The 72,089-nt window shown below is 34.8% G+C and overlaps 3 protein-coding genes and 2 non-coding genes across 9 annotated transcripts; all 5 read left to right on the forward strand.

The window, feature by feature from the left end:
* Window positions 1-7,627: 7,627 nt before the first annotated feature.
* Window positions 7,628-7,734, forward strand: LOC121218096 (small nucleolar RNA R71). Its single transcript, XR_005914359.1, has one exon. It is a non-coding gene; the product is annotated as a small nucleolar RNA R71 (small nucleolar RNA).
* Window positions 7,735-24,714: 16,980 nt separating this feature from the next.
* Window positions 24,715-26,710, forward strand: LOC107902346 (uncharacterized protein At1g27050). Its single transcript, XM_041092895.1, has 2 exons — window positions 24,715-25,428; window positions 26,241-26,710. The coding sequence occupies exons 1-2, from the start codon at window positions 24,997-24,999 to the stop codon at window positions 26,487-26,489; spliced, it is 681 nt and encodes a 226-aa protein (XP_040948829.1). The 5' UTR covers window positions 24,715-24,996; the 3' UTR covers window positions 26,490-26,710.
* Window positions 26,711-27,854: 1,144 nt separating this feature from the next.
* LOC107903868 (outer envelope pore protein 24A, chloroplastic) lies at window positions 27,855-40,380 on the forward strand. 5 transcript variants are annotated; one of them, XR_001685988.2, is made up of 5 exons: window positions 27,868-28,212; window positions 28,295-28,660; window positions 29,899-29,954; window positions 30,053-30,156; window positions 40,065-40,319. XR_001685988.2 is itself a non-coding variant. In XM_016830044.2 (4 exons), the coding sequence occupies exons 1-4, from the start codon at window positions 28,003-28,005 to the stop codon at window positions 30,099-30,101; spliced, it is 681 nt and encodes a 226-aa protein (XP_016685533.1). In that variant the 5' UTR covers window positions 27,868-28,002; the 3' UTR covers window positions 30,102-30,890. The 5 variants fall into 5 exon arrangements, 3 of the variants coding, with proteins under 3 accessions (XP_016685534.1, XP_016685533.1, XP_016685536.1); XM_016830044.2 differs by lacking the exon at window positions 40,065-40,319 and having other exon boundaries at window positions 30,053-30,890; XR_001685990.2 differs by lacking the exons at window positions 29,899-29,954; window positions 40,065-40,319 and adding an exon at window positions 28,774-29,291 and having other exon boundaries at window positions 27,869-28,212; window positions 30,053-30,890.
* Window positions 40,381-49,566: 9,186 nt separating this feature from the next.
* On the forward strand, window positions 49,567-51,100 carry LOC107902347 (uncharacterized). The gene is made up of 2 exons (XM_016828548.1): window positions 49,567-49,663; window positions 50,472-51,100. The coding sequence occupies exons 1-2, from the start codon at window positions 49,567-49,569 to the stop codon at window positions 51,098-51,100; spliced, it is 726 nt and encodes a 241-aa protein (XP_016684037.1).
* A 19,411-nt stretch (window positions 51,101-70,511) lies between these two features.
* LOC121218101 (small nucleolar RNA R71) lies at window positions 70,512-70,618 on the forward strand. The gene has a single exon (XR_005914364.1). It is a non-coding gene; the product is annotated as a small nucleolar RNA R71 (small nucleolar RNA).
* The last annotated feature ends 1,471 nt before the right edge of the window (window positions 70,619-72,089 follow it).

Here is a 72,089-nt window from a genome sequence, read left to right on the forward strand (position 1 = left end):
TCATCAAATCAATAGGTCTTTTATAAGGTTGTAATGGGGCTCAGTTAAAGGTAGGGATTTTAAAAGATGAGAAATTTTGGTTTTAAAAATCTTAACCTTTAACTTTGTCTTGGTTTTCTCGTAATACAACCTTTTTCTTTAAGTGAACCTCTGGAGCACCCCCAAACTTATTTTGAACTCAAGCATATACATTTTTCCTTTTTGAAGATTGAACGAAATTTTCTTCGCTCTTTTTTTTAACGAACATCTTTATGAAAATTTTCTCAAATGTTGATTCCCAAGATAACTTTAGTTAAGATAAGTCCACAAAATTAGGATAATTTTAAAAATATGGTAACTGCCTTATAATGTAGGTTTATTTTAAGCTCAAAATTACAGTTTCAAGGTTCTAATATCATAGGGTTGGCTTGAAAAGACTCAAACAGTCCAAAGAAATAGTGCCTATATCATTTTAGATTTTTATATCCCCTAGGATTTAGTCTCAAGAAAGTTACTAAGTCAATTCTAAAGATATAAACCTTCATGTATGCTTAATCTCAGAAGGAACTAAGTTTTCATAGCAAACATTACTAAAGCTAAGATCATACAAGCATTCCATTCTTGATAATAACATACTTTCAGTTAGATAAAATCATCATTCATACTTGCATACAAACTATCCCAGTAAAAAAATATCTCTAAACATTCATTTATTAAAACATACTTATGAAAGAAATAATTGAAGCATACTTGAAAAAATTTAAAAGTTTGAGCAATTTATTTGCCTTACCCCCTTTAAAAAGAAGCAATGTTCTCATTGCAAGAACAAAGTAATGAATGAAAATTGAACACTAGGTAGGGTTGTAAAGAAAGAGAGGTGAGTAATTAAGACTGCTTAAATACCAAGTCTTCCCTAATAACCCAATTCTAGACATGTTCATTCCCACTACCACATCACTTAGTCTTATTCTTTCTAAAGAAGTGTTAAGTTTGTTCATGCTTGCTATGTTTTATTTTGTAGAAATTAAATCCTAATTACGAAAAAAAATCCTAAAGACCTAAAAATAATTAAATAAATATCAGGATAAGATCCCCCATTTTATTTTTCTAACTTATTCCCCTCGTCTTTTTTAGCTCCATCTCCGCTTGCATCGTCAGTATCTTCCGTCCATGTCTCAAAGATAGCTTTTGGGAACTCAGGAACAAAAGTATTAGAGATATTTTTAAAAGTATTTTAAATTGCGTCATCTCTAATTTTTGTATATTTCCAGTAAGTTTGTTGTTGATTATGCATGAACTTGCACATATCCATCAAAATTGACAACTCCGATTTCCTTGAAGTACTTGCAGAAGTCGGCATGGGAGTTGTATATTCAAGTTCAGCACTTAGCTTGACTGGTTCTTCTTCTAGCTCAACCCTTGGTTTAGGAATGTTTGGTTCCTTACCAGATTCTTCCTCTTCAGTGTCTGTGACTGAATTAGCTTCAATTTTAGTTCCATCTGTTGACTTCTTTGTATCCGGCTCAGTTGGCTCTTCTTGCTTGCCTTGATTCAGTTCATGCACCCTCTCTACTAATCTTTCAAGATCATAATTTGTAATGCATCCTTGAACATATCGCCCCTTCAGATTTGCTTGTGTTTTAACACTGGCCTTTAAGTAAAGTGAAGTGATTAATGATGGGAAATAAGTAGTTCCTGCCTTCTTTTTAGCACAATCGTAAATCTTCTTGAGGATAATTTTCCCAACATGAATGGACTTTTCTGTCAAAATTGCATATAACAAAAGCATCCGTTCCATCGAGATGGTGGAACTATGTGAGATAGGCATAAAACTGTAGCGAACGAAATAAAACCATACCTTTGCTACTCGTTTTAAGTATTCTCTTCAACGAGAATGGCTCCTATACTTTCTTATAATCCATTGGGATCCCGGATTTGTCACAACATCAAGCACTTGTTGAAGAAAATCCCAATTGATATTATTCATCATAGGGTAGTACTCATCTTCTTAAACATCAGTAGCATCTTGCATAGTCAAACTAGCATAAAATTCTTGAACTAGTTCATCATCGGGAAGTGAACGAACATCACAAAATCGTTCCCACTTGAGAGCAATGATTTTCTTTCTAATCGGTATAGGAACAACCATCAAATTATTACTCTTATAGTTAAAACCTTTTTCCGGCATCATAGGTTGATGCTTGAAGATTGAATCAAATCTCTCTTTTACTTCTTCATTATCAAAATTGGGTTTTCAGGAGTAGTCTTTGAAGATCTGGTTCTTTTGTGAGACATGGTATCTTTTCCAGAAAATTCGGCAAAGTTTCTGCACAAAAGAGAAACAAGAAATTGGGAAAGTGGGTAGAACTTTCTACGGCAAAAATCTTGCGACAGTAAAAGGGAATTTAGGCAAAAAGGGAAGAGAAAGGTTTCTTTCGAGATTTGAGGTTGACGGCACAAAAGGGAGATTTAGGGATTTTTAGGGTGTAAGAAAATTATTTTGAGGGATATGCAGATTAGTAGAATGGAAATGGGTTTATATAGGAAAAATTAGGGCAACATGTAGCAAAAAATTAGCTACATTAGGGTTACTTGGGCGGCAAGCAATTGGTGTAACGGCAAGGTATGAATTTTTCCCTCCTTTTTGCTGTCTTGGGACTCAAACTCAGACTGTATCTTACTAAAAAAACTGATTAGTACTTGGGCCAAATTTGACCCCCTTTATTAACATAAAAATTTAAAATTTAAACAGAACAAATGAAATTCTTTTAAAAATTTTAAGTCTTAATTAGAAAATTTCTTCTTAACAAATTACATTAAATTAATTCCAAGAAAAGGTTGGAGGGGTCACAGCGGTCCCACTTAAGTTCCAATCTCCTTAGACAAAATTAATTAAATGTAATAAGTTAAGAAAGTAAGTTCTAATTAATTATTTATTTACAAAATGAGTTCCTGAAAAATTAAAGGTCTGTTAATTTGAGCGAGGATTCAACTCGCTCAACTTCACCATCCCAGTAGTGTTTGAGATGTTGACCATTAACTTTAATTGTACCTCCATAATTGTTGTATAATTCAATAGCTCCATAAGGATAAACTCGGTAGTTGGTATAAGGTCCTTTCTATTAGGATTTAAGCTTCCCAGGAAATAAATTCAACCTTGAATTAAACGATAAAACCTTCTGACCCTCTTTAAACGCGCAAGGTTGTATATGACTATCATGCCATCTCTTTGATCTTTCTTTACACATTTTGGCATTCTCATAGAAAAACAACCTCAGCTCTTCCAACTCATCAAGTTGTAACATCTTTCTCTCACCGGCTTGCTTAAGATCAAAGTTCAATTGCTTCAAAAGCCCAGTGAGCTTTATTCTCCAACTCTAATGGCTAATGACATGCCTTTCCAAAGACTAACCGATACGGAGTCATTCCTAATGGAGTCTTAAATGTTGTTCGATAGGCCCATAATGCATCATCGAGCCTTCGAGACCAATCTTTTCTGCTAGGGTGTACTACCTTTTCAAGGATACCTTTGATTTTACGATTCACTATTTCAACTTGCCCATTAGACTGGGGGTGATAGGCAGTAGCAATCTTGTACTTCACATCATATTTGTCAAGCAACCACTTAAGCTATCTGTTCACAAAGTGAGAACCTTCATCACTAATAATAGCTCTTGGTGTCCCAAACTGTGTAAACACATGCTTATGTAGGAATCGCATGACTACCTTAGCATCATTTGTAGGGTATGCTTCAACTTCAACCCACTTGGATACATAGTCCACAACAACTAGGATGTATTTGTTCCCATACAAAGAAGGAAATGGGCCTAAGAGGTCAATGCCCCATACGTCGAACAATTCAATCTCCAAAATGTTTGTCAAGGTCATCTCATTCCTCATTGATATATTTCCGGTCCTTTGGCATTTATCACAGTTCTTCACATAAGCATAATTATCTTTAAATAGTGTAGGCCAAAAGACACCTGCTTGCAAAATCTTTGCTGCAGTACGTGAACCACCAAAGTGTCCCTCACTTGGAGATAAATGGCAATGATACAAGATCTCAGCAATCTCGCTTTCAACTACACACTTTCAGATTATATTATCTGCACATTGTTTAAACAAAAATGGATTCTTCCAAAGATAATACTGACTATCATGAAGGAATTTTTTCCTTTGTTGGTATGTCACTTCTCGAAGAATTATTCGACATGCAAGGTAATTGGAAAAATCAGCAAACCAGGGTATTTCATGAATTCGATTTACCTCAAATAAGTGTTCACCTGAGAAATTCTCGTTGATGGGCACACATGATTGAGTTACCTCATCTTGCTCCAACCTTGACAGATGATCAACTATTTGATTTTTGACACCTTTTCTCTCTTGGATCTCAAGGTCAAATTCTTGGAGTAAAAGTATCCAACGAATTAGCTTTGGTTTTGTATCTTTCTTCGTGAGCAAGTATTTAATGGTCGCATGGTCAGTAAATACTGTAACTTTGGTACCTATAAGATATGAGCGAAATTTGTCAAAAGCAAAAACTATAGCGAAGACTTCCTTTTCGGTTACCGTATAATTGTGTTGGGCTCCCGTCAAAGTTCTACTTGCATAGTAAATAGGGTGAAACACTTTATTTCTTCTTTGACCCATCACAGCTCCAACGACATAGTCACTTGCATCACACATCAACTCAAAAGGTGAGTTCCAATCAGGTGTAACGATTATTGGGGCTGAGATTAATCGCTTCTTTAGCTCTTCAAAAGCTTCCAAACATGCTTTGTTGAAATCAAACACTATATCTTTCTCTATCAACAAACACAACGGTTTAGAAATTTTCAAGAAATTTTTTATAAACCTTCGATAAAAACTGGTATGGCCTAAGAAACTTCTGATTCCTTTCACATTCATTGGGTCCGGTAATCTTTCAATTACGTCCACCATTTCTTTATCGACTTCAATTCCTTTTTTGAGATCTTATGACCTAAGACAATCCCTTCCTTGAGCATAAAATGACATTTTTCCCAATTAAAGACAAGATTTGTCTCTTCGCATCTCTTCAATACCTTAGCCAAATTACTCAAACAGATATCATAAGTGTTACCAAAAGCAGAAAAATCATCCATGAAAACCTCAACAAAATTTTCAACCATATCAGTAAATATTGTCGTCATGCATCGTTGAAAAGTTGCAGGTGCATTGCAAAAACCAAAAGGCATTCCCCTAAAAGCAAACGTACCGTATGGACAAGTAAAGGTTGTTTTATGTTGGTCCTCTAGGGCTACAACTATTTGGTTATATCCTGAATAGCCATCTAAAAAATAATAGAATTCATTACGTGCCAGTCGATCTAACATCTGATCCATAAAAGGCAACGGAAAATGGTCCTTCAGAGTGGCTTTGTTCAACTTTCTGTAATCAATACAAATTCTCCAACCGGTAATAGTTCTTGTTGGAATTAACTTGTTACACTCATTTTAAACAATCATGATTCCACTTTTCTTTGGCACACATAACACCGGACTTACCCACGAACTATCTGAAATAGGATAGATAAATCCTACATATAACTATTTGATCAGTTCCCTTCTCACAACTTCTTTCATAATAGGATTGAGCCTCCTTTACCCATCAATTCGAGCTCTTTCACATTCTTCTAAAATGATTTTATGCATGCAAAAAAAAGGCTTATACCTCGAATATCAGTTATGGTCTAACCAATTGCTTTCTCAAATTTCTTTAGAACAGTAATTAGTTACTCCTCTTGATCTTTCGTCAGTTCAACTGAAATAATCACAGGCAAAGTAGAACAATCACCTAAATAAATGTATTTCAAATGGGAAGGAAGTACCTTTAGTTCGAGTTTAGGTGGTTCTTCAATTGACAACTTGGGATGCACAAATTCTTTGACTTCCAACTCCAACGGTTCAAATCGTGTAGATTGAATAAAATTTCCAGGATTGGCTTCCATCAAAGCATGTTTTCTTTATCTTCTTCATCCTCCAAAGGGTCAAGATCTAAGGCTTTCTCTAATGGATCTTCTTCAAAATTGCTTTCCATAGAAACCAAGGTTTCTATCTCTTCCATAACTGAACACTCCTCTGTCGGATCGAGAAATTTCAACGCTTTAAGAATGTTAAAGGTTACCTTATCATTTTGAACTCGCATGGTGAGTTCTCCTTTTTGCAAATCAATTAACGTTCTTCCCGTGGCTAAGAAAGGTCTCCCAAGGATGATCGATACTTCCTTGTCTGCTTGAAAATCTAAGACAATGAAATCAGTAGGAAAAATAAATTTATCGACTCTTACCAAAACATCATTGATCTTTCCTTCGGGATATACTAAAGATCGATCCGCTAGATGAAGTGTCATAGTTGTAGGTCTTACTTCACCTATCCCTAACATGTTGAAAATAGACTTAGGCATCAAGTTGATACTCGCTCCTAAGTCACACAAAGCTTTACCACAATAAGATTCATCAATGTTATAGGGTGTAGTAAAGCTTTCTGGGTCTTTCAATTTCAGTGGCAATTTGTTTTGCAGGAACGCATTGCACTCTTTTGTCAAGGTAACAGTCTCATACTCACTCAGTCGTTTCTTCTTGGATAGTATATCCTTCATACACTTCACATAATTCAGCATTTGTTCTAAAGCCTCCTGTTTTTGCTTGTTTTGCTGCAATCTTTGCGGATATGGAGGTGATGGAACTTTCGGTTGAATCGGACAACCTTTTTGAGTAGGTAAATCTGCATCCAAAGAAGATTCTGATTCCTTTGGTGTAGGAACTTCAACAGCTGGTTGATTCTTCTCAACGGGCTTATCTTCGACATCAATCAATCGGGGTTCTTGAATTTTACAACTTCGCAATGCCACTGCCTTGATATGTTCTTTACCCAAAATTCTTGGATTCTTAGTATCGCTCGGCAAGGTTCCTTGCAGCCTATTACGTAGCTCTATAGCTAACTGACCCATTTGGTTTTCCAAATTTTTCAATGTTGCTACTTGGCTTTGGATCTAAGCGTCATTCTTTTCCATATACGCTTTCAACAAGTTCTCCAAATTGTTTGATGCCTCAGCTTGAGGTGGTTTTGGAGCTTGTTGATTAAACCCTTGAGATTGGTTGGGTCTTTGCTGCAATAAGTAGTTGTTCGGTCCATTTCCTTGGTTGGTCTAAGAAAAGTTAGGATGATTACGCCATGAAGGATTGTAGAAGTTGGACTGGGGTCCTTTTCCACTTCTATTTTGATATTGGTTCCCCACATAGTACACTGACTCAGGATTTGATGGACAATTCTCAAAAGGATGACCTTCCTCACAGTACACACAGTAAACTACTTTAAACGGACTTGGTGGCTAAGCTACAGAATTATTAGTACTATAAGTGGTTAACTATTTTATCATAGAAGAAATAGATTATACCTGAGCTGGTAACGAAGTGAGGGTGTCAACTTTATGAACTTTGGCTACACATCTTCCTGAAGCTGTTCGATTTGTTGGTCATTGATAGTTATTACTCGCGATGCTCTCGGTGATCTCATAAGCCACATTATAAGACTTAGACAAAATTGCACCATTCGCGGAAGCATCTACCATCAATCTTGTATGTGCATTGAGACCATTATAGAATGTCTCCAACTGGATACAATAAGGAATCCCATGATGAGGACACTTACGAAGTAACTCCTTAAATCCCTCCTAAGCCTCATACAAAGACTCGTCATCCAATTGTTGGAAAGTTGTGATCTTGTTCCTTAACTTAGCGTTTTTGCTAGGTGGGAAATACTTAACCAAAAATCTCTTAGCTAATTCTTTCCATGTAGATATGGAACTTGTGGCAATGAATTAAGCCATGCTCATGCTCGATCTCGCAACGAGTACGGAAACAACTTCAACCTCAGTGCGTCTTCAGTCACAGCAGCTATCTTAAATGAATCACTCACCTCCATAAACAATCGAAGGTGGAGATGTGGATCTTCTTTGGGCATACCACTAAATTGGCCCACCGTTTGTAGCATTTGAAACATCACTAGTTTCAATTCAAACTGGGTTGCCTCAATATCTGGCCTTCTAGTTCCTGGGTTTAACTCACTAAAAATTGGCACAACATATTGTCTGATGCATCAATCCCTATCATCGACAATGAGGATAGGATTTCGTACATGATCGGCTTCATTGCCTTGGTCTTGATTCTGATTTGCAAGGTCCATCTCGACTTGCCTTTCAGCTTTTCATTCTTGTCTTCTTTGACTGAAAGTTCGCTCAATTTTGGGGTTTATAGGGAGTAAATCGATAATTCAATCTATGCTCATAAACACCTAAATATAAAATTAAAAAAATTAAAAAGAATAAGTTAGTAATGTTAGAAATAAATCAAATTGAAAATAAATAATTTCACGAAAAAAATGACTATGGCAACAGTTGACAATCCCCGGCAACGGCACCAAAAACTTGTAATGCGTAGGTTTGTGCAAGTGTACACAGTCGTTGTCAAGTAATAAGTAAATATCGAGCTATCATCTCCACAGGGATTGTATTTTTTCTAAGTCACTTAATTTGTAAAATTGTACTAACAATTTGGTAAATAAAAACACAATATAGTTGAGAAGTGGTGATTAAAATATATTAAACTAAATGCAATGATCCCTAATGCAAATTATCCTAAGTATGCAAACTATATGAATGAAATAGATTTTAGTAAAATTAAACACAATTTGCAACAATTATAACATAAATAAACTAGGACAATTACTTTATTAAACTCAATTTATTATCAACATGCTTAATAACATTCGGAAGAACATTCCATGGAAACTCAATCTTTCATGAGTTTGGGAACCACATTAGGTCCTTTCAGAATCCTTTTCTTAGTAAATATACATTTTACTGATCCTTATGTACTAAGGGTTTCTTAGCATTCGTGTGAGGTAACAGGGATGTGTCAGGTTTGAAACAATTTAATCACACAAATCTAAAAACTATGTAGATAACAGAGCCTGGTCAGAGTTGTTATGCAACCTCCAATTTAATCGGGTCAGGATCTAAATTGAGCATGCACATTTCAATTATGTGTGCATTAGCCATCGTCTGGTCAGGATAGCTCAGCTAATTTAGGTGCATTTCAATCACGTATTAGCAAAATACAGACTTGATTTTAATTAGAAACATGATCGATTGAGGCACAAACATTATAAGCATGAATCAAATAAATATTATTTAATCAAAACAATTATCCTAGCTTAAATAAAATTAAACTAACATTGTTGTAAACAAGAAAAAATAACACATAGCAAATATCTTTATATTAAATTAAAGAAAATGAAGATTAAACCCAATTTAGAGTGGCTGTCACCCAAGACTCTGACTGACGAGGCTCCTTCATTCCTTTGCTTTGCTCCTTTGCTGATGGCTCTCCAAGGTGGCCGACCAAGGTTTCTTTAAGAGACTTAATTGCTAAAATCTCTATGAAGAGGTGATGCTAGGCGTGGTAATGGAAAAGCCCAAGAGAATTTGGAGAAAAGAGAGAATGATGAATGATGAGAATGAATGAGGAATGATTGAGGGATGCTTGAGGGATGATTAATGAAGGAATGTGAGAGTCTTATTTATAGGTGAGGAGAGGGGGATAGTTTGCTAAAAATAGTGGATGTTAACTTCTTCAAATCTCCTCAAATTGTGGCCGGCCATGCTTAGTGGCTTTTGACTTGATTTTTTATTTTTAAGCAAATTTGGATGCCACACAAGTTAGGACTGAGACTCAGTCAATCGTAAATCTTCGGGCAAATCTTTAATGTCTTCAACACTACAAGGACCATAAACCAAAGAATGGTTTAAATGGACATCCATGTGTAGCCGAATATTGGGTTGACTTGGTCTCCAATTTGGATGGTTTTGTAATCCAGCAAAGCTATCAGACCTATCCAGAATAAATCAACAAGTTAGAGGACCAAAGAATGAAATTTATCCAATTTAATTAATTAATTAAAACCAAAATTATTAATGAAATATTTTAAAATGAATTATTAAATATAATTTTTATTTTATTATTTAATTTAACATGCATGGCCCACTTTATGTCCTAAAAAATATAATATAAAATAAGTCATTTATTGCATGAAAACTATATAATAAAGCATAAAATCACATTTTAATAATTTTTATGTCCTAATTTCATATTTTCACATATTTCATTAATTTATTAAACAATTACTTAGTTTTAACAATAGACTTAAGTAAAAATGTGATAAATTACAAAGGAAAAATCCTATATATTTTTTTGTTTACAATGGGCTTAGTTGAAACCATTCTGATTACTAGCTAAGAGGATTCTATCAAAACATGAGATGTTTCTCGGTACTAGGAGCAGAGACTTGGGGTTTGCTTGGTGGACTTCAAATTGCTTAGGAGATAGGACATTGGAGAGTGGAAGCAAAGAGCGATAATTTTAACCTTATCTGCTCCTTACAAAGAAGAACAAGTGCAGATAATAGTGAAGCTTTAGTTAGAAAAATTTCAAACATCTATGCTTGCCTTTGGACAGTAGTGTTTTGATATGTCACCCGTGAACCCAACCGTTCCACTGATCTTGTTGCGAAGTTGCTACTATATGACTCCCCAAAGTTCCTTTTCTTTTAAAGTGTGTCTGATGATGTTATCAATATGGTAGAGAGGAATCTTAACAAGTATGATTGATGATTGATTTGTTTATTCTACAGTTGGTATAATGATTCTTACCTATTATTTTTTTATCACCAAAAACAGTTTAGATTTAAATAATTTTATGTTGGACTTAATGAGTTTGAAACTTTTTTTAAGTATAATAAATTTGAACTTTGAATAATTTTACATTTTAATTATTATTTTTATATTTGAGTTGAGTTTGACTTTGATTTCTGATTGCATAAACAATGGACGCATTGCAATTCATGCCTCATGCCACGTACGTTGACACTTGTTATGTAACACCTGATTTCCAAATAACTCAAGAACTTGAAATAATTAGAGGACTAAATTGGAAGATACTGCAAGTTGACAATCTCTATTGAAAGAAACGGGAAAGCTAGAAACTGATTTGGACATGGTTGAGAACCAAACCTAGTTCAGTTAGAATGGAACTATTCGGTTCCTTAGTAGGGGACAACATGATTAGAAATGGATAATCCTCCTAAGGTTGGTAATAGTGCGGGAAGAGCTATAAATAGCTGAGAGATGGCTTCCTAGGGATAATTTCTTTCTCGATTATGTTTCATTTTCTCTTTTCTTCATCGTATACTTTGAAGAAGAGTAGGCCATGAAAAGTTCTGCATGAAGTAGACTTCATGAGGATGGAGATGGAAAAGTAGGGAAACCAGTAAGCTGGTAAGGTTCTTAGGCCTTCTGTGTGTTTAAGAATGGGTAAATATGGTTACGGACCTTCAGAACCATTTTAGGGGTTTTGCATGCTTATAAAAGTTTAAGCTTTTAAGATAAAGTTCAAGTTTAACCAATAGATTTTTGGTTGTAATGCTTAGTTGCCGGGAGAATGGAAGTTCTGGCATTCGAGAAAGTTAAGTTGTGGAAACAATGAAGCTTCAGGTGAGTTTCTAAAACTCCAATCATGGATGTTATGATTTATGTTGTCTGAGTATTCTATGGTTGCATAAGCATGAAATTTTCGTAAATACATGTCAGTAAGAATAAAATGGTCTTAGTATGGCATGTGCATGCTTTGCATGTTGGGAGAAACCTTTATAAGGTAGATGAAGTTAGAAAGGCAAATGGGGAGTGACCCTAATAGTTACTACCATGGGCAAATCTCTAGGCCTTGCGAAGGGAACACTTTGGTGTTCAAGCATCAAGTTTAGGTGATGTAAAGAAGGTAATAGGAGGAGGATTTGGGAAATGAGAATCATGGAAAGGTATTTACCACAATGGTGGTATTGATTGGTTCTTCAGGGTAATATCATGATGACAGTATATGGTGTAAGATCATAGATGAATGATGCTATAGTAGTCTAGTATGAGGTGCATAGCGTAAGACCATGGATGAAAGATGCCATGGCAGCATGATACAAGGTATAAGGTATACGGTGTAAGACCATAGATGAAAGATGCTACGACAGCTAGATATAATGAGTAAGACCATGAATGAAAGACTCCATGGCATTATAGGATAGTACGCTATGATGGCAGAATGATGTAAGACCATGGATGAAAGACTTCATGGCATCCATAAAGATAGGTCACTGGGATAGTAAACACATAACAGACAGTCTATTGGGACAGAAAATATAGATAGAGTTTGCTGGAATAGCAAACATGGGGTAAGTCCACTGGGACAAAGGAAATGAGGTAAGAAGGGTGCAATACCATAGCTTGACTACGACAACCCATAGAGTTCGCTGGGAAATAAATACTAAAAGTCCGTCAGGACCTCAAGTGAGGGGTATACTGCCAATATGACAAGTATGAGGAACTGCGTAGGTGGAAGAGGAATCAAAAGAAAGTGTAAGTAGTGACAGATGAATATTATGGAATCCGCCAAAAATTTTGAAAGTGGTAAGGATAGATGTGAAAGCCAACAAGGCATGGGTGAAGACCCAATAAGAATTAGAGAAGGATAGGGCGTGCAAGAGCTGGCCTATTTATGGAAATGTTTAAAAGGGAAATTATCTGAGGATCTCAAGAAAGGATTCACAATCAAGAGCCATTAGAAGTACTCTATGAAGTTTTATGCAAGAGGTAAATCCCATAGGAGAATGGAGAAGTGACCTTCCAAGATAATGAGTCTAACCAAGAGACAATATGTCTGTCAAGACTATTCCTCTTTGAGGATAGTCCATTATGGAAACAATTCATGAAGTTAGCTCCACATGGAGAATTTATGTAAGAGGGAAGATGATTCATGTAATCTTATGAGTGATGGCCTACCAGGTTAGTAGGTTAGTTGTTCTTCACATGGGACAGGTGAGGTCCCTAGTCAGTCTTGTGCATAAGGCAGATTTTGGGAAAGTAATTCAACCACATGTAACTCAGAATAAGGTGAAATTAGGGTAAGTTCACCAAGATGGCGGGGTTCAATGTGAATAAACCTAATTAATGGGATATTAACAAGTCCTCCAAGACTACGTTAGGAAAATAGACGAGTCCACCAAGGATTGGACCGACTGAGAAACTCCTCTAAGGGAGATATGACCTAAGGATCCTTGAGCGAGGAGTTAGGAAAGTTACCATAGTGGTCATCAAAAACCTTGTATGTAAGGTACATGAAAAGAAGAAAATACGAGAAGTAAGGATAAGACTCGTTGATATGATAAGGTGTCTGGACTACTATCAAGTGGAGAGTTCGACCAGAGTAAGGTCTTTTGGTGAGTCGAGTAGCTTGCAAGATCAGGTAGAGTCTGCAACCCTGATAAAGAACACTCACCTTGAGCGGGTAGGGAGTTAATTTATGTTTAGTTTATTTTACATTTGTTACCCTCATGCAATAGGGTTAAATTACGGGGTAATGAAGGAACTCACTAAGTTCATTTGAACTTACAAAGATTATTTTTGATGTTTGCAAGATTTGCGAGGTTGATAGAGGACTTAGAGGAGGGACCAAGCCATATAATGTGGAGATCGGGGATAGCAGGCAGTTAGAGTCATGCATAAGAAGGGTGTATTATTGGAGGCTTTGTCTCTGGATCAATCATGGTGTAACCAAACAATATTTTTAGAAACTGGACTAAAAAATAGTTAACCTTAAGTTAAAAAATTTAGGGGTCTTATTGTAAACTAATAGTCTACTTAGGGATATAATACTTGAGAAAATTAAACTTTAGTTTAAGCTTAAAGTTGTAATGATTAATAATTTTCCCAATGTAGTCTGTTTATTTTAGATTTATATTTAGAAATTTTTGGTTAAGTACAACATGATCTATTTGTGATGCTCCATACTCGGATCCTGTTGTCAGGTTGGGCTTGGGTGTTACATGGCAAGCAGACTCGAATTTTTAATGGACTATCAATCTCCAAATGTCACAGGTTGCTGCAAAAAGGAGCCCCCGACTAAGGCACATTTTGATGATCCAACTTGTTTACTTATGGTCATTTGGCCCAATAGGTCTAGTCCATTGCTTGGAGAGACTGAAGACCCATCTACTTAGCCTAGTGAATATGTAAACACTTAAATAATTTGTATTTACTAGGGTAAATAGTTTGTAATTTTAGAGAGTCTTGTAAATCTCTTAAGAATATCAACTTGTAAATTGCTTTTAATATCAATTATTAAACTAGACCATTGGATCATGGGGAGCTCAACTATAAATAGAGCACTTACCCTTATTTGTAATCACTCAATTGTAATTCTTCAAAGTAATTTTAAGAGCATTTATTGAAACACTTGGCCTGCTTAGTTTTCTTATGGTTTTTCTGTTCTCTTTTTCTTCTTTGCTTGAAAGTTTGCTTTCATTTTATTTTAGTGCCTTAGAGGATTTCTGTTGTGAATTCTCATCTTTTAAGAGTGAGACTGACTTAGGCAGAGATTTGAAGCTAAGTTTCTACTAAGGCTAGGGACACTCATTGGAGAGGGCATGAAAGCTAGTAGATTGAGGGATATTTTGTTAGTTTTGGAAGGCAATGTTGCAAAACTCGAGGACTCCATAGGTGATATGAAGGAGACCCTTGTTGTGGAATAGGTGTTGGGTTCTATCGATGCTAATGTGGAAAGATACATAGGGCTCTCAAGTCAATTGATAAGAAGTTGAATAAGAGGAATGATACTCTCGAAGTTATGATCATGGTTTTAAAGAATGATACTAAAGCCATGATGACAAGAATGAGGGAGCTTTAAGGAGAGCTCATTGTGTATAGAGCTACTATAGGAAAAGGGATGTTGGCTTTGGTTTATAAGCAGCGTAAAATGGATGTTCCCAAACCAAAAGATTTTAAGTGGACTAGGTTTGTGAGAGATGTGGACAACTTTTTATGTAGGATGAAACTGTATTTTCGTGCAATTGACATTGAGGATAATGCCAGTACGGTAAATACTGCTTCAATTTATTCTACTAATGTCACTTTTTTATAGTGGTTTCGTATGTCCACAGATGAGAGACAAGGTGTTACTGCTATTGGGACTTGGGTGGAGTTCTAAAATGAATTTATGAAGTAGTTTTACCCTACGTATGCAAAGGAAGAAGCTCAGGCTAAGTTGTTTTGGCTTACACAACAAGGCACAGTTCGAGAGTATGTCTGGGAGTTCATTGAGTTGTTACTCCAAATCCCTAGTTTGAGTGAGAAAGAGATATTCTACTAGTTTAAAGATGTGTTGAAACATTGGACGAAGTAAGAGTTGCGCCGACTAAGGGTCAAAGAGCTTACCAAATCCATTGCTGAGGTAGAATCCTTTTTCGAGCTTAATCTAAGAAAAGATAAGTTTGAGTCTTCCAAGCCCAAAGATACGGGTAATGGCGGGGGAGACCATAAGGAAGAACAATATACAAATGGCAACTATGGCCAGAGTTGTAACACTCCAATCTGACCGTCTGACCGGTGAACGATGATGTTACCGGAAAAAAATCTTTCGTAATAACAAAAACATTGGTTTTAATAGATAATTCAATCAAGAAGATTTTAGTAAAATAGCCTTTAAATGTTGTTTGGTGAAGTAGTATTTTTAAAACAAACCAAAAAAAAGTGAACACTCCAAAATGTCATTCGATGGATTAAAATATTTAAGACATAAATCAAGGGAAAAATAAGATTAAACCTTGATTCACATAACATAAAAGTTAGTAAATTGGTGAAGTGCCATCATTCGTTATACACAAACGTTTATAGCAAAGAAGCTCAAGTTCACTTTTATATAATTCAATTATAAGATATTTAAACTGTAACAAACTGTTTTCAAAGGTGTCAAAAACAGTGGTTTTGGGACCATAATTCCAAAGAGTAAATTATTATTTTAATGTCTATGGGATTAAATTAAGGTCGTATTAAAATTTTGTTAAGAAATTTTAAAGTTTACTTAGTTAATTAAGTAAAAAGGACTAAATCGTAAAAAGTGAAAAAGTTAAGTTCTATTAGCTAAAAGGGTTAAATGGCTTTGGAAATGAAAGTTAATGGACTTGAATGTGAATTATACCATATATGTTGATAGTGGATGTACATGGATAGGACATAATGTAATTATGAAAGTTTTTAAAAGTTAAAATGGTAATTAAACAAATTAAACTTAAACTAAATGAAACAAAAATTGCTTCATCTTTCTCACTTAACCTCACCACCGAAATTTGAAGAAGAAAACACCATTTTTAGAGTTTGAAGATTCGGTCAAGCTGACTTCTGGCATGTAAGTGTATTCAAGCCCCATTTTTAGTGATTTTTATGTTTTTGAGTCTGTTTTAGTTTAATCTAGATAGCCTAAGGGTTAATTTACAAAATTGTTAAAGGTTGAGGGACTTACCATGAATTATTTTTGATGATTTTTGGTGTTAATTGATAGATTATAAATCTTTGTTGAAAAATAAACAAGTTTTGTTAAGTAATTTTTGATGAATTTTGGAAATAGTGATTAGTTTGTTAAAAGTATAAATCCTAGAGTTTTATTGTGAAATGATGGTCAATATGAGTTGTTTCAAGGTCCTTTGCATCTTTGATTCCCATGGATTTAGATTAAAATGGTTAGATTTTAAGTTATAAGCCTAAGGTCTAAATTGTGAAAAGTTAAAATATTAGGGGTAAATTGGTAATTTTGCATAAATATGAAATGTGGATTAAATTGAATTCTAGAAGTATTTAATTGATTGAAATTACCTATCTAGATCAAGATAAACCACGTTCAGACTTAGATCAAGGAAAAGCTAAAGCTTTGGATTAGTTCGATCTAACTTCTACGCCCCTAGTCATCAAGGTAAGTTCGTATGAACAGTTATCGTGTTAATGTTATTTAAATTGAATGTTTACTATGTTATTTTTAATGTAAGTGGATCGATATATAAACGTATCAATGCTATGACGAATTGACGGATATTGAGTCCCGATTGAACCTTAAGAATTTTTAGGATACGAATGACAATCAATTAGGGATTTCATGTTTCGGGTGCTGGTCTTGAATGTCCTACTGATGGCTGAGGTCCTGCATTTGTTGCAGATTCTCCACAGCTCGTATGAGCAACATCGTGTACCATAGCTCATGTGAGCAGGCCCATTTCATAGCTTGTGTGAGCAATGATGTAAAGGAAATGTTATAGTTATATGTAAAGGCACACTATGTGAGAGCTTTCCCGAGTATTCGATATAATTCTAGATGGTTCAATGGGTATGAAAAGGAAATGAAATGGTAAATATTTAAATGGAATTAAACATAATCTTATGGAAAGGATTTATGAATTAAATGATGTATTTTATATGGAAATCTACTTATTTTATGGATAAATTCATTTGGATCATGTACAATTGTACTGACTTGTGAATTTGATGATATTGTTTAGGCATATGCCAAGCATATGGTTTTTGGTTGATATAATACTTATGCTTTATATTATGCAAATGAAGTGGTAAGTTATGTTTTGGTTTATACGAGCTTACTAAGCACTTGTTGTTTACATAGTTTTTTTTCCTTTGTTTTACAGTTTATCAAAAGCTCGATTTGGTTGGAAGCTCGCCGGAGACCTATCACACAATCTAGCAGTCAATTCGGTAGTTTTTAAGCATTTTGGCCAAGGTTTATAATGGCATGTATAGGGTGATTTGTAATGGTGTTTTGATGAATGTGTCGATGTTGTTTGGCATGTATAAGCTTTTGAAAACTATGTTGGTTTGGCACACTTTGAGGCCTTACTAGATTATATCATTTTGGGTACTTTAATATGCTTGTTATTATGGTCCTATTTAGTATGTTGATGTTGTCTTGACAATGGCCTATTGAGGCATGTTTTAGTACCTATATGGATTAGGTTTGTATATATGAAATGTTACATATGGACATGTTTAGGTAAGTGAGGTTTGGATGCAAATTGCGGTGCCTTTAAATGGAATATTGGTTAGGTGATTTAGGATGCTTGGAATGGTATGTTTATACAAGTCTGAATGGTGTTTGAACCCCCTTGAATGTGTGCTTAAATGGTTTGAGAAGTTATGCATGAAATGGTTTTAGGTAAAATTTGGGTTCACATGGCTTAGGACTCGGGCGTGTGAGCCGGTCGTGTAAGGTACACCACCTGGTGACATAGTCGTGTGTCATCTGAGGACTTCATAGGGTTCAATTCAGTGAGTTACATGGCCTAGCACACGGCCTGGCACACGGGTGTGTGGGGCAACTTGGAGAGTTATACGGCCTGGCACACGGGCGTGTGACACGGCCGTGTAACCTTACTCAGTGAGTTACATGGGTGAGGACAGGGGCTGGGGCATGACTGTGTGTCCCTTGTTCAAAAGTTACACGGCCTAAGGTGATTCCACACGGCCATGTGACCCTTATTTTCAAATTTTGCAACCTTTTCCCAAATTTTCTAATTTGATTCAAATTAGTCCTGAATTGCCTCAAAGTTATTTTTAGGGACGAAATGTTTATGTTTGACAAGTTTTGAATGTGATTTATTTAATTAATGATTTATTGATGAATTTTTTTTGATTATACAATAATGCTTCGTAACCTTAATCCGACGATAAAGACAGGTTAGGGGTGTTACATAAACCACAGGCAGCCCCGAATCGATATACATTTTATAACAGAATGATGAATGGCTCACAAAAGAGTCTGCTTGTTGGTTAAGTCCCTTCGAAAGTCCACTTTCAACAAATCTTGAAATGGTAGGGGAAACTAGGTAAGTTTATAACGAACTTAGTGAGTTCGAAGAATAGATAATACACTTTCGAATAGGATTTTTAAGAAATGAAATTAAGCTATGCTTTAACAACACTTAGAAATACCAACAATTTACACACAAATACACTGATATAGTTGTGTATGGTCCATTGGTGGATTCATAACACCAAACAATTAGGGTTCACCGGTAGATACTATTTGCTACTAAAATGCAGTCACCAGTAACTTAGATTTTCATGCGAATATTAGTTATGTCTAATAAAAAACAAAGATGGTCACACTTTAACATTGGCGGATTCGAGAAAAAGGGCAAGTAGGCATGCATGTTACCTGTTTTGACACACTATGGTAGCATAGTCCACCATTTTAAAAACTTTTAGCTAACTGGTTTGGTGCATAAATTAACCGCCCATAGAAGTATCTAAGGATTTCATCTCAAGGTATTCTTCAATTAAAGAAAGAGTACAACAATTAAAGAGCATGCATTAAAATTTTTGCTGAGTAAGAAACACCTACTAAGTATATGAGAAAACTATTGGAGACTAAAGTGTCTTTAAGACCACGCCACATATGAGTTACTACTAGGGGTACGGTACGCTTGATTTACTAGTAAAATGTGCGTGGGTCCTGCAACGAGATTGGTTAAGAGTCAACTAAATGGACTTGGCTAGTCAAACAATATTTGCTTCTAAATTTCCTTTTATATTTTTCCCAATTTTGGTAGGGCATTTAAGGGACAATTTCAGTACACATTTGACACTTGTCAATATCCACTGAAGGGGAACCAAGTATATATAGTAGGACAAGAACATTTCAGATGGTCTTTCTTTCCTTCTACTCTACGTTTTGGTTCTTCTTCCTAAACCTAAACAATCTCTTTTCTTTTAGGATTGAAAGCTAAGATTTTTTGTTTGATTAGTGAATGCTTTCAATCCCCTCTTGTTGTTGCTAGTTCGGGTAGGACTATTAGAATAGAAACTTCAAGCTGAAGTAAAGGTGAGTTTCAAGTAAGTCTTTATCCTGACTCATGTATGTTAATTTACAATGGTTATTCGTATGTTGATGTCTTCTCAGATAACCGATGATGGTATGTGTGTGTGAAGTATCATAACGTTTCTACATGTTTACAAATGAAATATATGATGTGTTGCATGAATAAGATGATGTATGGTATGTATGCATGTGAAATTAGGTATTGGAGAGTGTGAATTTGTCAAGAGTGTACATGAAATCTAGGTAAGTATGTTTCATTTCAAATGAGTAATGCATCCGTTTGTGTTACCTTCAATAGGGCAGGTACATTGCTAACCGGACAAATAGATCACTGTGAAAATGGAGATTTATTGTGTAGCCTCTGTTGGGATAACTATGACTAGTAGATCATGAAATAAATCTATGAAAAGTCTATGGCCATGATAGTTTCTGTAAAATCAATACGATAAGATCTATTCTGTGATGCCTTTGTGGTGTATTCTGTGATGCCTTTGTGACTTATTCTATGATTCCTTCGTGGCATATTTGTGATGCCTTTGTAGCATATTCTGTAATGCCCTCGAGGAAAAATCTAGTTAACTGCCTTTGTAGCAAGATTTGGGTAAACTTTGAGACTTCTCCTCTAGCTGAATTTATGGTAGAGAACTGGATAACCTTGTGGTGAAATTTGAATTTTCCCTAGAGGTATTTCTTGAAAGAGTCCTCAATAGTTTTCCTGAAGAGTGAATCCACCATAGTAGCTCGTCAGTACAGGAACTTGGTGTGTTCATAATTATGAGTGGACTAAGTGTTTGTTGGACCTAAGTTTGTCTATGCTATGAATGGAGGTTATCTAAATACCATGCTATTTGCCAATTCTAAATATTTTCATGCTATGTATAGAGGTTATCTAGAGTTTAAGTTTTCTGCCAAGCCTAGGTGTCCTCATGATATGTAACATGGTTGCCTAAGATTCCTTGGGATGACTGGGAATGTTTCATCCACCAAAATAAGTTGTGGTATGGTATTATTTAAGATATGGTTTGATTGGTATCCTAAGAGTTGCCAAATTCAGTATGAGAATCCACCAAAAGTAGGATTCACACGAAGTTCACCTTAAAAGATCAGTTAGTATAAGTATCCGCCAAGAAAAATATCAGAGAGTACACCATCCTGGGTGAAGTATTCAACATCTGTCTATCTAAGAATTCGTCGAAAGTAGATTCTGTATGAATTTCCTTCTTAGGAATGCATCTATTTCTGCAAAGGAAATGAGATTTGTATTGAGTGGTGTAATCTATAATCTTCTTAATGAGTGAATCGTGTATGTAGTGGTCAAATATGAAAGTTGGCATATATGTATACGCCTGATATTAGAAAAGTATCTACCAAAGGCTAAAAAGAAATCTAGAATCTTCAAATTGAGGAATTCAACAGTAAACGTTCAAAGGTAACATGGGTTAAAATTCACTAAGTTCGTTTGAACTTACAATCGTCTGTTTGTGATGCATGTTCTAATTAAAGAGTTGGTATGCTAGAAGGGACCAACTAGGAATGTGCCAGGGTTGCAATTTGAGTTGCGATATTATGCATACAGGAAACACCTTAAGAATATGACGTTTAGTTAAAAACAGAGTTTTAAGTTGTAATGTCATATGTTGCTTTTGAAAATCTGATGTAATAATTAAACATTCTCTTTCATTAATCTTTTGTTCTAAGAATAGAAAATAAAGGAATAAAAAGTATGTTTTAAAATGGCTTTACGCTTGTCGTAAATTTTTTTTAAGTGTTTAAGTTTTGTAACAGCCGATATCCGAATCCGGTAATTTAACTCGAGTATAGGGTGTTACACAGACAATTTCTCACCACAATCAAGTTAGTTCATATGCAGATACTTTTCAATGTTAAACATAAATCACACGGACACGCATTTATCTAAGCACTATTCATGTGCATTAACCTTAAGTAAGACATGCATGATTTGCATGGATTGTTCATGGACCCCTTCTTTGCGTTAGCTTATGACCCACATATTTCTTTGAAGAGCCACGATATTATATTCACGGTATTGCTCTATTGAGCTAGTATTTCATATATTCATCCGAACCTCCGCAAATCCTCCTTGTTAATTTCAACACTTACGTGTTCCCCCGCAAGGCTGGAGCAATCACCAATCGCGGTTTGCATTTACATGCCTTACCGGAGGTAAATCTCATATCATATCACAATCTCCATACATTTCTCCCATCATATCTCAACATTTTCCACCATTTCCCACTTCCACCATTCCAGATACGAAGCTTGTGCGCCAAGGAAGTGTATCCATTTATAATCCTTCATGCATATACTATTATTATCATTTTAGGTTGTTAACACAAACATGCACAACTAATTTTAAATAAACTTACTTACCTGAAAGACAACATTATCATGAAATTGGTAGGGATTTAATAGAAACCTAAGTGAAAGGAACTTACGAGAGATTACTAGGTAAAGCTTTGCCTATTCTACAGGTTCTTTCCCTTTTTTACTAGGCCTTCTCCCATTCTTTTAGCTAAATAAAATTAAACACACTGTTTAGTACAGAAACAACTGAACTTTAATGTAAAAACAAGAATTGGAAACATGCAATCGTTAACTAGAAGGAAGTTTCCTTCCCTTTGACCTCTAGTAGAAATATATATAAATGGTTCCTATAACCCTATCATCCCCTAATATTAAACTAAAGAAGGACTCAAGAATTTACCAACAGTTGGCTTGAAAAGGTCAATTATTAGTCAAGCTGAAAGCTGGTACCTTCTTCACACAACAAAGAACACACTATATTTCTTTTAAAAGGAAAAAATGAACAAAGAAATGGGAAATAAAGTCCTCCTCTTAAGACTTTATCCTATTTATATAGAAATTAGTTCGTAATTCCACTATAACGGGTTACCTAATAATTTTACATGCACACACGATTCCACAGATCAAACACTATAAATGAGGCTCTATAGGTGTCATGCAAAATGACACTTTTCCTACACAGGATTTGACATGTTTCCTGTACATATCCTACTAATTGTGGATTCTAAAACAAAAAACCTATGCCCACAATTGAACTCGCCAATGGCAAGTTCACAATGGAAAAGCTCACAAAATATGGAATAGGAATCCATAAGATGATAGAACCTAGCAGAACATTTTGCAAGAGAAACTTAGCCAAATGAAACAATTATCACGAATTTAAGTAGCTCATATGTGAGTCATCGCCAACCTCACTTAGTCAACCAACCAAAACACAAAATAAAAAAATTTGGGGTGTGACAATGGTAAGAATGATGGTAATGGAAAACCACAAAATAGGAAAAGGAAACCCAACAACTATCTGAGGGGGCAAGGATAATGAAAATAAGCCAATACAATACTTCTTATGTTATGAACCGCATATGACGCAGGACTGTCCAGAGTGATCTGAAATATTCACAATCAGTAAGAGAAAGCGGAGTCTAATGAGGAAAGGGTATTGAAGCTTGGATCAATGACATTCAATTTTACAAAAGCGAAGAGGGATCACAAGTAGAAAATGGTTGATGTTTGTGGACATCAATATCGTAAGCTGAAGGGGGAGTGACCTTGTTGGTATAGGGGCATCTGATTTGTTCATATTTCGAAAAGCCACGGGTAAACTTGGTCACTCGGTTAGCAAATTGACTAAAAAGATCAAGACTATTAATTCTAAAGAGGTCCAAATTGTGGGAGTATCATAAGAATTTGAGCTAGTCAGTGGAAACGTAATGACGACTTCGAGGTAATTCACTTAGATGATTATGACTTTGTTCTTGGCTTGAATTTCCTTGACAAGATCAATGCTCTTTTTGTTTCTTTTTCCGATTGCATATGCATCTTGGATACTCATCAACAATAATGCATTGTGTTAGTGAGTTGAGACATGAGGGGTGAAACTAAGATATTGTCGGCAATCTAGCTAGCTGAAGGTATTCCTTGTGGTGGGAATGTTGGCTTGGTAAATCGGAGTGCTAAAAGGACCACATTGGAAATGCTAAAGGTATGGAAAATCCATATGAAGCCTGTTGAGTTATTAGTGGGGCTAACACCTATTAGAGAGGTCAGTTGTTCATAAAGCTTTGTGGGAAAAGCGCTAATACAAACTAGGCAGTTAAACAGAGTAAATGCTATGATCGAGGTACATCTCAAACACTTTTCTAGTGTTTTTCATTATGATTTATTGTTGGTTTGGCAAAGGAACAGGGTCCTTTTAGAGTTCTTAAGTAGGTAAGCCAAAGGGCTTACAAACCAAAGGGCTTACAAACTAAAGTTGGTGGCAAAACTTAAGGTTAACCCAATGTTCAATATGGGTATGCCTAAGCTTATTTGTGTGGATCAAGGGGATCTCGATTGAAGTAAGTCACAATGGGGGCAAGTAAGAGCGGTGGACTCTTACAATCGAGATGTACAAAGGGGAAATATAGTTCAAGTGATTCGACGGAAGTACTTTAGGCCGAGGCATAAGTACTTTGTTCAATAGAAGAGACTTCTCGATAGTAAAGCTAGTTGGGAACTAACTGAGGCTTTATGACAGTTCTAAGATAAGATAAACCAGATCCATTCCAAGGACGCGATGAAGGCGTCACTAGAACAAATGGGGGAGAATGTCACGGGTTATGCAAATGAGCTCATGACCAAGGCATACTTTGATGATCCATCTTAGTCACTCGAGGTCATTTGGCCTATCAAGACTGGCCCGTTACTTGGAGAGATTGAAGGTCCATCTGCTTAGCTTGGTGAATATGTAAACACTCAAGTAATTTATATTTTATTAGGGTGAATATTTTCTAATTTTAGAGAATTTTTGTAAATCCCTTTAAGAATCTCTACTTTGTAGATTGCCTTTAATCTTAATAATTGATGTATTTTAAATTAGACTCTTGGATCATGGGGAGCTCAACTATAAATAGGGTCTTTCCCTTTCATGTGTAATAACTTTATTTTTGAGTAATAGTGACAACATCTACTTAAACACTTGGGATGCTATTACTTTTTGTAATGCTTTTTTTTTTTTTACGCTTTGCTTTGAGAGTTTACTTTCATTTTATTTTGATGCCAGGAAAATTTTAGTTGTGAATTCTTATCTTTCTAAAGTTAGACTCATTTAAACTAATTTGAAACTAATTTTTTTACCTAAAACCGCACAATTTACTATATTTGGAAAGCTGACTTCAACTTCGAAGATCCTATCAATCTCCAAACACATACTTGAAAGTATGATTTATGAACAAAACCCGCGAACTCTTAACTCCACCCTCTCTCGCTCTCAATTATCGTCTCAATTTATTTCCTTTTTTTTTCTTTCTGAAAACATGTCTCGAAAGAGAGACAAACCCTACTTCTCCCGTCACGCCCCAGCTTCCATCTCTAAACGGCGTCGTCCTCTGCCACCTCACCCGCCACCTCTGCCGTCTTCTGAGAATGAGGCCAAGCCAAAGTCGCCACCGGCTGTTATTGTCATGGGTCTTCCCCCGAATTGCTCGGTGCTCGATTTGAAGTCGAGGTTTGAGATCTACGGTTCGATCTCTCGCATCCGCATCAATTGTGATGCTGTCGGTTACATTGTATATCGCACTAAGGAATCCGCCGAGTCCGCCATTGCGGCTTCCCTTGATTCCTCTTTCGGCATTACCGTTGATTCCAAAAGGGTAATTATATAACTAACTGTGTTTAGTTTTTCAATTCTTGTTTGGTTACTTTTTATAATTGAATCGGTGCTTCCTTTTGAGCCTAATTTGGCTAAATTAACCAAGTTGGATAGCTTTAAGGTTGAATTGAAAATAAGAGAGTCGATTAACTTGAAATTTTTACCCTTTAAAGAGGAACTGAAGTTATGATTTAGAGTTTTAAGGTTGCATTGAAACTAAAAGAGTCAATTAAATGGAAATTTAATTATCCTTTAATGAGGAACTCAAGTTACAATTAGAGCTTTAAGGTTGATTTGAAACTAAGAGAGTCAAATTGAAAATTCTTTAATGAGGAGCTGAAGTTACAATTTAGAGCTTTTATAGTAGTAAGCTTAAAGAGTGAAGTTAGAATTTAGAGCTTTAAGGTGGAATTGAAACTAAAAGAGTCAATTAAGTTGAAAATTTTACCTTTAATGAGGAACCGAAGTTAGAATTTAGAGCTTTAAGGTTGAATTGAAACTTAAATATTGAATTACATTTAAAGTTTTATCCTATAATGAGGAACTGAAGCTAGAATGAAGTTTCAAAAAAAAAAAATAAGAGTTAGAATTTGGAGCTTTAATGTTGAATTGAAACTTAAAAACTTGATTGAAATGAAAATTTTAACCTTTAACAAGGAACTGAAGTTAGAATTTTTGAGGTTGAATTGAACTAAAGGAGTCAGTTAAATTGAAAAATTTACTTTTTAATGAGATGAAGTTCAGATGTAGAGCTTAGCAGTTGACGCTCAACATCAAGAAGTTTGAAATTCTGAATTGTGATTTTGCTTGCAGGTTCAAGTTTTGTGGGCAACTGATCCTTTAGCTCAATGGAGAGACGGAATAGGGGTTAATGCTAACAACGATAAAGGGGCAACATCTTCATCAAAGCTCTTGAGGCCTGAGGTGCCTTTAAGCAGGCATGGAAGAAGTAATAAGCTTGCATCAACCATAGTCAACCCAAGAACCACTGATGATGGTTCTTCAATGTTAGAATTGCCATTTAAAGGTAGAGAAATTGTTGCCTATGATGACATTCTCTAATGCAGGACGTGTGAGTGTTCTTGGGATCTGTCTACTTTGTAACAGTAGTGCTAGTTGTTATGAATTAGGTTCATTTTCACTCTAATTTCTAGAAATCTAATGTTTTTAGGGTGAAAATGGTTTGTGTGTTGGAGTTGAAGGAATGGTGTTGTTTTGGTTTATGGCCTACTAAAGATGTTCCTCTAGTAGCAAAGAATGGAATGTCTTCTTTATTTTATTTATATTGATCATAGTTTTTTTGTTATATATTTTTTGATATGTTTTGAAAGATTCAAGTGTTTCTTGATTGTTGAGTATGGGTGTTTGTTTAAAATGCCATGTGCCTCAGGTTTCAATGTTGGTGAATTTTTTCATTGGAGATTGATAGTGTTATTCTTATTGATTCTTCCGTCGCTATGATTCCCCAAGACTGCAAGTAAAGCGGGGTGGGATGGCTTTTTTCTCCCAAAATTTATGTTTCTCTGATTTTTTTCAAGTATTGTGTGACGTATATTTTAATATGAATAGAAAACATAATCCTTCCCAGATCTTTCAAAGTTATTTAAAAAATAATAATTAAGAGATCGATTGTATTCATGGTAAATATAGTATATATGTGTGTTAGCTAAAACCCATAAAACACTGTATTATTGTCGTATCTTGTGTGTTACACTTACCCCAGCGGATGATTGACAACCGCACACTTGAGAAGGTGCAGTTCTCTAAAATTTGTATTTAGTATTTGTGTTACTTTAGATCGGAATTTACTTATTTTCTAAATTTTTTCATATATGGGATGATAAAACTACTTTATAACTTCCAGTAATACTCTTCAATTTAGGTTTTCTTCTAATTTTTTATATTAAAATAATATTTATGTTAATTGAATTGATATTAATTACATGTCCATAGTATTAGTATATAAATGGTGGATTAAGATATTTAAATTGGAATTTAAATATTATTTGAATTAAAAATTTACAGTCCTTAAGTTAGAAAAACAATCTGATTGAAATTTGAGAGAGTTTAGGTAAAAATATTAGGTTTAACAAATAAATTTTGATAAAAAATAATGTGGGTTGGATTTTGACTTGAGCATTTAAGGTCCGAATCTTCCCCAGCTTAACCCGTTTTTAAATTTTTAATGTTTTATATTATATAATTGATAACACATAAAAATTAAATCTATAATAATGTATAATAGTACTATAATATAAACATTAAAAAAATATTAATAAGATAATTAAATATAAAACATAAAATTGAAAATAATATAAATATATATTTTTAAATTATTTTAAAAATAATATGTGACAAGTTTAAACAAACTTTATATTTCAATTTAGGTTCAACTTAAACAAATATAAATTATATTAATATCAACCCGGCCCACCTCTCTACTTCCATTTCATTACTGGCGCCTGGAGAGCAAATAACAACGGAAGACTTCATCGAGCCCCTCGCACCCTTCACAGCTTTATAATTTGCAGAAAAGAATATTACAGAAAAAAAAAAACAAAAATTGGTAAAGATAATGAATGCTGCAGTGTCTTTTATAGGAGGAACCAACGGCAACAAGAAAGGCTTGTCGGCAACTCTAGCAGCTAATCCAGGAGACCTTAAGCTCCGAGCATCGCTTTCAGACACCAATTTTTCCGATGGCTCCACATTGAACTTTGATGACTTGTTCCTGTCAGTTGAGAAGCCTGGTTCTTTCATCATCGACTTTGACATCCCCAAAAAGGTGATAATTTCGTTTATGCATTGCAAGTGTCTGTCAAAATGACTTTTACTTAATTTGCCTTGGCTTTTCTTTTTCTACTCAGGATGTTCAGTTTCAGTTCATGAACACTTTTAAGTTGGAGGGAAAACAGATAAATTGGAGTTACACTCACATGAGGAACGACCATCGGACAGTATTGGATGGGACCTTGGTGTTTGATACAGCCAACAAGTTATCTGCAAGGCATGAGCTTGGGTCTTTTAATTGCAAATTGAAGTACAGTTATGTGCATAGAGGGTTGACAACGTTTGAGCCTTGCTATGATTTGGAAAAGAAATCTTGGGACTTAGCAGTGTCAAGGAGAATTCTCGGTGGTGATTTAATTAAAGCTAACTATGAGACATTGAGTCAGGTTTTGGGTGTGGAGTGGTCGTGTAGCTCATTAGTCAATGAAGATGGAAGAGTTAAGGTAATATCATTTGGTTTGAAATTTTAATTTATGGGTTTGAGTTGAGTTAGGTTGATCCTGGTATTTGAATTGCCGTGCGAATATATATATATAAAACTGAGATTCGAATCCAGGCTATTTCTGGGAAAGGTGAACGTTAGGCCGGTTCCGTTGCGGATATCTTTTCAGTCCCATTGTTTTTATGCAATTACAAACATGAAAAATGGTACAAATGCGGTAACAGTAAGGAGACTCAAAATTACATTGCAGCTGCTATTTAAATGGTGGATATGTTGTTCAACCTACATAGGGCAACATATATGCATACCTTAGTGGTATATTTATCAGGTTGCTTCTCTAATGCGTAATCCACTATAATCTACTTTGTTTATAGGCAACATTTACATCCATCTGTTGGGATATGTTATTCCAGGTTTTTGTTTTTCTTAAAGTACTCATGTTGGAAACTTATTCGGATATGGATATGAGGGTATGAGCTTCCAAATATATGAAAACACACTGAAAAATTTGAGCAGATTATCATACCCGTGTTAAACACATCTCATTTACTAGGAGTCCAGATGACATAGCTGATGCGCCTTTTCCTGTCCCAGTCTTTGGAAATAGCTTAAGAAACATACAGAGGAGAGAGGTTGGTCATGAAACACATTGTAATGACCTTTTTATAAATTTGAATTTTTTTATTAATTTTCTTGTTATCTGCTTAAAGGCTTTACTTAAACCTCAGTCCAATTATTTTATTTTATTTTACATTATATAGAAAAAAAGGTAGTGGTCTTTTTTATTCTTTCATTGTTGCTTTGAATAAAATGACCTGATTTATTGTTATGACACTTTTGTTACTTAGACTTGGGTATAACCATACAAGTGTCGGATACATGTATGTGTCCAACACAGGTATATTCAATTTTCTTATGTATTTTCATGTATTTGGGGGTTCTTTCTTGGAGAGTCATATCTTGGTATCCATATCCAAAAATACGTCTACCACGAGCATTTAAGCAAAATGAAAATTCAGAGGTTCTGCCTCTAGCAGTTAAGGGGTATAGTTTAATTTTTCTTAATTGGTTCATGTGTCAGATACACACCCCTCTATATCCACACTGAACCCTGAATCCGAGTAACATAGATTAAGGTTCTGCGGTTGATTTCGATATCTGTAAATGTTGAAGCAAAACCAAATATATTGGAATTTCCTCTATGTTGTATCATTTACAGCCATTTTGATTCTACTGTAGGTAACTTTTCAAAAATTGACAACATTGTTGATTTCACTCCGGTCAAAAGAAAAATGGTTTCTTTTCCTTCATTAAATTGTATATGAATATGCAAAGTTCTTTAGTTTGATTTGATTGTTCCTTCTGCAACTGATTCCAAATTTTGGATTTCTAGGTTTCAGCATCTTTCAATCTGGCTGAGGGCTTCCACACGCCAAAACTAAGTGTTCAGAGTATGTGGAACTTTCAGGCATAGTCTCTCTGTAATCGATAAAACAGGTTAGTTTATATGCAGTATGCTTTAAGCTAAAACTGGGCAGCCCTAGAAGTGTTGTTTGCTGGTCTCCAGCTTCTCATATTTGAACTATGGTGTGAATATCGAATATGGATTTGCGCCCAACATGGATATATTCAGTCTTCTAAAGTTTTTTTCCTTTTCTTTTTTCTACTAATGTATTTAGTGGGTTCTTGGAGGATCATATTGTTACATCCATGTTTAGAGAAGAGTTGGATAGTGGAAAGAGGTGTTGGTAGTAGAATTTATAGAAAAATGAAGAGTCAGAGAAATATACCTAACCAAGGTGGTTTTTCATCCCATATGTAACATGTTCTCAATCTAATGCAATCCTAAAATTGATGGAACACCCTGTTTGTTTTTAGATGAAATATTGAAGTACAGAAAATTCATGCCTATTAAAAAATGCCTAAAGAAAAAGAATGGAGGCAGCAAAAGAAAAGAAGAGATAGTAACAAAGCCAAAGCAAATTCGTGCTCTTGAATGGGGTGATAGCCTTTGCAAGTTAAAATGCATGGGTGGGTGGTCTTAGATTGGGGAAAGATTTTGCCAATTGGTATGCCTATGGTGAATCTGGATTTTCAATTTTCTGTTTAACCTTTCATTGCTGCTAGGGGCAGAGTTTTTAATCTGCAACAAATCTAATGTTTCAATAAATTTTTGTCTTATGCTATTTCGGCTATGGGTTATTTGCCGGCCGTGAGTATTTTTGCTTGAAGTTTAAATTTTTGAAAATTTGGTCGGGGTTCTTTGGCATGGAGAATTCATATTGCTCTGTTGATCTTGTCTTTGGCTGGTTTCAATGTTTTTTCCTTTAACTTTTTAATTAATAAGCTGCTGGAGAGTCGGGTTCATCTATGACCGCCTCCCGACTTACCAACGTTGGAAGTGAGAATACTGCAATTAAATATAAGAATTAAGGCGATGTCCGCAAGTTTATGGGTCAGGTTTTAGTATAGATTTGTACAACGAAACATTGGAAGTACTCCGAGCATCGTACCCAAGGGAGGCTAGATTAAATTAATATTGACTTTTACGCTAATGGGTCTAGTTAGTACTTTAATTAAATTATATTACAATTATTTCTAAGGTGGTGATAAAAGATATTTTATAAAAGTAATAAAAGTAAATGCAAAAACAAATTGTAGACTTTATCAGATTAAACGACAGAAGACTAACTCGTTTCAGTGTTGACAATTAAGTCTTACTTTGGGTTCTATTCAATTTACTAGTCATTAACCTAGCAAGGCTTCTTGACCTTCTAGTAACCTAATGAGTCTGCAAAAACTACTTATCTCTCGATGTTACAAGTTAGACTGAGTTAGGGTAAGGTTTTCATGGCAGGTAATACTGATTTCATGTTCATTGGTACCTACATGACTTCCTAGGGTTGTTAAGCCTAGGGTTTTAAGTTCTTTCTTTTCCAACCAACTGATCCGTGAAGAAACTCTACATAAGTGTTAATTAATCTCACATTCACTCATTAATTTCCCTTACCGGATTAGTTCCCCATGGATCTAACATATACAATTTAATTGATTTGAAAGATAAACATTAAGAATAGATCAAGAATAAAGATGAGAAAAATCCTGATATAAATAAATAGTGCACCACGAACAGTAATCCATGATAAGTTTGACAAATCTACAATCTAGTTCATGCGAAGAATGAAACAAAGTTACATCTGAAAGAACTCTAAGTTACAATTGAAAGTAAAGTTAAAATTAAGTAGAAAGATGTCCCCTAAATTGTTCAAAGCAATTCTATTTATAGGCTTAGGTTTGGTAGTTAGTTGGCCGTCTATAAACATGTTATCGTTTATAGTAAAAATATCACAAAAATATATTAAATTAAATCGACGGTGTCTGCAAGTGTACGAGTCTAATTGTAATATAGTAAAATTTACAACAAAACACTGGTAAGGGATTGCAGATTGGAGAAACTATTATTAAATCAATTACAGAAAATAATTATTAATGTAATTGAGTCACAAATTAGTAGTGGTAATCCAAATTAATATATTGATAAAACTAATTAAATTAACTATGCGAGCCTTTAGTTTATGATCGGTTAAATCCCTAATTATCTAATTAAATAATTAATTATTCTAGATTAAGCTATTTATCATCCTTAGTTAAGAATACTCTTTCGGTCTCATCTTCACTAAGGACTACCATCTAAGTTACCCTTTCGGTCTCTTCCTAGGCATATAGATTTCCTCCCGATCTCACCGCTTGGCACAAGATATACACGACAGGATACCCTTTTGGTCCCACCTGTCTTGATATTCTTTCAAGGGTGTCACCCCCTAATATACTAAGCACTCTTGAATAAATACTCAATTTCAGATAAATAATTACTTAATAAATAAATAAATTTCTTAATTGAATCATACAATATATGAAATAAGCACAATAATCAATTCAATTATTCATACAAATGATAATTGATAAGGTTAATGAAAATATAAATAAAAGAATAAGAGATAGGAGAAAGATTATGAATATATATTGAAGCGCGGTGCCGGAGCAATTTTCGCTCGCAATTGTCTTAACATTGGGATAGAAAAGTTCCGACTAAGCGAACATAAAAAGAAAATGCAAAGAAAATTGAATAGGAAAAATCGTCTGTCTAGATTTGCAGACAATTTCGATGGCTTTAAGGTTGCTTATATAGGCAACGAGCTATTTGGTGACCACTCAACCCTATATATGTTTAGATACCAATCGATGTAATATCTTGATAAGTGCTAGGATCCAAACATGGAAATATCCCCAAAAGTGTCGTCCAAAAAATCAACAACATCTTAGCTTGCCATCGTCGCATCGTCGTGATGTGGGAAGTCTCCTCATCACGACATCACGATGTCACCATCATGAATGCTCTCCCATATTCATCACATTGTCGTGACGAATGGAAGCTCCTCGTATTCTTGGATCTAAATTGGCATCCTATACACTTAATTAGCCCATTACTCACTCACGAGACTCGAGTTGGTCTTATGGGTCATCAAAATAACATAAAATGCGTAAAAATGTTTATTTTATTAATATTTCATTCTTAACCTATTAATATCGAAAATGCAATAATTAATTATAGAATGCCTAGAAAATAAGCTCGTAAGTGTAGAAATAACTTAAAATAACTACTACATTTGATGTCAAGTCACTGGTCCTTGGCCTAAAACGATTGACTATTTCTCGCTAAAGTTCATTGTGCGAACGGAAACACCTTTGGTCCATTAAGTGACCTTGTCATGTCCGTTTTGCGACACCCTATGGCCTATTTCACGACACTGATGGCTGTTTACTCTTTAGGGCGTATCGTCAGGGTTGTGTCTCGACACCCTATGGCTGGGTTGCGACACTGATGGCAGATTGCTTCTTTGGTGCTCTGTTTGTTGTGTTGCGACATTCAAGCTCCGTGTTGCAACATCGCAGACAATCTACTGCCTTTATGCTTTCGAATAATATCCTGCACACTCACCAAACATATTAGTTTATCTTTAGACCTCTCTTGGCCCACAATGTCATATAAATTGTTGAATTTGCTCATTTTGTTACCTGAAGATTGAAAGTAAAAACTAAATGAAAACATAGCAAAATTGTTTTCCTACGGGATCATTAAGTACAACAAGTAGTTTAATCTACTACAACGAATTGCGGCAGATCAAACTTCCTTACACTTAAGTTATTACTTGTCCTCAAGTAAGAAAAACATAAAGTAAATGATGACCCTTGAGCAAATATGATACAAAGATTAGTTTAGGAGCAAAGCGAATGGGGGTAATCGTAAGTACATATAATTCTGGCATGATATGTAAATAACTTACCATTATCAACCTCAAACACCTAATTTTAGTATATTAAAAAGCCTATAAGCAAAAGGATTATCAAATATATTAATCCATCAAGAAATTTACATAGGGATTTCAAGTATACTAATAGGATATCAATAACTATTGTTACGTTCACTTAGCACAATTTCCATCCACAAATAGATTTATCTTGGTCACATAAGACTTTTCGACTTGTAACGTTTTGAGGCTTAAGTTGGTACGAAATTCAAGAATAGGGTGCATCAAAATTGTTTTAAGCACGAAATTAGTTTGACACATCGTGTTGTCCCTATTCACTTCCTTTAGTGGCCTTTTCCCTCTCATCGCTTTATCTTTCATTCTCTCACATTTCTTATTTATCCTTGTAGGAAGTCATAGTATAATAATAACAACTACGGTTAGCTTAACGAGTTTTGGTGCACCAATGACTAAGTTTTTTTTCTATTTTTGTGACTTAGTTTTTTTATCACTTTGACTTTTTCACTATTTTCTCACTCACAATTCTTTTTGATTGAATAAGTACTTTTCATCTCATTTTGACTTTTTCTGACTTTTTTTTTTGTTTTCACACTTTTTCTTGACCTATAATTACTATATCACATTGTTTCTTTCTATTTCACTCTAATTTTTCAAAACCACCATTATGTCTCTACCTATCCTTCAATATGTATAGCTCGACATCTAAGTTCATGTAGTTCAGGAACCAAGGAAAAAGGATAAGTGCAATTCATGTTTTGGTTTCGGGTTTTGTATAGAGGTTTTTTAAGAAGTGATTTTTGACTCAAATATAGGTACTAACGGTTAATAAGTAAGGTTGGCTTTTTGGCTCTATTTTTATACCAGATCATTAAGTGAGGGAAGAAAACCCCAACTTTTTGGCCACTTGTGCACCGTATCATGTAATGGTATATCCATGTCCTGATACATACTTGTTTTTTCTGTAAAATAGCATACAACAATATAGTTCGAAAAGTATTTACGTTAGATACATTTAAAGCAGGAGCAATTCGAATGCATAAAAAGTACATTCACATCTTTGTGATGAGAAACACATTTGCTTAATTAAAAGAAGTGGGTACATTAGTGTCGGGGTGGTGTTTCCATTCACGCCTACCTTCGGTTAAGTAGCTTACTATATTGTCCATATCTATATTATTAAAATATGTTAAATGAGTGTTTTCAATAAAATTAGAAGCATATTATGGAGCATTATAGTGTTCACAAATTGTTCTAGAGGTGACATGCACTTCTATTCCCCAAACTTCAATATAGTAATCGCCTAGTCTCCTGATCACTAAATGATGCATAGAATTCTTGCACAACATGGATTTCAATGGGTTCTATTGGGGTTATACAAAATTATTCCCACCTATGACATTGGACTAATGCCCAAATTTCTTTGCACAAATGCATCGATGGTTCGAAACCTCTCTATTGTATGAATGTTTTGTTAGATTTGGTGCCCTAAGTGTAGATATTTGTTTGTAAACTTGTAATTTTTCAAACAGATTAGTTAATAAAATAATTCATTAATTAAATTAATATACTTTGTATAATTGTCATCACATGGTTTTTGCACGTAAAAATAAAATGGAAGCAAATGTTGCTCATTGATTGTCTAAATGTTGAACTAATACTAAGCGGTATTACGTGGTCAGGTCGTAGTATGGAAAGATAACTTGTATTAGTAGAAAAACTTAAACATGTCCATAGTGTAATTAGAAATGATCAAACTAATTAAAACATCAATAGCTCATCTATCAACTGCAATTGAGGAGATTTTTTTCCTTGGGCATCAGAATAGATGACTCCCAGAAGATAGAGACATAGGTGTGATCTACTGGACTAACAGTACATTGGACATGACCCAAGCAGAATAGATCCTAAATTTGTTTATGGATTTATTCACTTGTGACGTTCATAGTGCAGTATACCTAAATCCGGAGTGGATGGCAGACTATTTATGCATGACTCGTACACTTTGATGTAATTAAAACTTGAGTTCAAATAGATAAGGAACTGAAAGTTGGTGCGTTGGGTGTACAACTTCTATAGTATTTAGTGTTATTCATAACAATGGAATTCATAACCTAAAACATGGAAAAATGATATCCTTTCATTGACATTACATGGTTGATGAAAAGTAAACATGGCCACGGGTCGTCCGTATTTGTGATGGATGACTTAATCATTATTTGATAATTGTTGACTTTTCATGAAGGAAGATGTAATGGTTACCATGAGATAAAATAGAATCATATTGAAAGAATAATTATTATCCCAAAGAGATCAAGGATATCTTTTGAGGGCAACACAATTATGACAAGGTAATTGGAAAAGCGTTGATAGTTGTTTTCGTAATGTTATGTCATTGGGGAGAGCTCAGTCACAATACTATAGTGGAATGGCTTCATGACTAAATTAGTTTATAATTAGTATGCGAAAATCCAGAACTTAATTATAAATTATTTGAGCTTCAACTACATATGTTCAATCGGTCACTCTACTAGCTCGTTGAAACCAGAAATGATTGCGTGTTTGAACCAAAATGAACTGAATGAACAAGAAAAGAGAAATGAGAAACATTCAGGAATAGTTATTGTTTTCTCCAAAATGAAAAAATGGAATCATTTGGAAATTAATGTAGGTTTCCAAATATGGACATGAAAATAGAAATAGAAATGGAAATAGAAATGATTCATTTGCAATCCTATATGAATTACTTAAAAAATGATCAAAATAATGAGTTTATATTTTCAGATTGTTTTAAAGTCTGAAAATGAAAGTAAACTATTCGGTCATAGCTAAAATGTTGAGTTGTAAAATATTAAACATATTTTCTCAAAATTTTACTAGGGATAAAATTGTTAAAATTTTGCTGGAGGTAAAATAGGGATGAGAAAATTGTTTTATATACAAGTATTAAAGTTTATTTTGGAAAGTAGAAAAATTTATTTAGGTTGAATCACAGTAAAAAGTACTTGGTCAAAAGGCATAGGAAGTACTCATAATTGGACCCGATGTAAGAGATGTCCAAAAACCCCTCATGGGCATGAATGTGGTGGCAACCCTACTAGGAATATTAGGATGTGTTATCCACCCTAGTATTATTCTAAGTAGGATATTATTTTTCTATTTGAAATAAACCATTACAACTCACAGGGGTTCTACCTTCTTTTCCTATAAATAGATAACACCGGTAGAGCTATTAACACAATTTTGATAAATTTTTATTCTGCCAAAAAATAGAGAATTTATTCTCAACTATTACATATATTTTTCTGAAATAACAATTATACTAATTTCTATTAAGAAGAGAGAATTTTTGTTTTCACCCAAAAAGGAGAGAAAATTCTTTCTAGTTTTGTGATCCAATTCAATTGGTTTGAGCCTACACTCGAAGCAGTTCATGGTACGAGAATAGTAGAGAAGATCGTTTGGTTGAAAGCCGGGAACAACAAACGTCCGCTAAGCCAAAACCTCATATACAAATTCAATTAAGATTTATTGTTATAAATTTCACAAATCGGGTCTATTTTCAAAATTTTAGTTTTTCATTGTACAAGAAAATCGTTTTCAAATTGGAGTTTTTTTCCAACAATTGGTATTAGAGCGCCGGGTTGTGTTATATTTATGGTGTAAATCGAGATCAAATCTCTCTCTTCATATTATTTGATTAATATTTGATAAGATGTGACATTCTTGTAATTATTTGCATGTTTGGGGGAATGTATGTGAAATAATGCAATATTCTCTATAATTTTTATATAATTATTATTTTTACCAAGGTTGTGGTTCTTAGGAAATAGGCCGTGGACTATCATCTCCACGTAAGATTATTTTTTATTTATAAAATTCTTGTGAGTTGAAAACGGACATAGAATATAAATATAATTTTTCCAAAAAGGAGTACATGGCAAGGAGAAGATGGAGCAATGGCAGTTGATGACACAAGGAATGCTTTGTGGCGAAAAATTATGTAATTTTTTTGGTTTTTCATTTGTTTTTTAGAAATAGAACAATTGAAACCTCAGCTGACAATTTTATTTTATTACTTATTTCTTTAATAATTTTTTTATGATATAATTGTGATATATATGTATGAGATGATCCACAATTAATTTATTAAAGATAAGAAATGTGATGATGACAAAATACATGAATTATATTGTTACATTCACTTTTTTAGGTTATTCGATTACTGTGAGAAGTGTGGTAATGAGAAGGTGCATGTTTAGGATTGGATCTGGCAAGGAAAAGTTTGGTTTTTAAGTGGTTAAATATGAATCACCTCCCTTTCCTGGGAACCTACCTGGTACACGGTTTTCATTCGCTTTTTTACTTTTTTCCTTAAAGAAAAACTATGGAGAATAAAAATTGTTTGATTGACTTGTGAATACTGAATGTGAATATTATAAAATTTCCATAGTACGTCATACATATATGAGATAAGCATGCCGGACGTAATGGGAGGAAGATTCAGGAAATGAAATCATGGAAATGTATTTACCGCGACAGCTATATCGTCTGGTTCTTCAGGGCAACACTGTGATGATGGTATATGGCGTAAGACCATAGATGAAAGAAGCTATGGAAGTCTTGTATGAGGTATGTAACAGAAGACCATGGATGAAAGACACTATGATAGTGTGGTACAATGTATAAGGTATACGGTGTAAGACTATAGATGAAAGATGCTATGACGGCCATATATAATGAGTAAGACTATAGATGAAAGACTCCATGGCATCCACAGAGAAAGTTTGTTGGGACAGTAAACACAAAACAAAAAAAGTTCTCTGGGGTAGTAAACACAAAATAGAGAAAGCCCGTTGGAACGATAAATATAAAACAGAGATAGTCCGTTGGGACAGTAAACACAGAGATAGTCTGTTGGGACAATAACACGGGGTAAGTCCGATAGGACAAGGGAAACGAGGTAAGAAGGGTGTAAGACCATAGCTCGGCTATGACAATCCATAGAGTCTGCCTGGATCACAAGCACGGGGCACACTGCCAGTGTGCCAAGCATGAGAAACCACATATGTGGAAGAAGAGTTAAGAGAAAGTGTAAGCGTGGCAAGTGGGTTGTGAGGAATCCATAAAAAATGATGAAAGCGGTAAGGATAGAGTTGAAAGCCGACCAGGCATAGGTGAAGACCCAATAAGAATTAAAGGAAGATAGGTTGTGCGAGAGCTAGCCTACTTAAGAAGATGTAAAAAGGGAAGTTGTCCGAGGATCGCAAGTAAGGATTTGTCATGAAGAGCCACCAAAGGTTGCTCAATGAAGTTGAACACGATAAGCAAATCTTGTGAGAGGGATAGGAATTTCCAATCCCAGGATAAGGATTATGTCCAGGGGATAATGTCTGTCAAGACTTCCTCTTTGAGGATAGTCCTTTATGAAAACATGCCATAAAGCTAGCTCCGAAGGGAGAAGTTACATATAAGAGAGGAGGTAGACTCGTATAGTCTGATGAACATTGGCTTGCCAGGACAATAAGTCAATTATTTATCACACGACACAGGTGAGGTCCCAAGTTATTCTTAAGCATAAGGCGAATTATTGGAAGCAATCCTACCAATGTTACCAATAAAATGTAAAGAGAATAGGTTCGCTAGAGTGGCGAGGTCCGCTGCAAGATAACACAATACAAAAATCTCAATGAGTTTTTTGGGACTAGTACATGTGAAGAGGGAGTCTACCAAGAACTGGTTCAATTATGGAAGTCTGCCAAAGAAGGTAGGTCCTATGAATCCTTGGGTGGAAAGGTGAGAAGTAAGGATAGGACTTGCTGATATGGAGAGGTGTTTGGATCATTTTCAAGTAGAGAGTTTGACCAGAGGAAGGTCTTATAGTAAGTCGAGTAGCTCAGAGAATCGGTTGGAGTCCGCCACCTATATAAAGAACACTTGCCTTGATCGACCAATGAGTATATTTATGTTTAAATTATTTTACATTTGTTACTCTCGTGTGATGGGGTTTAAATATGATGCAATGAAAGAACTCACTACGTTCATTTGAACTTACAACATTTTGGTTGATGTTCACAGGATTTGAGAGGTTGATTGAGGACTTCGAGGAAGGTCCCAGCCAGGCAACGTTGAGATCCGGGATCGTAGGCAGTTAAAGGCATGCACATAGGAAATGGGTACCACAGGAGGCTTCGCCTCAAGATCAATAACAACAGAGCTAGATAGCATCTCTAAAATATGGATTCTTAGGGCAGATGGTCCTTAGAAAAATTTTAAGAGTTGTATTGTAAACAAACAGCCTGATTAGAGACATAAATTTTTTGGACTAAATATTCAGTGGCTTAAGGCCTTTGTTGTAGGAATTATTATAAAATTTATTTTAGTTTGTTTTATAATAGTTTAGTTGATAATAAATGAAGTATTACAAGGAGAACGAATATTATCCGAAAGATATTAAGGATTTCTTATAAGGGTAACAAACTTAAGATAAGGTCATTGGATGAGCACTAATCATGTTGCTTTCGCAATGGTATGTCATTGGAGATAACTTAGTCACAATACTATAATGGAATGGCTTCGTGACTAAATGGGTTTATAATTAATAGGCAAAAATTTGGAACTTAAATATAAATCATTTGAGCTTCAATCGCATATGTCCAATCGGTCCCTCCATTAGCTCGTTGAAATCATAAATGAATTACATGTTGAATCAAATGAACAGAAACGAATAGAAAAGGTGAAAATGGATAAATGAAAATTTATTTGGAAATGATTATGGTTTTTCTCCAAAATGAAAATGAAAACGGAGAAATGAAAACATTTGAAAATGATTATTATTTCTTCCAAAATGAAAATGAAAATGGAGAAATGAAAACATTTGGAAATGAATTTGGTTTTCTCCAAAATAAAAATGAAAAAGATTTGAAAAATGAATTTATGTTTTTTCGAAATAAATGAAGTTCAAAAATAGAAATAAATCATTTGGTCATAGTGAACCATTGAATAAAAAAAAATTAAATATATTTTCTCATAGATACTTTTATGGTAAAGTCATGATTTTAATGAAATTAGAATTGGGTTGAGAAAATTATTTTATTGAAAATATATTGAGAAATTTATTTTGAAAATAGAAAAAAAAATATCGAGTTGGATCAAATTATAAAGTATTGGGCTAAAAGTCCAGGAAGTAATTATAATTGGACCCAATATGTGAGAGGCCCAAAAGCCCCTAATGATAAAAGTGGTGGATGACAAATCCTAATATAAATTTTGCAATGTTTAAATAATGAAAGAAAACGAGAATTTTGAAGAAATTTTTCGATAAATATAAACATAGAATAGATTGGTCAAAATAGAAAGACTCAATTCAAGTAAAATTAAATTCGTAAAGTTTTTAAACCAGCAATCCAAAGTCTAAAGGTATAAAGCTAATGGAGTACAAATTAGTAGTTTTGTGAAAACAAAATAAGAAAAATGAAAATTGTCACCAAGTCCTAACATTGATTATGAAAGGTATAATATTCTTTTATGGTGGATGCAATAACCTTTAGATATCTTATTAATCTAGCAGTTTATGAAAATTTGATATACGTTTAATTATTGTTATTACATCCTTTTTATGAATCACTCTATAGTGAAGTTTATATCATACTCCTTAAAGGATTTAGAATGCTGGAAGCATATAAAAATTCTCGGGAAATGATTCAATATGTTTGCGTATATATGAATTGAAATTATTTGAACATATGTGTTAAATTCGACTCAATAAATAGTACTTGTAGGAAGATTATTAAATAATCCAAAACACCAGTATATATTTTTATAAAATTATCATGATCAAAGTTTACTATGATTATTGTTGGGACTTCTAAAGAGATCAAAATATATTTCTGCAAAATTCTTCCTCACTCATGACTTCAAGAAGGATGATGATATAAACATTTATCAAACTCATTCAAGTGATCATTTGAAAAGCTAGTATTCAAGATTGAATACGTAGAGCATGATATATTATGTAATGTTGTCATGAAGGGGAGTAAATATCCGTTGTACTATTTTTCTCTAAACCGAGGTTTTGTCCCATTAGGTTTTTCTGGTAATGTTTTTAATGAGGCAGTATATTATGCACATTATAGATAAGTGTACTCTTTTTCATTCACTAATAATTGTTTTCCATAGGTTTTCTTTATCTTAGTAATGTTTTAACAAGACACATTATTTTCCAATGGACATCCAAGGAGGAATGTTATAAATATTTTATTATGAAGTGGATGTTCATCAAGATCAAAGATTAGTTTGTATATAGACTCTAATATTCATTAGAAGTAGAATTTTATTTCATTTACACTTCTTATGTTTATAAATATAGAATTTGGATAAGCATTGTAAAACTCTCTATTGATTAATAAAATACGTTCTTGTTGGATAAATTGAGTGGAGAAGATAATCCGGAGGCGATATTGAATTAAATAGTAGACTTCAAGGTGCGGGTGATGCTTTCCAAAGAGAACAATTTGCCCCCGTACAAAGTTGCTAGAGGGTTAAGACAAAGGTCCTCCCGGGATACAACAAAACTTTTGAATTTCTTTTGATTAACAAAATCAAGAAATTCCCTAACTCTTACTCTAATTTTTGAAAACTAGAATTGATTGTAATATCTTTGTGAGTACTATAGACCCTCTATTTGTATACACTCAATGAACATTATTTTGAAGAGTCACAACCCTTTACATTTGATTTCCATTGGACATAATTCTTAGAAAAACATGTCCCATGGAAATTGTATTCATTCAATAAATCATCACTTTCTATTAAGGGCTCATGAATAATTGTGAATTTGCAATCTAAAATTTCCAACAATCCTCCACTAGATTGCTAATTCCATAAAATAAGTACACAACGATTATGCATAAACAAGGATGTCCGCAGATTCAACCTTCCTTTAGTGCAAACTTCTCAAAGTATCAACAAACTGAATGGTGGTTAGTCACTTGAACCATCACTCTTAAAGTTAATACCGGAAAAAAATTCACACATAACCGTAAAGTATTAGAGTAAGAGTTTATTTGCTTTAGCACCATTATGGCCATGTGCTCATCCCGTTTCATGAACATGTACGAGAGAAAACTATAAAGAAACTCTCGTTGAAGCAACACCACTTCATGTCATATAGGTGGATTTTATGAAAATTAATGTCCATCCATTAAGAGTAAAACTCATCCTCCTAAAACATAAACACTAAATCCTGATTCTTAATGCACATTGTCATTTGATAACTTGTTATTACCCTTTGAACCTTGAAACTAACTTTTGGCTAGAACAAGGTAGGGTTTTCATTATCAATGGCGTGATTAGAATGGTTTTAATCCCAAACTAGTGGTGGTACTCTTAACCAAATCCTTTGACAAACTTTTTGTCAATGGATCTAATAAATTGTCAATTGACTTAACATAGGTAACAATTATAATATCGTCCTTAATCAATTGTCTCACTTACTCATGTCTCAAGCTTATATGTCTAGGCTTTCCATTGTACACCTTATTGTACGCTCGAGACATGGTGGATTCACTATCACAATATACGAAAATGGCAAACCTGTGTTGTGGCCACAACTTTATATCTAGCAAGAGATCTCTTAGCCATTACACTTCCTTGCCAATAGCCGCCAAGGTTATAAATTCAACCTCCATAGTTGAATGTGAAATGCAAGTTTGTTTCTTGGAGGCCCAACTAATGACTCCATTTCTGATCATAAAAATCCATCCCAATGTGGACTTAATGTCACTTAGACTTGTAATCCAACTTGCATCCGAGTAGCCTTCTAATACCGTAGGATAGTCACTATAGAATAATCCTAAATTTTTTGTTTTCTTAAGATAGCCAAAAATCTTATAAATTCATTTCCAATGATCGATACTAGGATAATTTTTAAATCTCGCCAATTTACACACAACAAGTGCAGTATCAGGTCTAGTGCAATGCATTGCATACATTAGACTTCCAATTGCGCTGGCGTACTCAAGTTGCACTATAGCCCTACCATTATTCTTTTCATGATTTTGCACTATAGACCTTTCATGATTTTGCACCTTTATACCTAGAATTGTATCTACCTCGTTGAGATTCTTCATCTTAAAATTCTAGGCTAGATACTCTTTGGTCTCGCAAACACCTTCCATGTTCATCCCAAAAATAAAAAAATCGTCTACATAGAGACAAATAACTGCACCATACCTATCGGTGAATTTAGTGTAAATACATTTATCCACACCATTATGTAAAAAAAAACGTATGACAAGATAACCAAGTCAAATTTCTCATGCCACTGTTTAGGCATTTGTTTTAAACCATATAATGACTTTATCAACTTACACACCTTATGTTCATTCTCAAGAAGCACAAAGCCTTCTAGTTGCTCCATGTAGATTTCCTCTTCGAGATCACTATTCAATTTGATGTACATGTCACTTATGGATAGATGTAAGTGTTATAAGAATTCGAATGGAGGTCCTCCTAGCCACTAGTGCATAGGTGTCAAAATAATCTAGGCCTTCCTTTTGCCTAAATCCTTTAGCCACCAACCCAGCATTAAAGGTTGGAGAACCCCCTGTTCGAGTATTTTTCCTTTTAAACACCCATTTACACCTGATAGGCTTCAATCCTTGAGGAAGATAAACTAGAATCCAAGTATTGTTAAACAATATTGAATCCATTTTATCATTGACAGCCTCTTTTCAAAATGTCGCATCCCTAGAAGTCATGGCTTCACCTTAGGATTATGGATCACCATCTACATTAAACATTATGGGGATCTTCCTAATTACGGATTTTCTATTTCCCTCAACAAGGAATGATAGAGATTACGAGGAAATGAAATCAAGACCAAACTCCTTTACTTTTCTCACTCTTTTACTTTTCCTCGGCTCCGTATCTTTATTATTGCAAAGACTTCTTTTAGTTTGATCACTTGAGATCATTGGTTGATTTTCTTTTTTTGAATCTGTTGAATCATGAAAAACCTTATTTTCAATGAATACAACATCTCTTGTTTCAATTATCGTATTTGACACTAAGTCAAGAACACGATAAGCCTTAAAGTGTTGGGAATATCCAACGAAGGCATCTTTAATGGCTCTTGGTCCTAACTTTGTTCTCTATTGGTCGAGAACTTTATAGTAAGCCAAACGCCCGCACTCTTTTAAATAATCTAAGTTTGGCATCTGAGCCTTCTATAACTCATATGGAGATACTTTGAATTTTCTAGATGGTATTTTGTTAAGGATATAACACATAGTCAATAATGCTTCACCCCATAGATTATATGAAAGTTTAGCATTTAACAACATTGAGTTAACCATATCCACTAAAGTACGATTCTTTCTTTCTGTAAAACAATTTTGTTGTGAAGTATAAGGCGCGGAACACTCACGTAGCACACATTGCTCTTCACAAAATACATTAAATTCATTTAAAAATATTCACCACCTCTATCACTATGAAGCACTTTGGTTTTCTTACTAAACAAATTCTCAACCTTATTTTTAAAACGTTTAAACATATATAAAGCTTCATATTTACTTTTCATGAGATACACACAAGTAAATCGAGAGAAGTCATTTATAAAAGTGATAAAATATTATTTTCCACTTCTTGCTAGAGTTCTATATAGTTCACAAACATCCGAATGGATTAAATCTAACACTTGTGAATTCCTTTCACACTTATTAGGAAATAACCTTTTGGTAATTTTTGGTTGAATAAAAAAATTAAGATTTATCCACAAACTCATCATTACGTAGATTGATATAACCATTCTTTTGTATATATTGTAAAATTTTAAAATTAAAAAGTGTTAAACGCACATGCCTCAAAGGATAAGACTCAACAATATAAGCAGAAGACTTGACTTTATTCATATCAATGCTCAACTTGAACATACCCTCGTTACAATATCATTTTCCTACATATATATCACTCGTAAGCAAGACAAACTTATCAGATTCCAAGATAATCTTTAACACTTTATTACACAAAAGACTTGCGGACACTAAATTATTTCTCACATCAGGAACATGCAACACATTGGTTAAAGTTAATTTCTTCCCAGATGTGAAGTTGAGTTTCACTGTCCTTTGATCGAGCACCTTTACTGATTGATAGTTGCTGTAAAGCCCCAAAATTCAAGTATTTAATTTTTGCATGTTTTGTCACAAATTGCTTGTTTGCTTCAGTGGTTAAGTAGTTTGGGTGTGTTTGGGAGTGTTTGAGGAGCCTGGGTTCAAGTTTTGGCCTTGGAAAATTTTTAGTTTTTTCCTTTAAATGAACCTGGACGCTGGTATATAGGCCTTATTAATATTTGTGATTGTTTTATGACAAAAAGAGCCTAATGGTCCAGTGGTAAGTGGCGTGTGAAGTACTCTTAAGGTCTGAGGTTCGAGTCCTGAACTGCACTGTGGAGTGTTTATTTTTATCACATGTGCAGTGAGGTGGTAGAGTTTGACTAAAATGCTGTGGAATTTGAATTGAGGAGTGAATCATGGAGGGATTAGTGGGATTGTGATCGGGTGGAGAAAATCAAGGAAGGATATCAAGGAATTTGAGAAGGGGGAGTGTTGTGCTGAATTTGTTCTTTAAACAGTAGGTAATAGGTTTGGGGTTTTCTTTTCACTCTGTCTCCTTCGGTTTTGGTCTATCTTTCTTCCCTTTTGTTTTTTTTTCATTTATGCCAATTTTTGCTAAGGCTTGGTGTATCTTTCGAGTGTGTTAGGTATTTTTTTCTGCTAATCTCTTTTCCTACTGTGTGTTGGCCGAATAGTTGCGGTTTACCCCTGTCGAACACACTATTCTCTTCCCTCTCCTCTTGTGGCCGAATTTCTCTTTCCTTTCCCCTCTTCTCTTCTTTGCTAGCCGAACCTCCCCTCTCTTCTACTCTTCTTCATTGATCAAATAATTTTTTTTCTCTTACTACTTGGGATTTCTATCTTCCATTATTTTCTTTTTGGCTGAGAGTTATCTCTTTATTTATTTTGAGTGTGGTTCAGCCGATTATCACCCTTCTGTTCTATTTCTCCGTGCCGAACTTCTCCTCGCTATTTTTTCTGTCTCAATGCTGAAGTATTTTTGGTTATCAGTAAAGTATGAATACTCTTCAATTTTTGTTTAAAACCGATTCGTTTCCTTTCTTTTTTTATTGAAATCTAATACCTTTTTGGCCACTTATATGACCTAACTTAGTTTTTGAGATCACTGTTCATGGTGCAGAAATTCAATAGGTGAGCGACCATTTTTGGTTGGCAGACGTGGAGGAGTAAGTCGCCCTCTTTCAAGCCAGGTAAGGATGGTGTTTTAATTAAGTGTCGACAAGAGGGTGTTTTTCCATAGTGTTTAAAGGACTGACTTAGGACGTATTTGAATGTAGATTTTGGGTGTTCGTGGATCTAGGTGTGTTTTCTCAAACAGGTGTGTAATCACACCCTCTCTCAACTATAAATCGGCAAAAGCCGAAAAGCCAAAAAAGATGGCACTGAGACCAATTGGGCGTGCGAATACTCGTGTGGTAAATCGAGCCCACGAAACACGGTGTTAGATTGTAGAGGCCTCCATGAGCATTTTTATAGGCTTAGGCCGTAATGGGCCTAATATGACTGAAATACACTCGAAGGGTAAAATGACTGAAATACCCTCGAAGGGTAAAATGATTGAAATACCCTCGAAGGGTAAAATGACCGAAATACCCTCGAAGGGTAAAATGATCGAAATACCTTCAAAGGGTAAAATGACCAAAAGACCCTCGAAGGGTAGAATGACTGAAATACCCCTGAAAGGAAAATTGACTGAAATACCCTCGAATGATAAAATGACCAAAATACCCCCAAAGGGTAAAATAATTGTTATACCCCTAGGAGTTGAAATACGTGTAAGACTAATTTGGTTTATGATATATATATAACTGTTACTGAGTATGACATACTACATACACGTATGATTTACGACATGACATACGGCATAGGGTTGGGCTTTTGATATAGGGGAAGTATACTGTACTGGTGGTTTTGCCACATATACTGTTACTAGCAGCTTTGCTATGTTACTATTACTGGCAGCGTTGTTGCATCACTATTACTGGCAGCTTTGCTGCGATATTGTTGTGTTGGCTGGGTGGGTCGATTTTATCCCCACACGGTGTGTTGGTGGTACAGAGTGGTGTGTTGGCTGGATTGAGATGGGTTGCATCACTGCATTGTACTGTTACTGTATTGGGCTAAGGCCCACACTATACTGCTACTGAATAGGGCTCAGGCCCAGACTGTTACTGCATATTGTATGTTGACTGCTTGGTAAAGGATTACACACTGAGTTTTCGTAAACTCACCATCTCCTTTTAACTGTGCAGGTAATCCTCAGCCTTAGATAATTCGGTGCTGTGAGGGACTCGGAGGTGGCCACACTACTGCTGTTGTTACATTCATTTTTATTTTAACTTAGTTTATATATTGGGTTTTGTTTTCGTAATAAGGCCTTTCAGTTGGTTTAAATTTTTAAATGGGTTTTTCCTTGAATATTTTAAACTGCTAGATTAAGAGATGACAAATTTTAAAATAATTACCGTTTTCAAAGACACGAGTTTTAAACGTTAGAGTTTTCAAATGCTTCTGTATTTTAAATCAACTTAATATAATAATAGCAGTTAATAAGGTAAACATTTGGTTAAATGTTTCGATAAACATTACTAAAGAGGTTTCCAAACTTAAGAAACGAGTTTTATCAACAATTCTAAATATCTTGAGAGACACTTCAATGTGACGCACCAGATACGACCATAACGTCTAGGCTAGGTTTGGGGTATTACATTTAGTGGTATTAGAGCCAGGTTACAAAACTCGGCTTTGTAGTGGGTTTTGAAAATATTTAGAATTTTTGGAAAACTATTTTGAAATATTTCTGAAGGTTACAAGTGTGGCACATTGAGTCTCCAGCACCGAATCTGTAAGTTTTCTTTATGCTCTAGACTACTTGAACTAAAATATCTTAAGAGATTATTATAGATAGTAGGACTATACTAAAACTCCTAAATTAGAGAAAACTGAGACTGTAAGAAAACTGGAAACTGTAAGGAAACTCTTGAATTACGAAAACAAACTCTGAGTACTGCTTCTCATAAGACATCTTTTAATAATTACTGGAATTACTAATTAATGCATAAAATTTTGTAAACAGATATTACGTTATACGATATGAGCGCTAGAGGTACTCACAGAAGTGGTTCATGAGGCCGCGGTAAAGGCCGAAGAGGTGCTAGGGCTGGGTCCTCGGCACCAAGCCACATGCCTAATGTTAGGGCTAGGGAAGCACCAGCTTCATCGATGAATGGGACGGGATCATTCGATCGAGCGGCTACAGATGATGCACTACTCAAGCTATGCTTCGTATTCTGGAAAGGGTCGTAGGGACCAGTACAGGTGTTGTGGGTCGTGGGTCAATTTCAGAACGACTACGGTCAAATGGAGCAGAAATTTTTATGGGTGTTTCTGGAGTGGCCCCTAATGTGGCTGAATACTAGTTAGAAGCCACAGAGGGAATAATGGACGACCTTGACTGCACTTCTGAGCAAAAGCTAAAAGGTGCAGTCTTTTTACAGCGAGATGAAGCCTATCAGTGGTGGCTTACTGTGAGAGAAGGTACTCAGATCGACTGGTTAACGTGAGATTTCTTTAAGTCAGCATTTTAAGGAAAGTATGTGGGTACAAGTTATGTGGACGCCCGAAGAAAGGAATTCTTGAGGTTGGTTCAAGGGAAAAAAACTGTGGCTAAATATGAGCAGAGTTCCTGTGACTGAGTCGCTATGTTCGTGGGATAGTGGCGACTAAATATGAACGCTGTGTGCGATTTGAGGATGGCCTCCGGGACGAGTTATGAGTCTTGATAGCCCCGTAGAGGGAGTGAGATTTTGCTGCCCTAGTTGAAAAGGTAAAAATTGTCGAGGATGTGAAGCGCTCTGAGCTTCAGAACCGTGATAAAGATAGGGGCAGGTTTAAGAGGGATTCAGAGCCCTCAAGTTCTTCTAGAAGGCCTAAAAAGAAGGCCAGGTTTGATGGGCCAATCTGATTTAGGGTTTCTATTGCAAGACCTCAGCCTTGTGCTGATTGTGGGAGACATCATCTGGGTGAGTGTTGGAAGAAGATTGGGGCATGTTTGAGATGTGGGTCTAAGAAGCATCAAGTTAAAGATTGTCTTCAGAGGCCTAATCAGATTTTGTTAAGCCAGTAAGAGGTGGTTAGCAGCCACCGAAAGGCCGTGAGCAGGTTAGAGGTGGTAATGGTGTGGGACGAAGTCGTGGAACGTTTGGCAGAGGTGTTGGTAATACTGAGGCAAGACAACCAGTACTGGTCTATGCTGCTCGTCGCTAAGAGGATGGTGACGCTCCAGATGTTATAACCGGTACGTTCCAAATTCACAATGTACTTTTCACTACTTTAATTGATATAGGGTCTACACATTCATACATTGCATGCACTGTGTCTGGCACCTTGGGTATCATGTGTGAGAGTATTGCTAATAAGATGACTGTGTTAAGTCCACTGGGACAATCAGTAAGGGTAGATAAGTTGTTCAGAGATGTACCCTTAGAGGTTCAAGGAGTTATATTTCTAGCGGATTTAATGGAGTTACTGTTTGGTGAATTCGACCTAATCTTGGGGATGGATTGGTTGGTTAAACACCGTGTAAGTGTTTTAGCCTATTGTGTTGCTAAGCGTATGGTGTTAAGGACTATTGAGGATGAGGAGGTGACTGTAATTGAGGAGCGAAGGGACTTTCTGTCTAATGTGATCTCTACATTAAGGGCCGAAAAACTGGTTTGCAAGGGTTGTGAGGCTTTTTTAGCCTATATTGGTGTATCTAATTCTGAGGGTTCTTCTGTTGGGGATATAAGAACTGTTAAGGATTTTTCTGATGTTTTTCCTGATGAGCTCCCTAGGTTGCCTCCAAGCCGCGAAGTTGAATTTGGAATTAAAATTTTGCCAGGAACGGCTCCAGTGTCTATCGCCCCTTATAGGATGGCACCGAATGAACTGGTGGAATTAAAAGCTCAAATCCAAGAACTGTTGGATCGATGATGCATTCGATCTAGTGTGTCTCCATGGGGAGCACCAGTGTAGTTTGTAAAGAAAAAGGATGGGACCATGCGCATGTGTATCGACCATCAGCAGTTGAATAAACTTACTATCAAGAATAAGTATCATTTGTCGAGGATAGATGATTTATTTGATCAGTTGCAAGGAGCTTCGGTTTTCTCCAAAATAGATCTTCATTCTGGGTACCATCAGTTGAGAGTTAAGGAGGCTGATGTGTATAAGACTGCGTTTAGGACTCGTTATGGTCATTACGAGTTCCTAGTAATGCTGTTTGGGCTGACGAATGCACCAGCTACCTTCATGGACCTAATGAACTGAGTATTTTAGCCCTACTTGGATCGATTTATGGTGGTATTCATAGACGATATCTTAGTGTATTCGAGATCTGAGGATGAGCATGATGCACATCTCCAAATTGTTCTGCAGATTTGAGGGGAGAAACAACTGTATGCTAAATTCAGCAAGTGTGAGTTTTGGCTACGAGAAATGACATTTCTGGGTCACGTGGTATCTGCCGAGGGGATTAGGGTGGATCCTCAAAAATTGAAGCTGTACTAGATTGGAAACCACCTAAGACCGTATTTGAGATTCGAAGCTTTCTAGGTCTGGCAGGGTATTACAGACGTTTTGTTGAGGGGTTTTCCTTAATTGCTGGACCTCTGACTAAGTTGCTGCGTAAAAGGGTACTGTTTAACTAGACTAATAAGCAACAAGAAAGTTTTGAGATATTGAAGAAAGTTCTGACTAAGGCCCCTGTCTTAATACAACCAGAGTGTGGGAAGGAATTCACTATCTACAGTGATGCATCACACGTTGGTTTGGGTTGTGTGCTAATGTAGGAGGGTAAGGTGGTTACTTATGCATCTCATCAGCTTAAGCCTCACAAGGCGAATTACCCTACTCATGATTTGGAGTTAGCTGCGGTGGTATTCGCACTGAAAATTTAGAGGCATTATCTCTACGGTAAGAAGTGTACTATCTATACAGATCACAAGAGTCTTAAATATCTCCTCACTCAAAAGGAGATGAATCTTAGGCAGTAAAGATGGATAGAGCTGCTTAAGGATTATGATTGCTAGATTTAATACCATCCGGGGAAGGCTAACGTAGTAGCGGACGCACTGAGTTGTAGGGTTGTATCTAATTTGAGAGCGATGTTTGCTCGTCTTAGCCTGTTTGATGATGGTAGTTTGTTGGCTGAGTTGCAAATTAGACCGACGTGGACTGAACATATTAAGGGTAAACAGTTGTTGGATAAGTCAGTGGTTCTTCGTTTCTGTCAGGTTGAGAATGGGGAAACTTCAGATTTTGGGTTGAATAGTGAAGGAGTACCGTGTTTCCGTGGGAGAGTTTGTGTACCGAGGGATAATAATTTGAGGCAGCCTATTTTACAAGAGGCGCATAGTATTCCTTTTCCTATGCACCCTGGCGGGAATAAAATTTATCGAGATTTTCGTGAGTTGTACTGGTGGCCAAGACTGAAACTTGAAATAACTGATTTTGTGGGTAAGTGTTTAACTTGCCAGCAAGCGAAGGCTGAACATCAGTTACCTTAAGGGTTACTATAGCCAGTTAGGATTCCACTTTGGAAATGGGAGAGAGTAACCGTGGATTTTATGAGTGGGCTACCCTTAATGCCTACCAGGAAGGATTCGGTATGGGTTATTTTAGATTGTTTGACTAAATCTGCTCATTTCATACCAGTTCGTATTGATTACCCTTTACAGAAGTTGGCTAAACTGTATGTGGCTAAGATAGTAAGACTGCATGGGGTACCAGTTTCTATTATATCAGACAGAGACCCTCGCTTTACGTATCAGTTTTGGAAGAAATTACACGAGGCTTTGGGTTCAATACTGGACTTTAGTACTGCGTTTCATCCCTAGACAGATGGTCAGTTAGAGAGGGTGATTCAAATATTGGAGGATATGTTAATGTGTTGTGTAATGGATTTTCGAGGCAACTGGGAAGATTATTTACCGTTAGCAGAGCTTACGTATAATAATAGCTACCAGTCTAGTATTCAAATGGCACCGTACGAAGCATTATATGGTCGTAGGTGTTGTACTCCTACCTATTGGACTGAGTTGGGCGAGCGGCGAGTTCTAGAGCCAGAGTTGGTTTCTGATACAGAAGAGAAGGTAAAACTGATTTGAGACCGATTTAAGGAAGCATCTAATAAACAGAAGTCTTACGCGGATCTTAAAGGTTGAGAAATTGAGTATTCTGTGGGGGACAACGTTTTTCTTAAGGTCTCCCCTTGGAAAAAAGATACTGAGGTTTGGCCAGAATGGTAAGCTTAACCCTAGGTTCATTGGGCCTTATCGTATACTGAAGCGTGTGGGACCGGTCGCACCTATCAACTTGAGGTTACCACCAGAATTAGATCGGATTCACGATTTGTTCCACATCTCCATGTTAAGGCATTATCACTTTGATCCCACACACAAAGTACCAGTTGAAGAGATCGAGGTTAGGTCAGATCTGACCTTCGAGGAGAAACCAGTGTAGATTTTGGACCGTGAGGTTAAGGTACTGAGGAAGAAATCTATCCCTCTAGTCAAGGTACTTTGGCGTAATCATAGTTCAGAAGAAGCCATGTGGGAACCCGAAGAGGCGATGCGACAACAATACCCTCACCTTTTTTGACCAGGAAAATTTCGAGGCTGAAATTTCGTTAAGAGGGGTAAAGTTGTAATGCCTCAAAATTCAAGTATTTAATTTTTGCATGTTTTGTCACAAATTGCTTGTTTGCTTCAGTGGTTAAGTAATTTGGGTGTATCTCTCGAGTGTGTTGGGTATTTTTTTCTGCTCATCTCTTTTCCTATTGTGTGTGTAATGGCCTAAATTCAAGGTTATCTGAACAGTGGTTTTGGGACCACAAATCCGATGAAGAAAAATTTATTTTTCTTATATTTTTATGGTCTACGATTTTACAAAATGATTTCGTGAAAATTTCGTTCGAAAATTTTGACGTTTGGACACTCAATTCAGTCAAAAGGACTAAATTGTAAAAAGTGCAAAAGTTGAGTTCTACATGTTATAGGTGTCCAATTGTTATGAAACTTTAAATTGGAGGTCCTTATATAGTAATTAGACCATTGGTTAAGTTGGTAGACAAAAATGAACATGAGATAAGTGAAATAGGAAATTTTTTAAGTTAGGGGCAATTTGGTAATCTAGTAATTAAAATGAATTAAAAGGGAAAAAGATGGAAAATTGTGCTCATCTTCTTCATTTGGACGAAATTAGCAAGGGGGAAGCCATAGTTAGGGTTTTCAAACTTCCAAGCTCCATAATCAAGAAGAACGAAACTCGAGGTTAGACAAAGGAAAGAGTAAAGTTGAAGACTAAGTTGGTGAATTTGACTATATTTGGTACCGAGGTAAGTTTACGGTAAATAAATTTAATATTTCAATAATTATTATTAATGCTGCTATTTTCCAGCAACTATGAATTTATTTCATGAATTTATTTCATGAATTTATTTGATGATGATCCAAGCATGAAATGATAGAGAATTAAAATTAAATAGTCCCGTTGATACATAAGGATGGTACTGGATACGAATGTCATGACATTTGGGTAAAGAGGTCCCATGTAAGACCATGTCTGGGACATGGCATTGACACCGAGATGAGAGGTCCCATGTAAGACTATGTCTGGGACATGACGTTGGCAGCGAGATGAGAGGTCCCCCGTAAGACCATGTCTGGGACATGGCATGGGCACCAACATGAGAACATCCCATGTAAGACCATGTCTGGGACATGGCTTTGACATGTTACTATCAGAAGAGGCCTGAGTATCCTTATTATTCCAATGTAGCTCAACGGGCTAATAAACGAATTATGTTTAGGAAAGTTTAGTTAAAAGCATAAATGGCGAGCTTAGGTAAGTTATAAGAGTTAAGAGCTTATTAAATTATCAATTGATACTCAACGTTTCAACAAGGGAAGAGTAAGTTATGATCACGAGTTACCTAAGTAAACAAGCAAGAGAATAAGAATGAGATTAATTAAAGAGTAAATTAGAGACCTTGACATTTGAGTATAATCATTTGTGTTAAATGTTGTTATTTATTTTCTAGTAAACTTACTAAGCTTAATGCTTACTTCTTTTATTTTTCTTTCTCTTATAGTATTGCAAAGCTGCTTCAAGGATCCTAAAGAAGTCGGAGATCGTCTACACTATCAAGAAAAATTGCTCAGTATTTTATGATGAAACACGTTTGAGTTATGGCATGTATAGGGACTTGGTTATTTTGCATGTTTGTAATTATGATTTTGCTAAAGGATGGTGTGTGAGTATCTGATGATGAATGGTTATTAAAATGGTTAAGTATGAAGATGTTTGTTGTTATAAAAGTCTAGGTGATAAATTATGCATGGAAATCATGAAAGGGTAAAATCTTGTAAAGAAACAGAATTCAGGAAAAATCTCCTAAGATGGTATAAAATGAATTAGAGAGTGAATGATATATGGAACGAAAGCTTGTTGAGTCTATTTTCATGGAAAAATAACGTTTAGAGAAAGGATATTTATATTTTAAGATATGTAAATTTTAGTGAGACAGAATCAGAACTGTTTTTGAAGTCCATTGTTTTGAGTTTAGAAAATCACTAAAAATGGTAAAAAAATAGTTATGAGTTTTAGTTTATATTTATAGAATCCTTATTGAGTCTATTTTCTGTAGAAGCAAGCGGTAACACTATATGAAAATCCCACAATGAGAAATTTTATTTTTAGTGACAAGAGGTCAGGACAGTCGATTGGTGAAATAGGAGAGAATTTAACTAATAAACTGTACTAATTTGCTAAGCAAAAAATTCTAAAAATTTTATGGTAGGAAGATATATGAGTCTTGTTTTAGGGAAAGTTTACGGAATTAAATTTTGAGTCCTGTATCTCAATTTATAATCAATTTAGTAACTGCTGTGCGATTGGACAGGTTTGCTGTAAATAGTAAAATTAATTTTCAAAGTAAATTTTTATGCTCCGAATTAGTAAGATAAGCTAAGTAATGCCTCGTGCTTGAATCCGACAACGGTCTCGAGTAAGGGGTGTTACAGTGTGTTGGCCGAATAGTTACGGTTCCCCCTGTCGAACACACTCTTCTTTTCCCTATCCTCTTGTGGCTGAATTTCCCTTTTCGTTCCCGTCTTCTCTTCTTTGCTAGCCGAACCTCCCCTCTCTTCTCCTCTTTTTCATTGATCGAATATTTTTTTCTATTACTGCTTAGGATTTCTATATTCCATTATTTTCTTTTTGACTGAGAGCGATCTCTCTATTTATTTTGAGTGTGGTTCAGCCAATTATCACCTTTCTGTTCTATTTCTTTGCGCCGATCTTCTCCTCACTATTTTTGCTGTCTCAGTGCTGCAAGTATTTCTGGTTATCAGTAAAGTATGAATACTCTTCAATTTTTGTTTAAAACCGATTCTTTTCCTTTCTTTTTTATTAAAATCGAATACCCTTTTGGCCACTTATATGGCCTAACTTAGTTTTTGAGATCACTGTTCGTGGTGCAGATATTCAATAGGTGAGCAACCATTTTTGGTTGGTAGACTTGGAGGAGTAAGTCGCCTTCTTTCAAGCCAAGTAAGGATGGTGTTTTGATTAAGTGTCGACAAAAGGGTGTTTTTCCATAGTGATTAAAGGACTGACTTAGGACGTATTTGAATGCAGATTTTGGGTGTTCGTGGATCTAGGTGTGCTTTCACAAACAAGTGTGTAATCACACCCTCTCTCAACTGCAAATCGGCAAAAGCCGAAAAGCCAGAAAAGACGGCACTGAGACCATATGGGCATGTGAATGCTCGTGTGGTAAATCGAGCCCACGAAACACGATGTTAGATTGGAGAGGCCCCCATGAGCGTTTTCATAGGCTTAGGCCGTAATGGGGGTAAAATGATCGAAATACCCTCGAAGGGTAAAATGATTGAAATACACTCGAAGGGTAAAATGGCTGAAATGCCCTCGAAGCGTAAAATGACCAAAATACCCTCGAAGGGTAAAATGACCAAAATACCCTCAAAGGGTAAAATGACCGAAATACCCTCGAAGGATAAAATGACTGAAATACCCTCGAATGGTAAAATGACTAAAATACCCTCAAAGGGTAAAATGACTGTTATACCCCTAGGAGTTGAAATACGGGGTTGGGTTTCTAACATAGGGGAAGTATACTGTACCGGTGGCTTTGCCACATATACTGTTACTGGCGACTTTGCTGGGTTACTGTTATTGGCAGCGTTGCTGCATCACTATTACTGGCAGCTTTGCTACAATATTGGTGTGTTGGCTGGGTGTGTCGATTTTATCCCCACATGGTGTGTTGGTGGTACGGAGTGGTGTGTTGGCTGGATTGGGATGGGTTGCATTACTGCATTGCACTATTACTGTATTAGGCTAAGGCCCACAATGTTACTGTATTGGGCTAAGGCCCACAATGTTACTGTATTGGGCTAAGGCCCACACACTATTACTGTAATGGGCTAAGGCCCACACAGTACTGCTATTGAATAGGGCTCAGGCCCAGACTGTTACTGCGTATTGTATGCTGACTGTTTGGTAGAGGATTACACACTGAGTTTTCGTAAACTCACCCTCTCCTTTTAACTGTGCAGGTAATCCTCAACCTTAGATGATTCGGTGCTGCGAGGGACTCGGAGGTGGTCACACTACTGCTGTTGTTACATTCGCTTTTATTTTAACTTAGTTTATATATTGGGTTTTGTTTTTGTAATAAGGCCTTTAAGTTTGTTTAAATTTTTAAATGGGTTTTTCCTTGAATATTTGAAACTGGTAGATTAGGAGATGATGAATATTTTAAACTGCTAGATTAGGAGATGTCGAATTTTAAAATAATTACTGTTTTCAAAGACACGAGTTTTAAACGTTAGAGTTTTCAAATGCTTCCGCGTTTTAAATCAACTTAATATAATAATGGCAGTTAATAAGGCAAACATTTGGCTAAATGTTCCAATAAATATTACTAAAGAGGTTTCTAAACTTAAAAAACAAGTTTTACCAACAAGTCTAAATATCTTGAGAGACACTTCAATGTGACACACCAGATATGGCTATAACGTCTAGGTTGGGTTTGCGGTGTTACAAGTTCCCATAAGCACTTCACGGTTTGCCGCTAGTTCATAACTTTTGAATTGTTGTTGGTCATTACATACATGGACAGTAGCTCTAGAGTCGAGCCACCAATTATATGACTTATTGGTCATGGCTATGTTGATTTCAGTAATCATACCAATCTCCAAACTCTCAATCCTTTCTATAACCATGCCACTAAGTCCATGTCCTCCACCATATTAGCTTTGGAAGTTGTGGCATCTTGCTTCTTTTTTAGAAGTTTGCAATCCTTGATGTATTGTCTATTCTTATTGCAATTATAACAATTATGAGATTTTTTCTTCTTGTCTTGCATGTCCTTGGTCTTGGATATAACCTTTCGCTTACTATTTTGAGAGTTCTCGGACTCGCTTACATGGTTTACTTTAGAACTTTAGGGAAGATACATTACATCACGCTTTTGAGTTTCCTCTTCAATATGCAAATCCCTAAATATTTTGTCCACAGTGAAGTCCTCTACCGTATGCAGAAGTTTCTTTCGATAATTGTTCTAAGACAAGGACAACTTCTAGATGATAGCCCCAACTTGTAACAATTCTAGAATAACAACTTTCAAGTCACGAAGGCTACTTACAAGGACTTGTAGTTCATGGACTAGATCCATGATCGGGATACTATCGAGCATTTTTAATTTGAAATATTTCATCATTAAAAATTTATCGGTACCTTGTTGCCAAGTGTTGTATTTCTCTTGATGATATTTTCATTTTTCCACCGGGGATTGCATCGACATATATAGATCATACAATTAATCAGATAAGGTGTTGAGGATGTGTCTACGACATGTGAAATTGTCTTCCTCGCACTTCTTCTTGAGTTTGGCCACTTTCACAATTTCCTCGGGGTTTGCATTAGGGGCGGGGTCCTCCACGAGTTGTAGGTTGGGATCCAGAACGTACGCCATATTCAAAACGGTAAGAAGGAACAACATCTTGTCCTTCCAGCGATTGAAGTTTGAGCCATCAAATCGGTCAAGTTTCACAAACTCTTGGTTCATCATTTTAAATGCGGTGGTAGCCTTGTTTGCCATCTTCAAAATAGTTCTCTTTGATTGTTGGATAAATTGAGTGGAGAAGATAGATCTGGAGATGATATTGAATTAAATAGTAGTCTTCAAGGCATGATTGACGCTTTCCAAAGAGAATTATTTGCCCCCACGAAAAGTTGCTTGAGAGTTAAGACAAAGGTCCTCTCAGGATACAACAAAGCCTTCGATTAACAAAATTGAGGAATTCACTAACTCTTACTCTAATTTCTGAAAAATAGAATTGATTGTAATATCTTTGTGAGCACCATAAACCCTCTATTTATATACACTCAATGAACACTATTTTGAAGAGTCACAACCCTTTACATTTGATTTCCATTAGACATAATTCTTAAAAAAAAAATGTCTCATGGAAATCAAATGTATCCATTGAATAAATCATTACTTTTTATAAGTGCTCATGAATAATTATGAATTTGCAATCTACAATTTCCAACTGTTCTTATTCTCCTATTTATTGTTATTTTATTCTTTTTATTATTTATTTCATAACATAAACATAGTCAATAAATAATGATTACTAAAAAGAAATAATGATTAAAATCTAACTTTCTTTTCAAAACAAACTTACAAAACATTTTTCACTTACACCAAATAAATAATGGTTAAACAAAAAAAAATGCAATGATAATTTTTGTAAAAATTTCTAAGCTTCTCTCATTTACTTTCAACTTCATGTATAATAGATGGAAGAGTGTTTGCTTTGTATAGTATAAGCAACTTACCAAAAAAAAAACATCATAATTAATTACTCCATCACCGATTAAAATGAGGTTCTATCTCTTTCCAATGTCTTTGTAGTTCGAATATAATTTGGTATTTTCACTTTGAAAAACTATTGCTAACATACTACTTGACAGAATATGTCTGAATATTATTTATAGAGCTAAACTTAAATTTTAATTGATATATAACTCTAACATTAATTAAGTGATAATTAATCTTAATCAATCTCTATTTATGCTTTGACTTCTTTTCATATTAAATTAAATTAAATTAATTTTTTATTAAAAATTACATTTAAAAGACAAAATCAAACTTTATTTTATGCATAGGCTTATTTTCATGTTATGACTTTTTATGTAAATAAAATTATCACTATTAAATGTTTATTATTAAGATAGAACTGCTCTACCGTATGATCATTAAACTTTATTATTAAAATATTTTTATATTTAACTTTTAAGTTTTAATGTAGATTAAGAATAACGTTTTACTTTTTTTTCTTTTATAGAATTATCATATTCTATTATTTAACTAAGAATTATTGTTTTAAAAATTAAAAATATTTTTTAATAATTTTAAATGTCAATTTAGTAATATGTGGAAATTGTTGTTTGATTAAAAAAAAATTAAACTTAGGGTTGATTCTTAAGTATAATTTGTGGATAACCTTAGGACTGACTCTTAAGAATTTTGCTTTCTTGATTTCGTTCATTATTTCAACCTGTGTGACTTATATAAACAGGTTAAACTCTGAGCTGATTAGACAACAATTTTTGTATTTTCTATCTTCGTTACATTCCATCTCTACATAATTATCAATTGCTTACAATTCCCGGAGCCCAAACCAGATATTATACTCCAAAATCTCATTAGGGCTAAACACGTCAAGTCCAAAACCAGATAATATTCCTTCTATTTACGAAATCCTTTCGGCTCAGTCTGGAAAATGACGGATCATCCATGTCCACAACAGGTGTTATTTTCCGGGGAAGAAGAAAAGAATTCTCCTCGTTTTTCCTTTGGGACTACACTTACGATGTCATCTAGCCAAGTCAAATTAAAATTTCTTTTAAAAAACTGAAACCCAGTAACTTGTTGGGCCAGAAAACCCAAACCCAGAGCATGAATGGAAAAATATGATCTTCAAAGGTTATCCAAAAGGTAAGTGTCAATGTACTAATTCATTACATGATGTAAAACTTTTATTGACGATGGGTATGAGATAAGTTTGTTAAATGCGAAAGAATTTTGTTTTTGAAAATTAACTTACATACAATCACTATTTTTTAAAAAAGAAAAATTCATGAGCCAATCGCTGAACTGATACTTGTAATGTAGCGGATTAATTATTTAGTACAATATGACCGGATTATTTAAACCCTAATTGAAAAAGTGACGCATATTTTTCAGTAAAAAAAGTAAAAGCATGGAATGTATTAGTTTCTTTAACTAGAATTAATAAATGACAACAAATACAAACCTTAAATAAGAATATTATACAAAGTTCACCTTATCTATGACATCATGATTTAATTGTTATAACAATTAAATAAAACAAATATTTTTAATGCATGGGTTTTGTAAGAAGCAAAGTTGGAAGGGCAATACATACTCCCTACACAATGGTGAAAAAAAAAAACAAAAAAACCATGCGACATACTTCTAAATTCCTCTTGTACTTGTTTTATCAGTTTAAGGAATACTAACTTCTAACCTTATTTATGGCATCACTTTTGAAAATAATCCTATAATATGTAAGTTCTTAATTATTATAACAAGTAAATAAAACACCAATCCATTCATTAAAGAAATAAGTACAGATAACTCCAATAATAGAACCAGAAATTTATTTTAATATAATTGTCGTCATGCTGTCTTGTCTCATTATGTCTCCAAGCGAACCATCAATTTGTCCCTAATTTAATTAATTAACCTTAACTCAGCTTCCACCTTGAAAATCTATGTTCACTTATTTTAATATAATAACTTGCATCTTAAATTAATTATATAATATATTTTACAAGATGACAAAAGCTAAAGGTTTCATGATAAACTTCATGCTGATGATATTGAATTCGAAATATTTAGTTGTACTTACGCCAAGTGGAGTGTTATTTAAGCTGTGCTTATCTATATAAAAGTTGTATATTTATTTATTAATTGACAGCTTAATTTTATTATCCTGTTTGAAGGTCATTCTCATGTCGTATTTATTTGTACTAATGTATGTCAACTACATGACTTGATAATTTAATCGAGTATTAAACTAATTCGCGAATAATTATTAATCATTTTGTCAACTTAGAATTGTTAATATAGAAAGCAAAAATGTTTCTAGTTTTATGGCTATTTTTAAAAAAAGAAACATAGATTAACACCATTGGCTCACAAATTTCCAATTTGTTTTCGGAGTACATAAATTTCCAAGGTTAGATTAATTAATAATTGATAATTGTATAGCAAGGTTTTGCCTTAAATATGACAATCTTATTTAGTTGAAATAATCCTTATTTTATCAGGTGTATATGATTTAAAATTGTGGTGTTTGAAAATTTTGAAATATATGTTAGAATTGTAAAACTTTTATATAAAACTTAATAAATCCAAAACTTAATAATCAAAATCTGTCATATTAGATTATTAAAAATTAAATGCGAAAGTGTACCTGAATCCATTGTTGGAGATTCCCCAAAAGGTTTTGATCTTCCAAGAAAATAGTTTTTCTCTTTGTATATCCTCTCTGATGGAGATAGAAAAGAAATACAACATATATATATTTCTTGGTGACAACTACCTCTTTTTAAAATAACTGATTATTAAATCAGTTTTGGACATTTATAATTTGGCCCTTCATTAAATTATAAATACAACTTATGGTATCTACACATTATTTCCATGACACTTTAATAATTATGACACTTATAACATAATTGATCACTTAATTTTATATCACACTTTATAATAGCATTATACTTTGTACATATGTGCCTATAATTGAGGATTTTAATCCAACAATCTCCCACTTGGGCAACTTATGTTTCTTGAAAAATGTACAACCTTATGTGCTCAAAATTTGCTATTATATAACAGGTATTCTACAACAATCTCGTCCTCAAATATATCCATATAGGATCAAAGCAGTCTTTGTAATATTAATCATGACTAAACTCATCAATGGTCACATATACAAATATAATCAAATGACATAGATCAATCATGGATGCGTAGCATAGAAATTAGATGCAATGTGAACCAAACATGTCTATTTCAACGAGTCCTTAAATTTAAGTGAGGTCAGTATCAAATGAACTAAATACTTCATTTCTAATCAGAAAATAACCAAATTCATAAATGTCTACAAAAAACATAATAGAAAAAAAATACAAAGTCCCGCTAAACCACGATGTCCTCAAATAATATAACACCCATATGAGCAGTGTACTCATGAAAGACCTTGGGTAGAAAACCTTTTGTGAGTGGTTTCACTATCATGGAGTTTGTCCCAATGTGCTTTATGGATATTTGTCCACTTTGCAGTCTCTCTTTCACAACTTGGAACTTTATGACAATATGCTTTGACTTAGATGAACTCTCTTTTTTGTTGGAATACAACACCACTAACTTATTGTCATAAAATAATTTGAGTTGTCTTTCTACATTCTCCAAAATGCATAGTTCGGTGACAAAGTTTCAGAGCCATATTCTATGGTTTAATGCCTTATAGCATGCTACAAACTCTGCTGCTATAGTGGAGAAGCTACAAGTGTCTGTTTGACACTTTTCTAGGATATAGCTCCTCTAACTAACAAATAAATATAGCATGATGTATATTTCCTGCTATTTTGCCACCTAGCAAAATAAAAAATAGAATATGACCTCCATATGATTTGATCTCTTATAAGTGAGTATGTAATATTTTGTTCTCTGAAAATACAATATAACTCATTAGGCTACTATCCAATGTTCCATACCAAGGTTGCTTCAATATATGCCTAACATCCTAACAATGCACGCAATATCCAGACGCGTACATACTTGAACATACATTAGACTCTCAATAGATGATGCATAAGGAATCTTTTGCATTTCTTGAATTTCAAGGTTACTTTTAGGGCATTGAGTAAGATTAAATTTGTCTCATTTAGCCACAGGGGTGTCACCTGGTTTACAACCTTGCATGCCAAATCTTTTGAGTACTTTATTGATATAGCTCTTTTGTGACAATCCAAGAATACCTCAAGATTGGTCTTGATGTATCTAAATTCCTAAAACAAGATAAGCGCCCCTAAGATATTTCATCTCCAAATGCTTAGATAAAAACCTCTTGGTTCCGTATAATAAGCCTATACCATTAGTGACAAGCAAAATGTCATTGACATATAGAACCATGATTATTTACTTACTCCTATTGAATTTGTGAAACACACAGCCATCAACAATATTCATCTCAAAACCAAATGAGATAATTACTTGATGAAACTTATGGTACCATTGGTGGGAAGCTTGTTTGAGTCCACAGATGAATTTTGTTAATATGCAAACCATATTCTCTGGGTCTCCTGATTCAAAGTTTTCTAGTTGCACCATGTGGATTATTTCTTCAATGTCGCCATTGAAAAATGCAATCTTAACATCCATCTGATGTAACTCAAGATCAAGAATAAACATGATGAGTGGATCAAAAGTATAGAGTTTAAGAAAAAACCTAATTTGTATTAAGAATGAAAACGAATCCACAAAGTTTGATTGTCTCCACAATCAAATCTCTTAAAATAAAATAAAGAAAAAATTGAAAGTAAATCTAAAACCTAAGAAAAGAGAAAAACTAAACTAAAATTAAAAGATAAATTCTAAGCTAAGTAATTCGTGTAAATAACATTATTTATAGATTTTAGGTGGCTGTTGCCCTTAACCCGAGGCTAGCTACTATTCCCAAGCTTTAACTTTGATTGTATAGACCAAAACGCCCCTTGGATTGTGTTAATTCCTGTCCAGAGTCAATGTCGTGACACCTCAGGACCTATGTCGTGACATAGCAGCCAGTATACTCTTCTTTAAGGTGTCTTTAGGGATTTTTCGAGACACCATTAGGCTATGTCGTGAAATTGAAGGCAGTCACAAAATTCTTCATTCTGCTCCCTATGTTGTGACATCGAACCCTTCATGTTGCGACGTAGTGACCAATATCAGTTTAGCACACCTTCTAATGGCCTCCTGCACACTTATGAAGTTTATTATCTCCCCCTTAGGCCTCATTCGGCATCTAAGGTCAATAAAAGATGCAATTTACACATTTTATTGAATTTAATTAAACTTACTAAAACATAATTAAAACTTAATGATAATGCTTGTTTTCAAGCTCTTATAGTGTGAAAATTAGTTTAATCTGCTACACTGAATTACGACTGATCACCTAGCAGAATACAAACAATTGTAAATGCAATTATTCAGTATAATTTCAAATTGTGAATAAGCCTACCTAGATCACATAGGGCTTTTCGGCTTGTAACATTCTGAAGCTTAAGAAAGGTATGGAATTCAAGAATAGTAAGCATCAAATAGTTTCAAGGACGAAAATAATTTGGCACATCATATTGTCCCCTATTCTTCCCCTTAGTGACCCTTTTCCTCTCATCGCCTTATATCTCCTTCTCTCACATTCCTTATGTCTCCTTATAGGAAATCTTAGCATCATATAGTAACTACGGCTAGCTCATGAGATATTTCGTGCAATAATGAATGAGTTTTTCTATAGTTGTGACTTTGTCAGTTTTCTTTATTTTTCGTAATACTTCACTCACAATTTCTTTTATTTTTCACGTACTATTTCTACTCATTTGATTTTCTCTTTGAATTTTTCTTTTTACACTTTTAAGCTAACCTATAATCACTATACTCCACTAATCTTTCACGTCAACCATCATAATGTATCTACTTAACCTTCAATACGTATGGTCAGACGTCTGTAATCATACAATTTAGGACCAAAGAAAAGGGTAAGAACAAATCATCATTTTTAGCTTAGGTCTTGTATAGAGGTTCATGAAGAAGTGTTTTTTTGGCTCAACATAGGTACTAAGGATGAATAAATATGGTTAGCTATTTGGCTCTAGGTGTATACCAAACAATGCCTTAGGTCATCCCTAGGTATCTCAATATTCACAAATTTAGTCACCAAACAATCACAAATTCAAAAATTTATCATTCATACTTGCATGCTTGGTTCCTTGTATTCTCTATATTATTTCATACATTTGATTGCTTAACATATTTACAGTATAATATATAGAACTTAATATTCTAATAATAAAAAAATTAAAATCATCTATCCCAATGCCAACTTTACTGTAAATATAATCAACCTATGTACATGCTCCTAACCAATCACTTGTATTTCTACAAGCTCAAGGTCACAATTGACAAGAAAACCAAAGAAAAACATACAAATTTAAACAAATTTTCTATGTTACCCCCACACTTTAGATAACACATTATACTCAATGTGTAGCCTTGAAAAGATAAGGAATGAAGTTACTCGATTGATCGTGATAGTTTTGCATACTATTGGGGTGTGCCTCCTCCTTTGATCATTAAAAGATCAAAATTATTATGCCTATTCCATATGAGGTTCCTACGCAGAAAATTTAAACACAAAACAACTACTAGTCTATTATTACTCCTACTCCTAACAATTTAAATAAATTAAAAAGCATCCCAAAAATTAATACAATCTTTAAAAAATTAGAAGTTCAATCATCCTCCTCAAAATCCATCTCATCATCTTCCTCCCCTTCCTAAGTTCTTTTTTCCACTTTGCTCTCCTGCTCCGCTTCTTCCTACTTTGAAAGGGTTGGCCCAAACATATCTGGCGTATAATTAAGTACCATAATATTGTTTTGTTGTGTAAATTCCTAAATAATCTGGCTCGACTCCTACATCCAATGTATCATCCAATCTAGCTTGGGATGACTACTCTCACCAATTTCTTGTTGAATGGTCAATTTTGCCTCCCTTTAAGTTGAAGCCGGAGCGATCATCATCTCTTTCTTGCGTTTGTTCCACACCTTAATTTGTTTAGCTTGAAGCTCAGTTTACTATGTATACAAAGTGTCGCCAATTATGCTTCAGGATGGCTTTATTGATTGCTCCGTAGACTCCATTGAAATGCCTACTCTTATGCATAAGGTCGTCACTAAGTGAGGAAAGAAGACTCCAAGCTTTTGGCTATCAATGCACAGCTCCATATTTTGGTATATCCATGTTCCGATGCATACCTATTTTTTTATGCAAAATAGCGTAAAGCAAAATCGCTCGAAAAGTATTGACATTAGAAAAATTTAGTGTAGGAGTTATTCTGGTGCACATAATTTGAATCCATATTTTTTTTTCAAGAAATATTATTGCTTGATTAAAGAAGGTTGGAATATTAGTACCTGGGCGACATTTCCATTCATCCCTCCCTCTGTTAGGAAGTTTATAATGTTGTCCATATTTATATCTCAAAAATATTCCAAACCAGTTTCTTCTATAAAATCTTTTTCATAAAATAGAGCATTATAAAATTTAGAATAACCTGAAGGGTAATTCGTACTTCTTTCCCTCGCACATGTATCATTTCCCATGTACGACATTCAGCTTTTCCAGACTCTTGGTCCTATAAAAATGCATACAATTCTTGAACTACAGGGACTAAACTTAGTGTTTTGGGATCGTACAAAAGCATTCCCATCTATGATATCTAACCGAATGCCATATCTCCTGATAGAGAACCATCGATGGTTCAAATCCCCTCTCTTGAATAAATATTTTTTCCTGAAGTTCTACAAAATATTTCTCAACGTTTGGATTCAAGAAATTAGAAGGACTTGAAACCATCAAAGGTTCTGGTTCATTAGTTCTTCTAACCTTTCTTGGAGGCTTATTTAATAATGTTGTATGGTATGAACTAATGTCAAGCAATAATCTTAATAGAACAGTAATAATGAGAAAAAGAATGCTTAACCTTGATTTCCTTGAACCATTGGTTGCTTTTCCCCAAGTGGTTAATGATCCTGCATCTGAATAAAGCTTTTGAGAAACATAAATTGGGTTTTATGAATTTAGCATTTTAGGTGAAAAAGGGGTTTGAATATGAAGAGTATTTGAGAAGGTTTAATGTTTAGGAAAGACTTAGAGTTTGAGTTAAAATGTGTTTAGGTTAAAAATTAGAGGTCTTTAGGTCTAAAAACCAGGTAATATAATGGTTAATCTGCTGGATTGTGTAAATAGGTCGGGTCAACCCTACAGAAAGTTGCAGCAATGTCGACACAGGAGTTTCGTGTCGCGAAACCCCTGGCAATTTGTCGTTGTCACAACATTGAGGTTCAGTGTCATGACTCACCCTATAATTTTAAAAAATTTGGGAAACCGTCTGTTGTGTTGCAACACAGCAGTGCTTTTTCGTGACATTGATATGGTTTTCTTGATTCTTTTGATTTTGGCCTTCGTGTTGCGACACGGGGTTGCCGTGTTGCTACACTAGCTCAATTTTCTCCCAAAATTTCTAATTTTTAGAGTGTCAGGTTCCTATAAAACATTAATTTAATACAAGTAGTCTCTATGGTTAGTTAAATATACAGTAATTTATAAAAAATATTAATTCAAAATTATCAAGTTTTACAACCGGATTGATCTAAGAGCTTTATTAATGCATATGAGGATATTTCTTTGGTTCTTTTAGCGTTAGTCCATTACCCGTCATGCCACTCTACATTCTTTTGCTTATCTCTTTCCTTGAACCTGTTGTTTTAACCTGCATTGATTATAGGAAGTACATCCTTTGATTCGAGATTACGAGGGTTAAAGATAAGATAATTGCTTAAAATGTTCCCTTAAGTTTCTTTTATTTTCCCTACTTTGTTGGTGACCACATTTAAAAATTTTTGTTTCACCATTGATCTTCATTGTTAATTTATTTTTCTCTAGATAAATGGTGGATCTTTAAATAGCTAGAAAAGGTCTTCCCAACAGAATTGGTATCTCTTGATCTTCTTCAAAGTCTAAAACTACAAAGTCCACTTGAATGATAAAGCTGCGCACTTTGGCTAACAAATCTTCCAATACTTCTTTCAGATGTACTGAAGATTTGTTAGCCAATTATTATGTAATTTGTTTGTTCTTAAGGTCCCTTAACCCAAGTTGTTCACATATTTATAGATTCATTAAGTTGACGCTAGCTTTTAAATCACATATGGCTCTATTAGAATGAATGTTCCCTATCTCTACAAGAATTGTAAAGCTTCCCGAGTTTTTCAGCTTTTGGGGAACATGTCTAGAGATAATAGCACTACAAGAAGCGTTCATGTTAACTTGTTCACCTACCTTAATTTTCCTATGCCTAGACATTATTTCCTTTAAAAATTTGGCGTACTTAGGGACTTTCTCAATCAATTCAATTAAAGACAGGTTGACATTTAATGTTTTGAACAAGTTTAGAAAGCTAACAATCTCATCTTCATCTCGTTTTTGTTTCTCTTCCAACCTTGAAGGGAATGGTATCTTTGTGATGATAAGGTTTTTAATTGTCTCTTTCTCCGGTTCGATTGCAAGTTCAACTACTTCTTCTGGTTCTGGTTCATCATCAGCTTCTAATGGTTCTTTCTGAAGATCATTAGTATTCCAATTACTTACCTCCTGAGTTGGGTTCTCTGAGCTACTTATTACTTTACCCGATTGGAGCGCCATTGCTTTCACATGCTCCTTCCTTTCTCTTTAAGAGTTATCTTCGTTGTTGTTTGGGATACCTGTGTCAATTTGTATTTTTATATCACCCATCATGCTTATCAATCGGCTCATCTGATCTTTAAGCTTAGTCAATGTTTTTACTGAGTTGGTGCACTCAGACTGCACCTGCTTCACGTCTGTCCTCATTGACTGTATTTTCCATTCGATTCGATCCAGTCATTGACCACATACAATATGGTCATTTGGTTTGGTCATTTCCTAAGGTTTCTGTAGATAAGGAGGTTGATAGGTAGTGTTGACTTGATTAGAACTAGTCCCTCCTCCTTAACTTCCTTCCCATCTCAGGTTCAGATGATCTCTCCATCCAGGATTATAAGTATTTGAATAAGGATTTACAACCCTATTACCAGTGTAATTCACATCCTTGGTGGGATTATTAATATATTGGAAGAGCAGTTTGTCTCCTCCATATATAGACGGTGCATTCTTCTCAGATCTATGCAGTTGATTCTATTCACTAGCTGTTGATATTTGTCATCCTCATGGACAACTTTTACCGTAGATGGTCTCTGACCGTATATGTGTCATTCAATTGACCATTGGCAGGAGTTCATCACCATATTTTCTATTAATTCGTACACATACTCGTATGTTCGATTCATTAAGGCACCTCTTGTTGCTCCATCCAGTCCTGACCTTGAGTGCACATCCAACTCATTTTAGAAAATTTGCAGTTTTAACTACTTAGGCAATCCATGGTATAGGCATGTTTGAATCAACATTTTAAAATGCTCTCATGCTTCATGAAAAATTTCTCCTTCTAATTATTTAAACATTGAAATTTCCCTTCTTAGCTTGACCGTCTTGCTAACGGGGAAAAAATTTTGTAGGAATTTTCCTTCCAGTTCCTCCCATGTCGTGATTGATCATAGTGCTTGTGAATCAAACCAAGAAAAGGCGTTATCAATTAATGAAAAGGGAAACAACTGAAGATGAATAGCGTCATCAATGACCCCATTGTATTTGAAGGTATCACAAAGCTGGAGGAACAATTTTAAATGCTAACTTAGATATTTTGTCATCACCTCTGTACAGGAAATAATTACGAGCCAAGGGAATTTTGGTTTGCACAATCAAACAGTAATCACGAGGACGGTAGCTAACCTACGGTTGAGGATAATAACCACTCTAAAGTCTATAAATAGGCTCATTTAGCACACATGAGGGACACCATTCATATTATATAATTTTCTCTTTAGATCTAGTCTGTACTTTTTCCCTTTTCTTAGGTTTTAGATTTTATTTCAGTTCATGTTATTTACTTTGGTGAAGAAATAAGATTTTGGTGTTACTGTCAAATTCTGTGAGGATTCTGCCTAATACAAATCATGCTTCTTTTAAACTCTATTCTTGAAATTGTTCTTTATGTTTATTCTTCCATTCAAGTTTATATTGTTTATTAGATCCATGAGAAACTAATCCTGTTGTGGGGGGTTAGTGAGTGGAGGTATAAATAATTAACTTTTTTTTGTAGGGATTTCTTAACAGATCAGTTGTTTAGAAAATGACAGAATCTAAACCTTAGGCCTGATAATCCTAGGAAGTCATTAAAGTGGGAATTAGCCCAAATTTGGTATTGCGTATCTGTGGACACCTTAACCTTGAACTGGCCTGGATTGTGAGGTTAGAAGATAGGTAGTTCTTACTAACTCAATATTTTAGTGGACGTATCGAAAGATCTTGCTGGGGTATTTACTAGTTGATTGAACAAGAAAGCCTAAAATGATAGTTGATTAGGACTACCATAGCGAGCTAACCATGCCCATATTTAATATATATTCGATTATTTGATTTCTTGTTTTTTATTTATTTACTTTTCATTTATTTACCTATCTATTATATTTAGTATTTTTATCAAAAACCCTCATTTTAATTCTTCGTACAATAATCTGATTAGAGTATTAATTAGATCTATTTATGCTCAGATTAGAATTAATTTAGTGCTTACCTCCATTGGGTATGGTACTTGGAGTACTTACCTAATCCATTGTAATTATATTACAACTTGACCTGTATGCTTGCGGATACCACTTTTTCACATCTCTTGTGTAGGATTTCTACTCTGGTCGTTGGTATGTATGGAGGTGAACATATAACTAGTTTGATCTCAAAATTATTGGCCATGATGGTTGGCCTCGTTATACTCCCCTGAACCATATCCAAATTCATTAGCGCTTATTCCCTTAGAGTCCTTTCATTACGCGCCATGAGATTGTTTGTGGGTAGCTTTGGTGGTTGTGGATCTTCTCAGTTGTTATTGTTAGCTTC

The sequence above is a fragment of the Gossypium hirsutum genome, chromosome D05 (genome assembly GCF_007990345.1).
Source record: "Gossypium hirsutum isolate 1008001.06 chromosome D05, Gossypium_hirsutum_v2.1, whole genome shotgun sequence".
Lineage (NCBI taxonomy): Eukaryota > Viridiplantae > Streptophyta > Magnoliopsida > Malvales > Malvaceae > Gossypium > Gossypium hirsutum.

What these genes read in the sequence shown, in the direction of transcription:
- LOC107902347 (XM_016828548.1), top strand. Translation starts at nt 49,567, where the DNA reads ATGGACGACCTTGACTGCACTTCTGAGCAAAAGCTAAAAGGTGCAGTC. An exon ending in GTGGCTTACTGTGAGAGAAG is followed by an intron (nt 49,664 to 50,471) that starts GTACTCAGATCG and finishes TAATTGATATAG; the next exon opens with GGTCTACACATTCATACATT.
- LOC107902346 (XM_041092895.1), top strand. Translation starts at nt 24,997, where the DNA reads ATGATTTATGAACAAAACCCGCGAACTCTTAACTCCACCCTCTCTCGC. An exon ending in TTACCGTTGATTCCAAAAGG is followed by an intron (nt 25,429 to 26,240) that starts GTAATTATATAA and finishes TTTTGCTTGCAG; the next exon opens with GTTCAAGTTTTGTGGGCAAC.
- LOC107903868 (XM_016830044.2), top strand. Translation starts at nt 28,003, where the DNA reads ATGAATGCTGCAGTGTCTTTTATAGGAGGAACCAACGGCAACAAGAAA. An exon ending in ATGAAGATGGAAGAGTTAAG is followed by an intron (nt 28,661 to 29,898) that starts GTAATATCATTT and finishes ATTCTACTGTAG; the next exon opens with GTAACTTTTCAAAAATTGAC. An exon ending in CTCCGGTCAAAAGAAAAATG is followed by an intron (nt 29,955 to 30,052) that starts GTTTCTTTTCCT and finishes TTGGATTTCTAG; the next exon opens with GTTTCAGCATCTTTCAATCT.